Below are 72,089 nucleotides of genomic sequence, written 5' to 3' on the forward strand. Positions count from 1 at the left end.
ACCGACTATACCAGAGCGCGTAGTATCTGCAGTATTTCCTAGTGTAGCTTGGTTGTAGTTTGTTTTGTGCAACTTGCCCACAAAGACATCTGATCCCCTGATAAATACCCCCCGATTGCTAAACAAAGACATGGCTTTACTCCTGCAGTCATCACTTTTTAGGTACTGTGGTCAAAGAAAGGCACATCAACTTTAAATATACTATCGCCCAGCAGGAAGCGGTTTTATCGTCTGCATTTGCTGATATTATTTGGTGGGGGGAAAAACAATTTGTAGTGTAAGGTGCATGAAAGCTATTCGGCTTTCCCTTTCCACAAACCAAGGCGGGGAATATGCAACATAGTGGGATATAAAACATACATGTTTTAATGGCACCGTTTTCTAAAATTCATTGTTAACAGTGAAAATGACCATATTTCTTTAACTGCAGAAGCGTGACCGTCTCTAAATTGTGAGCTGTACTAATTCATAAAGTGCCTCTCCATCTGTTGGCTTTCGGTATATATGGATCCTCTGTAATAGTTGATCATGGTCGATATTGAGAAATAAAATATTCAGACCTATTTTCTTGTTCAATTTTATTCCATTAACAAAACAGACTTATCTATGGAGAATACATTCTGTAAGGGCACAAGGGTATATTTCAGGCAACAAAGTATGGGAGAAATAACCAAGAGTTTTATTAACAAAAGCACAAACCTTCCCTTTATGTTTCCCTAATCTCATTTCTACATTCATTATTACTGTGTTTAAAAAAAAGAGTGGACCAACTTCATTCATGGTGTAACACCAATGAGGTTACACCACAAATGAATTTAGCCTTTTGTATTGAGTTTCTTTATAACCAACGGTAATCTCCATTTTCCAAGAAGTAATTTGCCAGTGCCATGCAGTGGCAGCCAGGTCACATATTATTCAAGCCTAGTGACTTCAATGCAGAGCAAAGCGGAAATGTCAAACTGTGTTAGATGACACCAAATAGCCCTGACACAAACCAGTCCAGGGGCTTTTCACACACTAGTCCCACTCCAAGCTCTCAGACAGAAGTTGTTCTATTTATTGATTCGACACTGTGAAGATCAAGGTCAAGGTTTGGGGTTTTCAGCTAAAAGGACATGGAGGCAAAACACATATTGTTCCATGTCCCTGATCCTCCTAACACTTAGGTATCCTTATAAGTGCGTGATGGGGGAAGGGGAGGGGGCATTTCTGCAGTTTATATACATGCATACAGCCAGTGAAGCTGGTCTTAATTACTCAATGGTACTGACAAAAAATAGTTACTTAACGAAAGAGGCCTTCTGATAAAGATGGTGAACGGTGCTGATGGGGCAGACATTGAGAAGCTGATTTCAGAGGCGCTGGGGCCCTTCTATTCCCATACCAGCCCTCTTGATCTACCACCTCAGATTTTCATTTCTAAACACTGAGCCATATTGTACCTAAACTAAACAAAACAAAAAAAAGGAGAACCAAACCCTGAAAACGACCCACCTCAACCAGGAAACAAACTGAGCAAAAGCACTTCTCAGTCTGCATTTATTGCTTTGCTAGCAAAAAGTCTGTCCATACGCAACAATACAAAACATCTGTTGAAAGACACTGAAAAGAGAACTTTTAAAATTTCATGTAGAAAGACAACACCCTGATTCAAAAAAATTACTGAACCCTCCTTTCATATGAGGCCACACCACTTCATATGAAAGCACAGTGATATTTTCTGGCTTCTATTTCTGGTTCCAAATCAGGAAGTTTATGATTAAGATTAAAAAATACACTGCAAATTGGATTTAAAAGCCCAGTTTTAAAAAGTGAATTTGCTTTGTTTTGTTCCTGATGTCACCATCATTTATTAAAACAGAAAGAATTAAAATCTAATTTACTTGCTGCTCGTGATGATGTGTATTTTCACTGACCAAGCTGAGTGAAATGCGAGATATGAATAGACCAGTCAGTTTCTGTTTTCAGTCATTTTCTAGTCATCCGAACTTTCCTGATCTCCTGCACAATTTGGCTTGCAAACGCTGCCGGGTCTGAAGATTTGTAAAAGCCTATTTTTAAAAGACGAACTTCTAAACACATTTGAACTGATGTTTCCTGATAATAATTAACTTGCGAAATGATTAAAGTAATAACCAAACTTATTTTGTAACTCAAAAACCACTCAGGGTCCACTCTGAGTGAGGTCCGAGTTGCTTCTTGTTTTGCTGATGGGCCTGCTCACGGGTGACGTGTGTCATGGAGCTTTCCAAACCTTCAGCCTCTCATGGAGCTCTGCTCAGACAGCGACGCTGTTGGGGATGCGGTTTGGGGAAAGGTAATAGTAGGGTAGTTTTTTGTTCTTGTTCCGTTCAGTGATGACGCTGACGATCTCATCGAGGTCCTTGCAGAATTTCATCATGGCCTGCTTCACCGGCTTCTCTACAAAGTGCTCATCTGGGTACATACCCAGGAACAGCTAATCGTAGAAGACACAAAGAGATCACTCTTGGAGCAGGCTGGAGATAAACCCTGGAGCCCCAACTGTTCTGTCTAAACGTCCCATCCTGCAGTAATGCAACCCTCTCTCCTGGGACACATCAGCACAGCTGCTAGAGACTTTGGTCTGTTTGGATTCTAAAGAAAAGCCGCACAACGTACCCTTTTGCCATCATGCAGCTCCCTGCTTTGGGCAACTACTCCAGAGTGTCCCTAGGAGGCTTCCATTGTTTCACCCTTTGAGTTGAGGCTCTTACAGAAAGGTATCACTGTACATACCCTCACTCAACCCCCATCCCTTCAAAATGTGTTCTACAAACCTGCATGAATTTGGCCACACAGCCCCTTTGCAAGGTAGGTGAGTATCATTATCCCATTTACAGAGGAGGAAACAGGCAGTGAGAGGCAAAGTGATTTGCGCAGAGCCAGGAACAGAACCCAGATCTCCTGCTTCCCAGTTTATGTGGTTTTGCCATGACCCTCCTTCTGCCCTCTCCCAAAACTCTAGGTCACTGTACCCTCTTGGTTGGAGCCATGGTAGAGATACAGTAATTGGCAGTGCACAGCCCATTTGCCAGTGGGACCGGCAGGCGCGATGTCACTGCCCAAGTCGTTTGAAGGATTGAGGTCACAAAACAACCAGGTCTGTGGTTCTACAAGTAGTCAAATGAAGAATGTGAACCCCTTCCTTGCCTTGTGAGATGAGTGAACCCGGAGCAGTCACACTCCTGAGAGAGAACAGACAAAGTCTTGAACTTACTTCGTTCTCCTGGAACTGGCTTAAGGCCCAGACAGCTCCAAGATGCCAACAAGAGCGACCCCTGTCTGGCAAGCTCTCGACAATGTGCTCAATTGTGACTGTCCCCTTTTTTGTAGGGGGAGGCTGCCGCATGGTCGGAGGGGAGTTGGGAATCCAGGAACACCAGTCATACTGAGCAATGCAAAACAAAGCAAGAGAGTGCAATGAAAATCACAACCATCAGCATGTAGGAAAGTCACTAATACAGCATTATCGTAGCCACGTAGATCCCAGGATATTAGAGAGACAAGGCAGGTGAGGTCATATCTTTTTTTGGACTAACTTCCGTTGGCGAGAGAGACAAGCTCTCTTATACAGAGTTCTTCCTCAGGTCACCTGAAGAAGAAGAGTTCTGGGTAAGCTCGAAAGCTTGTCTCTTTGGCCAACAGAACTTGATCCAGGGAAAGATATTACCTCTTCTGCCTTTGTCTCTCTGATGTCCTGGGAGCACATTGTCAAAACCAAGGAAGATTTTGCTTCTTACTGTGAGTCTTTCCAGTCCCTCCAGAGCAGAGGTATACTGGCCTGGGATGTTCGGGATACTGAAAGCAATCTACTTTATACACTAAATTGATGCTATTTTTCCTGGCTGGGCACAATTTTTAATTAGGTTCTCCCAGGCCAAAATGGGTCTGCCTACATGAAGAAAACAGGGTGTGTGTGTGTGTGGTGGGGGGGATAGCAGTGGGGCTGGGGGTTAGAGTCAGGTGACTTGAAACACCCCGTCACCTAGTGTAGATGCAGTTTACCACATTTAAAATCATGTTAGCCTTGGCTGTAGCCTTGACTATCCCTCAAAGTTATAAAAGGACAAGGTAATAGGATTTTAAAAGGATTAAATTGTGTCTACACTAGGTATTAAGGGGCATTTTCAGTCATGTTGGTTAACCTGAATCAACTAACTGAGTTTAGGAAAGCACTTTTTTTGTAGTCCAGACAGACCCACTGGAAGACTATTCAAGTCTGGTAAGACACTTAATTTGTTCCACGTAGGTGATAAGGGGAGATTATTATACATTTTGTTTTCCAAAGCTGTTCAATATTGGAGAATAAAAGGGATTCTAAAGGTAGGCTGTTTTGTGGTGGGTATACTGCCAGCACAGGTCATGCTGGGATACCCGTTATCATGAAAGAATATATGAACATAGGAACAGCAATACTGGGTCAGACCAAAGGTCCATCTAGCCCAGTATCCTGTCTTCTGACAGTGGCCAATGCCAGGTGCCCCAGAGGGAATGAACAGAACAGGTAATCATCAAGTGATCCACCCGCTGTCGCCCATTCCCAGCTTCTGGCAAACAGAGGCTAGGGACACCATCCCCGCCCATCCTGCCTAATAGACATTGATGGACCTATCCTCCATGAATTCATCTAGTTATTTTTTGAACCCAGTTATAGTCTTGGCCTTCACAACATCCTCTGGCAAGGAGTTCCACAGGTTGACTGTGCGTGGTCTGAAAAAATACTTCCTTTTGTTTGTTTTAAACCTGCTGCCTATTAATTTCATTTGGTGACCCCTAGTTCTTGTGTTATGTGAAGGAGTAAATAACACTTCCTTATTTACTTTCTCCACACCAGTCATGATTTTATAGACCTCTACCATATCCCCCCTTAGTTGTCTCTTTTCCAAGCTGAAAAGTCCCAGTCTTATTAATCTCTCCTCATCTGGAAGTTGTTCTATGCCTCTAATAATTTTTATTGCCCTTTTCTGAACCTTTTCCAATTCCAATATATCTTTTTTGAGGTGGGGCGACCACATCTACATGCAGTATTCAAGCTATGGGCGTACCATGGATTTATATAGAGGCAATGTGATATTTTCTGTCTTATTATCTATACCTTTCACAATGATTCCCAACATTCTGTTCGCAATGTACCACGATGAGTCCCATCGTGGGACCTAAAAACAAGCAAGTGTCTCAGTAAACTTTAAAATGGCCTGAGATCCACTTCCTCATTGGTTGAGGTTATTGAACTTTTAAAAATTTTACCCAACGTGACCTAAAAGTCTAAGCCCCATTGACTTTCCATGAAAGTTAGCCTTCTAAATCCCTTCTGAAAATGGGACTTAGGCATGTTTGAAAATTTTACCCATAAATCTAAACACTGTAGCCAAAATGTTCAAATCTGGGACCCAAGTTAGGCACCAAAATCCATATTTAGGCATTGAAATAAGTGGCCTTCCAAAAGGCACGGTTCCCATGGACTTTGATGGCGTTTGCAGGTGGCTAGGCGGGTATTTTAGCATAGAAGGGCAACTGAGCATGTAACCATACATTTAAAAAAAAAGTTCCCAGTCCAAGCCACTGTGGCTACACATCCCAACTGATATGAGCACTATTCTTCTTGAAAAGAACGTGTGAACCCCAAGCAGGAAATGAAGGGGTTAATGAGGGCCCGAGAGGCCAATTAACCCACCTGGATGCATCTGGAGAGTGAGCCAGGCTTAATTAAAGGTGAATCTCAGCTGTGGAGGAGCTGGCTGGTTGCCTTAAAGACTGGCAGGCTGGGGTTGCTGCAGGGAGCAACTCTGCAGTCACTCTCTGGGACTAGAGAGTGGAGACAGTGGGAGGATCAAAGAGGAAGTCTGGGAGAGAGTTGGCCTTGGGACCCACTCCTGAGTAGAGAAGTCTGGCTAGAGGCCCACAGAGACATGGAGCAGCTGCTGGGGGTGGAGCAGGCTCCGATGGGGAGCCCTCATACTGGACTAGACTCCTGGAAGAGAGCTCTTTCAGGCGTTAGATTGAGAAATGAAAAAAGGCAAGTCTGAGGAAGGCAGAAGTTGGTTTTAAGATTCTGCTGTTGGTTTGGGATTATGTTGGGAGAGTCCAGTGAGTCCTGGCCCTGAGAGAAGGGTGAACCTAGGGATGCAGGGGGGAGAAGGCCTGGGAAAAGACCACAGCAGGAAGAAGCTCAGGAAGGAAGCTGGGGGTGGGTCTGAATAAACAGACCCTGCCTGCTCACCAGAGGGTCCCTGGGCTGGAACCCTCAGGAGAGGGAGAGCCTGGTGTCTCCTACCAGCCACTGGGGAAGGAGGCATGAAGCCCCCCCAGATATAAGGGGATAGGGACACTGGAAAGCCCTGAGCCACGGGTGTGCAAAGCCCAGAGGACCCAGCGTCGGGGCCAAAGACTGGACATAAGGAGACTGGACATTTGTTAGACTCCCTGGCAGGGAGGGGATTAAACATGACCTGGCCAGGGGGCTGAGTCGCGAGAGGAGGCAGGCCACTGTGGGACTGGGGCAATGGTCAACAGGAGACACCCCACGAGAAGAGAGCTGCTGCTCCACACCCAGCCATGAGGGTGGTGCTCCAGCAATGCGTCCAACTCTTCTACACCCGTACCTGACCAAAATTCACAGCTGCGTGCTGGGCTGACGCCGTGAATATCGCCACAGTGAGATATTCCGATAGCTTCTCGCGGGTCTTGATTGTCTTTGGAAATCCTAAAAGGCGGAGGAGAAGAAAGCTGGAATTAAGGTTTGGATCAGTTACGGCGCACCTGAGTTATTGGCCAGCGGTAGGTCAAACAGTGCACGGATTTCTGGTCCTGGCTTCTGCTACTGATCTGCCGGGTGGCCTTGGGGCCTCTCTGATCCTCAGCAACCCATCTGTAAAATGGTGGATACACTGGCCCACCTCACAGGGGGCTTTTAAGACTTCACTGATGTTTGTAAGGCCCTGTGAGATCCTCAGGTGAAAGGTTCTATATGAAGGCAAAGGGTGTTTTTATATTTAAAAACAATTCCACTCTATACCTTCCGACCAGGCCCCCAGCAGCTAAGGACATGAATGAGAGCGGAGAACTCTCAGCCATTCCCCTTTCACCTCAGTTCACAATTCAAGCTGAGCTATGTCTAAAAGGTCTGGCGAGTAAATGACCTAGGCAGCAAAGGGACAATGATGTGTGATTAGCCTGAAGGCAGCATTTAAGTGATGGTGGGAGGTGGCGAAATGACCATTCTAAACCTGCGTGGGAAACAAGGGGAGGAGGAACAGAAATATTCACATCAGACACCCTTAAGACTAGGTATAACCAAGTGGAGCTCCAAAGAGGTGATTGCAGAGAAAGCCACGCTTTTGTTAACCTATGGGAGGCAGCTGGCGGTAGAAAAGGGAGTAGAGGGGTCTCCTGTGCAGAATGCTCTTCCCGCCAGCACAGATTTCCCCACCCTTCCTTGAGGCCAGACTGTGGAGGGAGGGGGAAGGGGAATGCATATATAGGGTGGTGAGACCAGAGTCACATAATCTATGGGCAGATCCAATTCCAGCCAGCTACTTTCAAGAACGGGGAAGCAGAGAGAAGAGAAAGCGAAAGTGAATCCAGCTTTGAAAGCGTTGTGAGGGTTGCACACCTCCAAGTGTGGAATACCTTAATAGCAAGGCAGCGATGGCATGACACTGGGTCAATCTGAAGGGCAGGGAGATACAGGTATAGCCAGTGCCCTCCCTGCTTACAGCAGGGCTTGGACTAGATGAATCGAAGATGCTTTTCTATTTATTATTTGCATTGTCCTGAGGCCCCGACCATAATAAAGGCCCCATTGTGCACAAAACTATACCTGTCCCAAGAAACTTACAAACCAAACAGAAAGATGAAGCCCAGTTATCCCCAATGTACAGACAGGGAGCTGACAGACAGATTAGAACCCAGATCTCCTGAGTTCCAGCCCAGTGCCTTAACCACAAATCTGGGAGGGAGGGACTCCAAGGCTTTGGGGTGCGTCGCTTTGAGTGTTGGCTGGCACCATGGAAGTCTCAGCCCTGACCAGGCTGACACATCTCACCTGAAGACTTGTTACCGTTCATTCCATAGACGTAGACGTCTTTGACGAAGGCCTGGAGCTCGATGTCCTCACACACGACCTCATCGCTCTTGTAGTAGATGTCAATCACGTCCATCATGAAGCTTCAGCCACAGCAAGGGAACAAAGAGCAGAAGGGAAGCCCTGTCATTCCCTGGAGACCCTTTGCCGAGGCGTCTCAGAAAGCACATCAAACATTGCACTGGCAGGCGGGCACAGCCGCAATCTTCCAAACGTGCATTTGCTCCCAGGACAGGAGGCAGCAGAGGGTGCAGGGCTCCATGATCTCAGAGGGCCTCATTGATGGCAATGTGGCTTGGGTGGGGAGTCCCTCTAGCAGCTCCAAGTCATCTGCAGCTATGGCATTATCTCTGGCCTTTGCACATCTCCTTCAGCCTGCTCAGAATGACATCACTCCCTGATTCCCCCACCCCTGTTCTTTGACTCCCTCCATTCATTCTCTCTGGCCTCCTCAATCAAGTCTGCATTTCTTGCCTTCCCCTTTGAGGCTCTACTCCTGCCTAGATCTCTGATGACATTTCTTCACACTCCCTTCTGCCCAAATCTCCCTTTCTCTCCTTCTCCATCTTTACCCTCTTTTCCTGGAGCTCCTTCCTAACCCGGTGCACTAAGTGATCAGCCTCTCTCTATTCCAACACTTCCATTGAACTCCCTCCCTCTGCAAAGGCTGCTGACACAAAGTGCTCTTAAACAAAATCCTGCAACAGCCGGAGATAAAGCTCTCCAAATTCTGCACTTTGAGAGTAGAGAAACTGAACTACTCGTTAACGAAGGATGATTCACTGAGGACCAGATTCTGACACCCTCCCCCATGCCATTTAGCACCTGCAAGCACTCCCATTGGCTGCCATGGGGCTATCAATGGAGTAAAGTACTATTCAGTATTTGTAATGGCATATAAGCAAGATTAATCAGTAAAGGGGAGAAAAACACCACCCAGCGCATCAAGAAAATAACCGCATGAAAGTTGGGACTTCCTTGCCTTTCATATGGGATCTAACAGTGCCGGGATACTCAAGATAAACAGCTGCCAAACCAAGAGCTGAGCATGGGAGAGAAGAACGTGAACCGGAGTTTCCAAATATTATGACTATTAATAATGTGCACTAATGCTTTTCATATGAAAGAGTCCCAGCAATCAGTAAGATAAAGATCTTTACTGAATTCACTTGAAAAAGTCATGTGATCAGAGACGAAAGGGCTTTTTAAAAAAAAAAACCTAAAGGGGGAAAAACAAGAATTTTTGAAAAGCAGAACATGAGGGAGAACAGCCATATGAATCAGTCAGTTCTGCGAGTGTGATTCAAATGACTGTGTGAGAATGCAACTTTTTACGCAGTGCATCTGCCCTGCTGTGCGTGTACACAGTCCGAGCTGCTGGCAAAACTCAGGCCTTGTCCACACGAGAAAGTGGCACTGGTTTAACTTAAATTGCTTTTTAAACTAGTGCAAATCCTGGTGGGGATCTGCTTTCAGTTCAAGAGGGCTTTAATTCAGTTTAGCTGAAGCCTAGTTTGGTTTAAGCCAGAATAAGTCACTCTGAAACCAAAATAACGGCCTGTCCACATGTGAAATCACAACTCTCTAGTGTGAATGAGGCCTGTTGGCCCTGCAGAGCTAACAGCTCTGGGACAGGAAGACGAATTCATCCATCATTGACAGAACAGTTGATTATGTTCCATCTTGTGGACAAATTCCACCCTCGTTTAACCCCGTGCAATCCTACTGAAAAGCATGTGGCTGCACAGGTGTCTCTGGGGGCAGAATTTGGCCGGCAGAATCTCTGTCGCTGGTCAAGACACACAAGAAGGAAAGTACCTGGCATGACTCCCAGAGCCCAGGTTCAATTTGCAGGGCTGGCAACAAACTTCCCACCTCTCTCGTCTTCCCCCGCCCCCAACATTTTTACTTACAAGAAAAGACAGGCAGGTTTGATCCAAAGTGACAAATAAACTGGAACCCCAGGATGGAGTTTCTGCCCCTCCTTTTTAGAGCAGAAGTGTCACAGACACAGTGTCTCTTACCTCTTGATTGCCTCCCAGACTTTGATGCCATCATCCCGATAGTAGTAATATGGAATATCTTCCTTGCTGTCCATCCCTTTGGCTTTGATTTCCGTTGGGAAGCAGAGGGAACTGTAGGTAAGTTCTTTCATTGCTCGCTGGACCATCTGCACATGTCCACCTCCGCCAGTGGCATTCGCCTTCAGTGTAAAAAACGAGACGCAAGAGCATTAGGAGAACGTGGCTGCCCTTGCCAAGGCCTCACACGCTGTCTTGTCTGCCTCCCAGCAGCTGGTATGGGAGCAGGTCCGCACATTTTTCTGCAGGAGAAACTCAAACCTCCATGCGAATTACTATTGGCTTAGCCAGACTGAGTGAGACTGCACATTTGGGTTTGGCTGTTTCACACTCATTTAGCGGATAATCATTCATACCCAGGGTTTTTCCAGACTGGTTTTCTCCCACGTATAGCATCTCCTAATAATACCTTCCATTTATTGCCAAAGGATCCCAAAACACTTTACCACACATGCATACGCACACGCACCCCAGAATCACCTGGCCTGTCACTAGAACACAGTCACTTCTGGGGTGGAACATGCCAGCAGCTTAACCATGCACCACAATTGTACACAACAGTTTATGACAGGAGGCGAAGATGGATACAGCATCCAATTCGAGGGGCGGTAAGGGTGGCAGTATGTAATTACTCAAACTGGAATTTGGCCAAAACAACTGGATCACATCTTACGAAATGTGCTATGGGACCAAATCAGAAGTGGCCAAGGCTTCAGTTTACATCTCATGTGGAAGTATGGCATGCCCGTAACAAGCTGCATCATAACAGCATCAGATTAAATATTTCGAAAAAATGTTCTTCCCTCTAAGTTTCTCTCTGTCTAACATATGGCCCCACCACCTTCCTATCACTCATCTTATATTTACTGAATTCTAGCTGCTTTTTAACCTAATCATCTGCATCTGACCCCAAATGGAAACTGCTCTCAGTGGAGGCTCATTTATTGAAAGACAGCAAAATCATTATCTGCAAGCATCCCAAGTTGCAGTAATTCACACAACACTTATCTCATTTTCATTGGTTACCAGCTGGCCTCCTGCCTGCCTGATTCTCTGCCAATATAAGGCAGGGTTTTTCCTTCAGTGAGCAGTTACCTGTGAACTTCTGCGTGGAGTTGCCTGCAGTGCATACATGATGCGGTACCACAGACACGGTGCTGAGAAGTTCAGAGCAGATCCAGCCATGCTTAGCTAGTGAGATCTGAAACAACTGCAGTCCAAAGTGGAATGGCTGCAAGTTGATAGCAGCAGCAGTTCCAAAATTCATCATCACAAAGCCATGACTCTACTGTTTTTTGCAATTCAAGGAAATGGTGGTCAGGACTGACACAGGGGACTGGTGATCCATAGAAACCTATCTTGCTTTCAGCATCGCTTCTAGCAGGGTGTTTAGTGAGACCTGGTTTATCTCCTTGTCTTATCAGACCCTTACACTATTTTTCATAAACAAGCCAGTTTCCATGCAAATAATTAAACACTTCAAAAATGAAGTCTAAGAGCTACATTTAAATAACGTTAACTTTTGGGCACAAACAACACAGCAATGACATCTAGTATTCAACACACAAACACCATGAGTAAATATCTTCACAAGCGCCTAAAGTCCCATTTTCACTTCTGAAAATGGGCCATAGCCTCCTAAATCACTCAGGTGCTTTTGAAAATTTTACCCTACAGCCCTATAATGTACAAACATACCATGTGTTTGCCTCTATATCTATAAAATTATACACGTCTGCATATAATTTTGTGCATCTGTATATGCACACATGCACTTGCATATTATCTAAGCTCAGTTCACATAATCCAAACAGCCATTAGTGCCTATGATTACTACAGACCCCATTCAGTTTTGAATTGGTCAATTAAAGGTGAAAGGCAGTATCTTCATGTTGTCTCGTGCAACTTTTTGAATATCTAGCACAAGAAAAAAACCACAGCACAACAGGGAAGGGAGTAAGCCTTACAGTCAGAGGAAGGGTTGCAGGGAAGTAGACGGGGGAAGGAAAGCAGAAGCATGATTGTCTCACCTTGTCAAAGAGACCACATTCACAGATGAGCTGCTCTCGGGCTTTGGTGTTGATGGCTATTGTGAAGCGCACATGGGGTACCAGGAGCTGTGTAGGGAAAGAGAAATGAGAAAGGAGCACAGTTTGATTCACCCTTTATGATTTCATCTCATAGCAACTGTCTGACAAGTATAAAGACCTGAAATTCCAGACTTTGATGTGATGTCACCTTGGAGTACAACCAACCAACCAATCTATACAACTAATACAACTTTGTTTTCTCCTGGTTCTTCAAAATATTCAGCCCACAGAAAGGAGAAAAGTGCCCAGAAAGCTGCAAACCTTTGTAAGTTTTGAGCCACTGCTTCTCAGTCAGCCCTTGTTGAAACAGAGGGATCATCTCTCCGGCACATGCTCTCGCTAGAATCTATTATTATTCCTTGAAAGCAATTACCTACCTTGAAAAGGGGGTGCACAGCAGGCAGCTGCCGGAACATGGCTATACCAAACACTTCTGAAATTAAGTGTGTCCGCAGAAGATGGGTCACCGTCTGATGCATGTGGAAATCCGAAGAGCGAACCCAAATTTTGGCCAGTAACCAGTCGTATTTGTCATCTGACGGGAGGAAAATGGGATTGTCTGGTCCAGGAGTTTGATTGATCTGAAAGAGTTAAAAAATCATTTTTTCAAACACTGCCCATAACAATGCACAGTGCCCCATTAATAGCTCAGACAACAAACATACCTGGATAGCAATGGGAACTATCTTATTCTCCATGTTCTTATACAGTAAGCAGATGGGTGCAGACAGGTACTGTAATGTGCAAGGGTCTGTTTTGTTGGCATCAACACCATCCAGCAGTTCATAGTCCACTAGGAAAATGTTCCCTTGCTGCAGAAAGAGAAAAGGGGGCAATACATTTAAGCAGAGAGGGGGAAGGGGGCACAGGAACCGACTCACCAGACCAGAGCGTTCTGCCTCTGACAGTCTCAGATGCTTTGGAGAAGGTGCAAGGTACCCCATAGTGGACTATTACAGAATAATTTGCCCATGTGGAAAGTTTCTTCTAACCCCCATCAGGTCAGAGGTTGGTTTATGCCCTGTAATCATAGGCTGGCAGTTGGATCAGGTTAGCCCAAGCTGTGCTTCGTTTAACTTACCATTTAAAGACCTAACTTCTTTCTAGGAGGGCTGTTTGCTTTACTGACGTGCATCTTGCTGGGGCTCAACAGCTTTTTATCCAGCTTGGCTTTTCTTATGCACGAGATACGATGATCATTTGTAGAATACATTCGCCACATCTCTGTGGTACTTTACCGGGGTCAACTGGGTTGAGTCCGCACAGTCCAACATTCCCAGTTTGCTTTAGCAAAGAGTTATGCTCTTTTTAGGCATTTGCATTATGGTCACTTGGCACGTGCCATCACATCACACTGCCAGCCCAGGACAGATTATATACCAAGAGCAATGGCTTATCCCCACCCCCAGGTTTCTTTGCCATTGCGACTCCACTCTGCATGATGTAGGAGAGCAATTTCTCTAATAGGAATTGGACTAAAACTTGCCTACTCAATACTCAAACTGCAGGTGTTCGCCGAGGAAGTGAAAAAAGTGAGCAGAATTGCTCTAGTCTCAAAAGTTAGCTTTGCCATTACAAACCACATGAAAGAAGACAACTGAAACCATGCCAGGATAGCACAGTGATTGGAGTGTTGTTATAAATATGGAGAGACAAAGTGAAAGAACGAGTCAATGCTCATTCAATGCTGTACCTTTATTTCCTCTTCCAGAGTCAGGTTCCTTTCCAGACTGCATTCTACCATATCGGTGGTAACTGGAAGTTTTTTGGGTAGCTCTCTGCATCTTTTGATCATTACAGGATTGCATCCATTCAGGAACTGGTATCCAAACATAAAATCTTCCTGCCAGTGCTGCATCACGTATTCTGAAGGAGACACAAGATGACAGAACAAGGAGTAATGGTCTCAAGTTGCAGTGGGGGAGGTTTAGGTTGGATATTAGGAAAAACTTTTTCCCTAGGAGTGTGGTGAAGCACTGGAATGCGTTACCTAGGGAGGTGGTGGAATCTCCTTCCTTAGAAGTTTTTAAGGTCCTGCTTGACAAAGCCCTGGCTGGGATGATTTATTTGGGGATTGGTCCTGCTTTGAGCAGGGGTTTGGACTAGATGGCCTCTGAGGTCCCTTCCAACCCTGATATTCTATGATTCTATACAGCACCCATATCACTACCTGCTGATGGTTTTTGCATTATACTGTGCACAGACCCTCACTAAGTAAATGAGATATCCAGAAAAGGATTGTTTTTCATTATCTTTTGTGTCCTACATGTAATAGGGATTTATAACAGACACTCAAATTAAACTGCCCTTGTAGATAATAAAATATCTTCACTGTTCATTTTCTGTTCTAAGCTATTGCACATTGTGTCATTAAACAACCACTCTGTTCCCACCCACTTGTGGCTGCATTTCAGTAGGGAGTGAAGCAATTCTTGAACACAAAAAGTTTGCAAAGCATTTTGGAAACCTTTTGGTGCTGTAGAGATGTAAGATCATTAGGTATGGGAATGAATTGTAACCATACATAGAGATTCTGCATCCACTTGTACTAGATTAGGCAACATTACACTAACAAAATGCAAAATTCATTCAGCCTTTGTATTTTTTGCCATTCGATTACTTTTGTGTTGCCCTTGCTGTTTTCCACCATTATCTTGTGTTGTACATTTCATAATGCCATGCTGCCATTCCAGCCAATGAAACATGAGAAAGGAACACACAGTATTCAAATTTCAACATCAGGATACATCAAAAGAAAGTTCAGTTGATGCCTCATGGGGGGCGGGGGGAGATTTCCAGGATTTCTTATTTTCAACCAGACCAGACATTTTGATGATAGCTCCTTCTTGTCTACTCTAGCTTAAAGCAAGAAGACCACAGACATATGGAAACATAAAGATGAATGGATCTGAAAAGTAATATATTTCGAGACAGCAATTGCTTTCTACCAGAAGTAAAATATTGTGGATTGCTTCAAGATTATATTTCCATCATGTCTGCAAATTGCACCATGATTTTGTATCTATACTGGAAGTTGGGATGAGGTGGCAACATTTCTCATGTTTGGGACAGAAACCATGGGATTGCAAAGAACAGTAACTTGAACTCATCCTCATATTGGTCCCGATTCTGCAAACACTTACACATATGCTTAGCTTTAAGCAGGGGAATGGTCATATTAAGCATTAATCCTAATTAAATCAAAGTCAAGCACACACACAAATGTTTGTAGCATTGGAGAGCCTTATTAGGACAGAAAAGTTATTAGTTAATTTATATGGCTTTCATTTATAATAAAGTAAAGTACTTTAGGAAGCAATCTTATGACATGTAACAAAATATTGTAATCAGGTTGTAACAGCTCTGCATGCCCTTTGTGGCATTGTTTCTTGTATTCAAGGGATCAGAGGCATTACCCATATTTTTGTTAATTCCCTTTTTGTTCGACTAAACAGTTAATAGCTTCAGGGAATCTATGTATAAAATTCTTAACTAGCACCTGAGGAAGTTTAAAGGGACACCATCAATTTAAAAAACCCAAACATTTTTCTGTCTGAAAATTTTTTTACCTACTATTGTTTCAAGTAACAGTGGAGATTATTACAATTAACTGAAAGGGATCAGAGAAAATGTGTTTTATTTTGGTATCTGACAGCACTTGGTGTAGAGTCAGTTTCACTGTTTCCCTTTTGTGGTCAGGGAGGGCCGTTTCCCCTGTTTGTGTGGGTCTTTCACACAGCAACACAAAGAGAAAAACGTAAAACAAATGTGACTGTAAAACCCCAAACATTGGCAGGAGAACTTGGGAGTGGGTGTAATCATAGAAATATCAGACTGGGAGAGGCCTCAAGAGGTCCTAAAGTCCATCCCCCACACGTTAAGGCAGGACCAACACATGAAACTACTTGTGATTCATTTTTGGAAAATGACTAGATTCTGGGTAGCATTTTCACAAGTGTACTTAGGTTTCTATATCCCACTAATTTTCAGTAAGAATTAGGAGCCTAAATCACTTTTGAAAATGGGGCTTTGGTTCTCTGGCCTGGGCCAAGCAGGATTTCCATAACAGTCCCTTCTAGCCTTAAATTCGATGAATTTGAAGTGTAAAGTTTTCAGAAGTATCCAAAGGACAGCTTTACAAAGGTATCTAGGCATCTAAAGATGCAGACAGGTGCCTGATGGGATTTTCAAAAGCACTTGAACAGGTTACGTGCCTAACCCTCCTTGAAATCAATGGAAGTTGGGTGCCTGACCTGCTTAACTGCTTTGAAAAGTTCCATTAGGTGCCAATGTGGATTTTCATGTACCTAAATACCTTTGAAAGTCTGTCCCTAAATGACTTAGGGACTTTTGACAGTGTTCATAGATTTCCTAGGAGCCAGAAGGGACCAATAGTCTGGCCTTCTGCCTAGCATGGGGCAGAAAACCTCCCCGGGGGGATCCTGCCTCCAGCCCAGCTATCTGTGTTTGAAGTAGTGCCTGATTTTCGAGTCGAGGGGTGTCCCTTTGGCCCCATAAGCTTGAGTTCTAACTGCTCACCTACACTGTGAGTTTCAGACAGCGTGTGGCTGGGGCAGATCTGAACAGACCAGACGCTCAGGCGTGAGCCACTTCCGTTCCAGTTAGTACTCAGGAAGGGGAACAATTAGTCACTCTATGAAGCAAACACCGACAAGTGAAGACAAACCCACCAGAGATTGTATTGCTGATTCGGACAAAGATCTTCTCGAAATCTGCAAAGTCACTCCAGGAGGACTGGAACATGTGCATGAACCGGTTGACATAAAGATTCTCCATCCTATGGAAAAGATGACAACACTAGAAAGCCATTTGCAGCCTCCTCACCAGCCCTTCTTATACTTCTCCCCTTACCACACACACTGATGAATAGGATGAAGTGAGCTGGAGCTCACGAAAGCTCATGCTCAAATAAATCGGTTAGTCTCTAAGGTGCCACAAGTCCTCCTTTTCTTTTTGCGAATACAGACTAACACGGCTGTTCCTCTGAAACCACACACACACAGTAAATTTCATGGTGGTGAAATGTGTGACATTATCCTCTCTAAAGACTGGACTCTGCTGGGCTGCATCTACACCCATCTATAGAACTGTGTTCAAATATTTGGTCTCAAAATTTCCCCCCACACACTCCCTCTTGGGAGAAAGAAAAAGGCAGAACCATACGTGACCGATGCTAGCCATGTCACTTCATCCACGGGAGGGGGCTCGGGTGCTGGGCGCAGAGAACCTGAATGGAACAGACTGGGTGGGGGGTGCTTAGGAATTCTCTCACTGGTACGTTGGCAGTCCAAATCCATGCCACATTGTTTAACCCGATCAACAGCAGGTCTAGATGGCCTTGTAGTAAAAGTGCTATCAGAGCGAAGAACACCTGCCACTGGTAGCACTGGGGAGAGGCACTGGTGTTAGACCAACACTGGGAGAACTGTTGAAAACATTCCCTGTAGATGAGACACTATTTATCTAGCTATGCTAAGTACATCTATGGCCCCTCATCACTGTGGAATCTGAACACCCAACAACCCTTAATGGATTTATCCTCACAACTCCCCTTTGGGGCAAGGCAGTGCCTTAATCCCCATTAAACACAGGGGGAAGTGAGGCCCAGAGTGACTAAGCCATAGCTTCTCAAAGGGATTTAGGTGCCTAGCGCACACTGATTTAAATGGGACTTAGGCAACTAAGTATCTTTGAAGATTCGGCCCTAAGTGACTTCCCAAGGTCACAACACAGGAAGCCTGTGGGAGAGAACACGCTTGAAGCCAGGTCTTCCAAGTCCTAGATCAGCCCCAACCACCTTGCCTGGAATTTCACTCAACCTGGTCTCCAGAATACAAGCAGCACCAGCAGCCGCAGAGCAAGTTTCTCCACAGTGTCCCATCAATAAGCCTCAGCCCTAGAGCAGGAGGGGAGGGAATTCAGCTCCTGTGCAAATTCAAGAGACACCCTGGGGGGTTTTCGCCTTCCTCTGCAGCATGGGGCATGGGTCACTTGCAGATTTAAACTAGTGTAAATGGTGGATTCTCTGTAAGACATTAAACCATGATTTGAGGACTTCAGTAATCCAGCCAGAGGTTAGGGATCTATTGCAGGAGTGGGTGGGTGAGGTTCTGTGGCCTGCGATGTGCAGGAAATCAGACTAGATGATCACGATGGTCCCTTCTGGCCTGAAAATCTCTGAGCCTATGAGTTTAAGGTCAGAAAGCTCCACCAGATCGTCTGGTCTGATCTGTATCCCACAGGTCACTAGCATCACCCAGCACCCACACACTAAACCCAGCAAGTGACATTAGTGCTAATTGTAGGGTGGTGTATGATGTGGCCAGCTGTCTTCTGGGGAGTGGACTAAGGGTGGAGTTTTCAATCACACCTATGTGATTTAGGCACCTAACTCCCTTTGAAAATCCTACTCGTCCTGGGTAGGTCTCAGCATAAGAGTCTCATGCTTCTGGACACAAGGTGATTATTGCAAGAGCTACAGAGGATCTTCCCCTTGTGCCTATTACCGAAAAACCAGGATGTGTTTGTTTTATGGTTACCTTCCTCCACCCCCCGCCACATTCCTCTCTTCCATTGCATTCTGGCTGACCTTGTGGCCTGTCAGCTCTCTGGCCCTTGTCTTTACAACGGGATCCTGATCTCTGATTGGGGTCCCTAGATGTTACTGCAGTAGAAATAATAGTATGCCCATTTGTTTTGCCTTCATCTGTAACAGGTATGTGCCAAGGACAGAGGCAGGATACTGCACTCAGAGGACCAATCGTCTAAACAAGAACCACGTCCAAAACCTACACCAGGAAAATCTAATCTCGGAGTGGTAGAAGAGGGAATGCTGTCAATGGGTGTAATCTAGTAGAGTTTAAGCGAACTAGCCAATAATACATCATGTGGGAAGCCAGGCCAGTAGATAGCATTCCTCAGTCTGGCGCTGACATTAATAACTGGCTAAAAGAGAGGACGAAGAAGTTATAATAAATGGCAACATAAATTCATAAAACAGTAAGGGTGGGATGCATTGAGAACTCTCTGTGTTATTCAGTCAGTGGGATAATGTGATCCTCTATTTAATTAAGTGAAAATCTCAAGAACCAAATAATCTGATTTAAGAAATAGTCTGAATGCAGGCCTGGAAGTCAGACTCTCCCCAGTTCTAATCCCAGCTCAGACACAGGCTTCCTCTATAGCTTTGGTCAAGTCACTTCACCGCTCTGTACCTCTGTTTGCCCACCTATAAATAGGGATAATCAGATTGACTTACCCCATGGGCTTAAAGTTAGTGAAGTGCTATGCACATGCAAAGCTTTAGTATTATTAAAAAGAAATCACTTCTTTCAACTGAAAGGTGAGGAGCAGGCTGGACTGGAGGAGGGCTTTGTCCTGACACTGGGGCTGGAACTGGAGGGGAGGCTTTGTGCTGACATTGACAACCTGTTGAGAAGAAACTGACCAGCAACACTAAGGTGAACCAGGCAATGGACAAGGGACGTCTGCGGAGACTACCTGAGGATCCGAAGTAACAGCTTGTGGGAAAGTGGCCAGAAGAGTGAATTCATTGTCAGTCAAGGCAGATTCGTGCCCCTAGACTAGGACAGCACTAGACACTGCCAGGGAGGGCAAAAGGCTGGGGTGGCAGGAAGAAATAGTTTACAAAAGGGCCCCCAGAATGTGATGGCAGAAAATGAGGCAAAAGAAAAAGAAAAAGAAAAAGAAAAAAGGTGCTTGGCTGCACTGGGAGGGGAATTTATCCATGAATCAGGGAGATAAGATGCTGAACAGGGACAGGTGTGAAACAGTCCATTTGCTTCTGGGTACCAAGATTATAACAGAAGTAGTAACAAGAGGCACCTGAGGGTGTGCTAAGAGGGAAAGCTGGTGGATCTGTGTAGCCTGGAAAAGGAGGTGATTTACAGGACATCTGATCCTAGTTTATAGGGAACAGAAAAGATCATACAAGGACCAAGAGAAGGCCCTTCTCTGAGCATCAAGAAGGGAGACTAAAGCATGGACATGATTTTAGGCTAAGGCCGGATAACAGGAAGGGCTGCTTCCCCCAGAGGGTCATTGGATGAGTTTCAGGAAGAAGCAAGAAGTGAGCAGAATTATAAGCGAATTTACAGTCCCTACTTGATAGCTGCCATTCCAGTTTAAACTTCCTGTCCAGCCAGACCCAGCAGGTTCTAAAGCTCTAACTAGCAAGTTAACAAAGCACTTAACTTTACAAAGCTAAATAGGCAGAAAATCATTTCAAACCCTACTTGGGTTGCCAGTTTTGGCTGGACATATTCTTGGAGGTTTCATCACATGACATAATCTTTAATTAAAGACACATCACATGACATCATCTTTAATTCCTGGAGGGTTGACAACCCTAACCCTACCAAACTGCAGCTACCTCTGGGGTGGAACACTGTTGCTTTTTAACAGTGCACAGCAACCACACATGACCCAATAGTTCAGTTGAAGATAGGAAGTGCAGAATATCATACCTGCTTGAAACTGTAGAAGGAGAAGAGGGAGTGAGAATGTAAATCCCCAGATGGGAACAGGACACCAGGATTAACTCCCATATACTTGCATGATGTGCCATGGGATCTTTAGATTCTATAGGTGCTTTTGCATGAGACATAAAACAGAAGGCAAAAGACAGCACCTCTAGCAGCAGTGGCTCCTTCTGGAGCATCAGATCAGTACAGATGCTGAAGGAACTGTACCACCTCCAGAATTAATACCTCCCTTCATATTTTTTCTGGCATTGTAGGTCTCCCACCCAGGTACTCACCTGTCTTGATCCTGCTTAGATTGGGAGAGGCCAACATGGAGGTGGCGTAGCTGTTGAAGAGCTGAATAAACGAGTCCAATAGAGACATTAAAGCACGTTTTTTCCAGAAGTGGCCATTGATTTTGGGTACCCAACTTGAGATCCTTGGGCCGGATTTTTCCGAAGGTTTGAGCACCCATGTCTCCAGCTGAAACCAGTGCGAGCTATAGGTGTTCAAAACCTCTGAGACTCAAGCCCAAAGCGCATTTAGGTTAGGCATTCACAAATGGGGGCACCCAAAATTCAAAGCTACTTCGGAACCCTGGTTGTATGCGACTCCAACATACTGACTGGACAAACCCACTTTGCATTCTGAAGAATGGAGCTGGGGTTCTCTCCATAACTGTGAAGTCTTCTCCCCACACCTGGGTTCTTATGAAGTTATACACGTCACTCCTAATGATGCCAACGGGCGTAACAAACTTGAATCCCAAGGCAGCGGGAGGAGAGTATATAACCCAGAGAATTGAAAAGGAAATTATTGGTCTCCGAAGACTCAAAACTAGCACGAGGATCCCAACTGCAGAAACAGTTATTTCCAGCTGCCTGCTTACACTGATGCAACTTGCAATCATTGTGTAATGGACGGCAGCCTCCTCTACAATTCCTGGCTTTCGTCTAGAGCATGAAATTACCAGGCCCCTTTGCTCTGCCACAGGGAGAGACATGCATGCAGCCATGCTCAGCTATTTAAAAGCCAGTTCACTGGAAAGGAAACCACACTGCTTCCTCTTCTTGAACAACTTCCCCCGAAGATACTCGAACAAAACTCGTCTCTCCATTGGCAATCAGGGCACCGCATAGGAGTGAGGTAGACGTGGCTGGGAATTGTTTGCAATATGGCATCTTCACATCCAGGTTGCTAGCCCAGCACAGCCATACACTCTGGGACTCTGGCACAGAGTTCAGGGCGAGCCTTGCCGTTTGCCAGACATCCACACCTTCTAGATTAGCCATCCTGTGCTCCAAACACCGGCTTACACATGACTTTCCTCAGTAACCTCCTGAGATTGAGTTCAGTTTTAAATGTTCCATGTGATGGTGCCTACACCATGGGACTACTCCATAGTTAGCACATTTTCCCTTGGCTCATGTTCACCCCATTCCTCCCAGTTATACCCTAGCAGTTGTACTCTGTGCTTACAAACACCCTTCACTGCCTTTCTCTACAACACAGACCCTCACCTGAACACTAACCCTGTCGTGGGTTTTCCAGTTCTGGGTCCCAGCCACTTCCAGAGACAGGCATCCCAGCCCCCCAGCACTGGGATTTTATTTCTTCCATAAAAAAAACTGCTTCCCAATTTCCTTTCCTTGCATGTGTTTGACATATCACATTGCTTCTGAAGGAACAGCTGCCTTAAAGATTTACGTTCCTAGGAAGTGGGGGTAACCGACTGGAGATGCTAGCTCTCCCCACTCTTCTAAATGCTCTGTGTAATTCTTTTCACTGTTATCAGGATATCTGGTAACATGCTGCAAATACCACAGCTGGCTTTCACATGTGGCTGCTCTTACTAGGTCACCAAAGGGCCCTGCAATGTAGCCCCTTGAGGTTGGGGAGCAGGCATCTTGCACTAGCATAGGTAGCATCTCCTTGTGAATATGTGCTTTAAAAGCTTGTAAATAACCTGTGCAACAGTTAAGGGAACTGGCACTGATCCTAATAATAATAGAATAAGGAACAGGTTCCTGGACCAGGGCTGGCTCTGTAATGCCTCTTTAGGGGATCCTCCTGAATGCCTTCTTGAGCATTCACAGCCAGTGTCTGGACTGAGGGAGTAGCCGCAGGACCTTTTGCCAGTTTCTCTTGCATGGATCTCTTTCTGTGGGGTTGCCCCACACTTTGTTCCAAGCCCATGTCGTGACTGTATAACACTGAGTTGCCTGTTCTATGCCAGGCACTGCTCCCTGTAGAGCAAGCAAACATCATAATACCATCCTTCCTGCAGGCTTCTCCAAACGGCATAGTTACAAACACGCATGGAGCCTCCTCCCTGACTTCCCATGAGACTGGGAAGGTGAGCCACAGAGCTGACCTAGGCAAAATGTTCGCAAGTAACCCCGAAACCAGAAGAGGCTTGCCTGGTTTCATCACAAACGCTGAACTCAGCGTTGGTTTGCTTGTAGCTCTGCTAGAGATCATTCAGAGAGCTTCCGAACCAGCCTCAGACTGCAAAAGGTGTCACTTCCCTTGGATCCAATGCAAAACCAGGGGCACAGAAACTGTTTTCACTAAGCTTCACAAGCTAAACCCCAGTGGTATCACAGACTGGAACAGCCAACTTTCACGTGGTCTGGTTAAGCATCAATGATTCGCACGTTTCAGCCACCAGACCCAATTATCTGAGGAATCCCATACCCCACCCTATCAAATGCTGGGCTTGGAACCCTGGTTTTACAGTCCCCAAAGCTCTACCACCTGAGCTAAAGGAGAACTCCCCTAGCTGTCAGCAGTAGCAGGTCCCTTCCCCTAACTTTGGATCAGGCACTAGAGCAGAGTATTGCATACTGCTACTCACGTTCCTAAGGACACAGAGAAAGCCAGTGGCAGATCTGAGAACAGCATTTCTGGGGTGAACTCCTGATACCACTGAAGATCCCCACCCCCTTTAACCACAGAGCTCAGTCCCCCTCAAGAAAAGAACCCAGTACTCTGCTCTAACCACCAGAGCGTGTCTCTTAAGCAAAATATTCAGTGCCTAAGTGACTTCACTAAGTGAAAGCCCATGGAACTTGGGCTTCTAGGGACTGCACTTACAAGGATATTTAGGTGCCTGAACATGCTGCTTTGCACCTAGTGGGATTTATGTAAGCATCTAAATGGGTTAGGCACCTAAGTCCCATTGATTTCAAAGGGAGTTAGACACTTCTAAAAATCCCACTAGGCATTTGTTTGCATCTTTAGGGGCCTAAATACCTTAGAAAATTTGACCCCAGGCTACTTAGGTGCTTTTGAAATGTTTACCCTGGGTCTTTAAAAACCACCTCCAAGATTCTCCAGTAGTACTGATCTACAGTACTTTATAATATTTTGGACACTATCACTGCTTATTGCACATTCTTTCCCCCCTATGTCCTGGCAGCTTCAAATTGTATTTCTCTTCCCTTCTTGTCCTAAAGAACTGAGCCATTTTGTTGTGCACTGCTCAGCCGCTGCTGCATTCTATCCCAGAGGTGGCTGCATTTCAGTGGTGGGTGAAATGATTCTTGTATCTAGTTTGTAAACTGCTTTGGGATCCTGCAGGCTGGTTGGTGCTATATAAATGTAAGATGATATTGTAAAGAGGCCATCTCACCTCCTGCATGGTGAAATAGTGGCATTTGAAGGTTGATAGAGCAGTTACTAATTCCACATCAGGCCCGCCTATGGTACCAAATGAGGAACTCAGAAAGGGATACATTGCAAAACACCTTAAGACCTGAAGAAGAGCTCTGTATGGGTTTGAAAGCTTGTTGCTCTCCCCAACAGAAGTTGGTCCAGTAACAGACATTACCTCACCCACCCTGTCTCTCTAAACACCTTATGTCACTGACAATAAATGAAACGATTGTTCTTTAGAAACCCAATAAATATACAGAGAGAAATAATGCAACTAACAACTTGACAACTGCATGCAGAGTTATGCTCGACACAAACAGATCCACTTTGCTGGAAGTCAAATTCATTGACAAATCTGGCCTTTATGGAGAAATGAAACTCAATAATCTGTTCAGCATTTACAGTCTGTTGGCAACAACTGCAGACTTTAGTTACACTCCTTCTTTTAGAAAGAGAAAGCCTATCAAAGCGAAGGTTAAGAGGCGATTTGATCACAGCCTCTAAGTACTTACATGGGAAATATTTGCAATAAGAGAGGACTCTTTAATTTAGCAGGCAAAGGCATAGCCAGAAGTTATGGGTTCAATGCAAGAGCAGGAATTCTCTGGCCTGTGTGTTATACAGGAGGTCAGACTACGATCTCTGTGGTCCCCCTTCTGGCCTTACCAATCAAGGAATCTATGAAACAGTTAGAGCTCCTGAAAAAAGAAAAAGGAGTACTTGTGGCACCTTAGAGACTAACAAATGTATTTGAGCATAAGCTTTCATGAGCTACAGCTCACTTCACCAGATGCATGTAGTGGAAAATACAGTGGGGAGATTTTATATACACAGAGAACATGAAACAATGGGTGTTACCATACACACTGTAACAAGAGTGATCAGGTAAGGTGAGCTATTACCAGCAGGAGAACGGGGGTGAGGTGGTTGGGGGGAACCTTTTGTAGTGATAATCAAGGTGGGCCATTTCCAGCAGTTGACAAGAATGTGTGAGGAACAGTGTGTGTGTGTGTGTGGGGGGGGAGGGAATAAACATGGGGAAATAATTTTACTTTGTGTAATGTCACATCCACTCCCAGTCTTTAGTCAAGCCTAAGTTAATTGTATCCAGTTTGCAAATTAATTCCAATTCAGCAGTCTCTCCTTGGAGTCTGTTTTTGAAGTTTTTTTGTTGAAGAATTGCCACTTTTAGGTCTGTAATCGAGTGACCAAAGAGACTGAAGTGTTCTCCGACTGGTTTTTGAATGTTATAATTCTTGATGTCTGATTTGTGTCCATTTATTCTTTTACGTAGAGACTGTCCGGTTTGGCCAATGTACATGGTAGAGGGGCATTGCTGGCACATGATGGCCTATATCACATTGGTAGATGTGCAGGTGAACGAGCCTCTGATAGTGTGGCCGATGTGATTAGGATTATAACATTCAAAAACCAGTTGGAGAACACTTCAATCTCTTTGGTCACTCAATTCTTCAACAAAAAAACTTCAAAAAAAAGACTCCAGCAAGAGACTGCTGACCCTTGGTTTGACTTCTGCTCCATCTACTTGGGTTGACCATCCAACTCCCAGTTATAACATTACTCAAATATTCTCTCTGAAACTAATGGGACCATGTGACTAGTAAGGTACTATGCACAGTGAGTAGGGGTATCAGAATCTGGCCCTTAAGCAGAATAGCTATTTACTATCCGTGAGCATCAGTCAAAGGGGAAACATTTGACTATGATCTGTAACCAACCTAATCACATGCTGTAACACCCAGATATCTCTGCTGCTGCCACGACCGAGGTAGCAATAAACCATAAGAGGGGGTACATTAGTCAGCTATTCATTCATGCCTTGAGTACACTGGGTAGCATAAGATGGAAGGCTAAGTGCCTGCAGCTGCTGGAGAAGAATCCCAATAGCCTGTTTGTGGATACCCTGGAGGGGCTCATTGCTATGTAGAGTCCGGCTCCTTCTCTTCAAGGGCCATATTTGCATTTCAAAAAAAGTTTTAAAACAACCAGTGTCCATCCACTAGGAAAAATCCTTCCTAGGAGAAGGAAAAGTAGTAGGGAGAAGAAAAAGAGAAATGCCACTGTGGGACCATGTGTGGCTGAGTGGGATGGATGCTCTCTCGTGCTCCCACCCTCCAATTTAACAACAATAGAATTCTATGTAACACGATGTGCAAAGGCATTTTCCTCTTGTTTTGGTGGTGAAGGCCAAACACGCATTGCTGTGAGTTGGGGCATGGCTGTGACATCATAAAGAAGGCCCAATGAGATCATGGCTTGGGACAATCCACGTGCCCAGCTGGACTCTGGGAAATAATAGTCCTTGGTTTGGATCAAGTCATGTTGGCTGACATTAATGATGTCTGGTTCCTCTAACCGGCAACAGCACAGATTTTAAAACAGCATTTAAAAAATTAAGATACCAAATGATTAATAGAATCAGAGATGGAATGATACACTGGCTTGTCTAGTCCAACCCCTGGTGGGTAGGACAGGCTTATTCTCAGTGAGGGCTGTCCATCAGCTAGTGACTGTCTCATTCCCCCTGTACTGAGTTCCATGGGATCTTTAATGCTGATGAATGGTCATGACCATGTTTCATGAGTGAGGTGAGAGGTGCAGGCGCTGGTGGGTTGGCTGGAGATTTCACTAACCCACATGCTTCAGACAAGTTATGCTTAATTGTGGGTTATCCCACCAAAAGGTATTGTACACTGCATGCCCAGTTTTTGCTCAGTAGACATTCCCTGTACCTTGGCTTGTCACCAATGTCTCTTTTGCTCCCCTGTGACCCCCAAAGCACGATTTAGTGAGATGCCTAAAACTTTTCCAGCTCAAAGCTCCAAATGTTTCAAATTTTGAAATGGGAAAAAAAAAAAAAAGACAAATTTGGGGGGAGGGTTTGCAGTATCTTCCCCATTTATTGACCAACCATAAAACCACTTCCAAATTTTCAAACTTCAATATCCCAATGAATTTTCTAGTTTTTAAAATTTAAAAGAAGGGAAACATCTTTAATAAAATAAAATTTCACGCATGGCCCCCACCCCCAGCTTTTCTGATCAGAAATTCTGCAGAATTCTGAGCCCCCAGAAACACATACGCTTTGGAGTAGTTCAGAACGAAATCGACTCCCTTCTCACTGTCAAACTGGATGTCGCGAGGCAAGTCACTGTGACAATTTGCATCAATGCTTAAAGGAAAGCCGGGATGCCATTCCTTCCATCTGAGAAAGGGAAGAGGAGAAAAAAGGAAAAGGAGTGGTGTCAATTAGGTAAACAGCATAGCATAGTATCTTTAATGTCATTATTATTATTCGTATTACCATAAGGATAAAAGAGCTGCTATACTGGGTCGGACGATGAGCCATCTTGCCCAGTATCCTGTCTCCAACAGTGGCCAGCACCAGCACTTTAGGGGAATTGCACAGAACACGGCAATCATGGAGTGGTCCATCTCTGTCTTCTCCCAGAGCATGGGGTTGGCTAATAGCCATTGTTAGACTTATCCTCCATGAACTAATCCAGTCCTTTTTTGAACCCTCTTATACTTTTGGCCACCACAACTTCATATCACCTCCACGTTGGTGCACATAACAAAATTCATGTGGTGAGGGTGGGCCCGAGGGGTTCGGAGTGTGGGAGGGTGAGGGCTCCGGTTGTGGGTGCAAACTCTGAGATCGGGCCAGCGATGAGGGGCTTAGGGCTGGGGCAGAGGATTAGGTGCAGGGGGAGGGGGTCAGGGCTCCAGCTGCGGGCTCTGGGGCAGGACTGGAGATGAGGGGCTCAGGGCTGGGGCAGAGGTGCATGAGGATGAGGGCTCCGGATGGGGGTGTGGGCTCTGAGGTGGGACCGGAGATGAGGAGTTTGGGGTGAAGGCTACCCCGGGGCTACAGCGGGGAGAGAGGACTTCCCCACAGCTCTCTCTCCCTGCGGCAGCTCCGGGCCTGGAGCCGTGGGATAGGTGCCTCTCCCCTGGCCGCAACAGGTCCAGGGCTGCAGGAAAGCATCCCTCCCTGCCTCTCCCCGCTGCGGCAGCTCCGGGGTTGGGGCCACAGGATAGGCACCTCTCCCCTGGCCACGGCAGGTCTGGGCCGGGGCTGAGGGAGGAGTGCCTCTCCTCCAGTCACAGTAGGTCCAGGGCTGGGCTGGATCCATGGCATAGGCGCCTCTCCCGAGGCCGCAGACGGTCCAGGCTGGGGCTGGGTTGGGGCCGCGGGAGGGGCGCCTCTCCCTCAGCCGCAGTAGGTCTGGGACTGTGCTGGGGCTGGCAAGGAGAGGTGCCTCTCCTCGCTGTGGCAGTTCCGGGGCTGGAGGAGAGGCATCTCTCCCCGCCGCAGCCCTGAGCAACTGCACAATGCTTAATAGGCTGCTGTGCAGCCGTGCAGCTTACAGGGAACTTAGGGTCAGACCTAATTTAGACCCCATCATTGTATATGTATAGTTGGAATGATTTTTTCCACTGTGCATTACTTTGCACTTATCACCACTGAATTTCATCTGCCCTTTTGTTACCCAGTCAGTTTGGTGAGATCCCCTCTGTGATTCCCTCCGAGTCTGCTTTGGACTTAACTATTTTGAATAATTTTGTATCATCTGTCAACTTTACCATTTCACTGCTCATCCCCTTTCCCCTTAATTAATACGTTGAACAACACAGGACCTGATACAGATTTGTGGGGGACCCTGCTACTTACCTCTCTCCATTCTGAAAATTGCCCATTTATTCCTACCCTTTCTTTCCTGTCTTTTAACCAGTTAATGATCCATGAGACAACCTCCCATCTTATCCCATGACTACTTAGTTTCCTTAAGAGTCTTTGCTGAGAGACCTTGTCAAAGGCTTTATGAAAATCTAAGTACACTATATCCACTGGATCACCCTTGTGCATATGCTTGTTCACTCCCTCAAAGAATTCTAATAGATTGGTGAGGGATGATTTCCCTTTGAAAAAGGCATGTTGACTCTTCCCCAACATATTGTGTTCATCTATGTATCTGATCATTCTGTTCTTTACCATAGTTTCTTTACCAGTTTGCCTGGTACTGAAGTCAGGATTACCAGCCTGTAATTGCCAGGATCACCTCTGGGGCCTTTTTAAAAAATTGTCATCACATTAGCTATCCTCCTGTCATCTGGTTCAGAAGCTGATTTGAATGATAGGTTACAGACTACAGTTAGTAGTTCTGCAATTTCATATTTGAGTTCCTTCAGATCTCTTGGGGAAATATCATCTGGTCCTGGTGACTGATTACTGTTTAGTCTATTAATGTGTTCCAAAACCTCTTCTACTGACACACCAATTTGGGACAGTTCCTCAGATGTGTCACTCCAAAAGAATAGCTCTGAGGTGAGTATTTCCTCCACATCCTCTGCAGTGAAGACCGATGCAAAGAATTCATTTAGCTCCTTTGCAATGGCCTTGTCTTTAACCATTTTGTCGTCTAGTGGCCCTGCTGATTGTTTGGGAGGCTTCTGGCTTCCATTTTGCTCTGAGGTTTTTCCATCTTTAGCAAGTTGCTTCTCAAATTTTTTCTTGGCCTGCCTTATTATACTTGTACATTTTACTTGACAGAGTTTGTGCTCCTTCCTATTTTCCCCATTAGGATTTGTGTTCCAAATTGTAAAGGATGCCCTTTTGCCTCCATTACTCTTCTGCTTAGCCATGGTGGCATTCTTTCGGTCCTCCTATAGTCTTTTTTTTTTTTATTTTGGGTATATATGTAGTCTGAGACTCTATTATGGTGTTTTTAAGTAGTATCCAGGCTGCTTGTAGGCATTTTACCCTTGTCACTGCTCTTTTTAATCTCTATCTAATCAGCATTCTCATTTTTGCGTAGCTCCCCTATGTGAAGTTAACTGTTACTGTGGTGAGTTTTTCTGGTATTTCTCCCCCACCGGAGGAAGTTAAATTTAATTACATTATGGCCGCTATTACCAACAGGTTCAGCTATAGTCACATCTTGGAAGACATCCAGTATGCCACTTAGGATGAAATCAAGAATTGCCTCTCCCCTTGTGGGTTCCAGGACTAGCAGCTCCAAGAAGCAGTCATTAATGGTAATCTAGAAATTTATCTCTGCATCCTGTCCTGAGGTGGCATGAACCCTGCCAATACATGGGTTGAAATCAGCCATTATCATTGTGGTTACTGGTTTTGCAGCCTCTCTAATCTCCCTTAGCATTTCACAAACACTGTCACCATCCTGGTCAGTAGTATATTGGCTCTGTTATATTCAGGCATGCAATTCCTATTCGTAGAGATTCTATGGTACACAGTTTGAAGCATTTAAGATTTTCACCTTATTTGACTCTGCTTGTCTTTTTAACACGTAGTACCACTCCCCCACCAGCACGACCTACTCTGTCATTCCTATATCCTGTATTTTGTATCCTGGTATTACCGTGTCCCATAGATTATCCTCACTCCCCCAAGTTTCCATGATGACTATTATATCAATGTCCTCATTTAATGCCAGACACTCTAGTTCACCCATCATAGTACTTAGATGTAGAATAAATAGGATATTAAAGAATCAGCATTAGCTTAAGTTTGGCAAAGGAAATAGGTGTGTTGTAAAGAAAGGCCTGACTAGCACGTAGAAGGAAGGCCTTGAAAATAATGAGTTATCAGGCCAGAAGGAATGGAGTAGGGAGGACGTCTGATTCAAAGAATAATTAATGAGCTAACGGAACGGTTCTAAAAAGAAGGTCTCTGACCAACAGAGGAGACTGCAAATGGTTTTGAATTAGGCAAAAAGAATCTGTCTTAAAGGGAGCCAATATGGACCTCCCCACCCCACACACCAGTGTTATCTTACAAGAAGGAGGGGAAAAGATAGGAAGGAAAGACCTTGGGGAGAAAGAAGGTTGCAAATCTTATCTGGATTAAGACTGGAAATAAGAGTGAACTGCCTCCAATTGGTTTTTAGCTGAGGTCAGCAATTGGCCATGACATCACTTGTTTGTTAAAGGGTATAAAGTTAACTCTTAAAGGGTTCATCGCTAATATCTGCCTGGTCAAGCTGGAGCCAACCAATATGGGTCTAAACACCTCTCGGTTTAGCCAGTTTGTAAGTATCTTGACCAAATTCTTATCAAGGTTTTGTTACTGTTTGGATGTAGTACACTGCTTATTCTTTAGGTTTTTTAGGCACCTTTAGTATAATATATACTATATATATAATATATAGTATAAATAGTATTCAGTCTTTGGATTCAATAAAGGGGTTTATGGTTAAATTAGTGTCATGGTAATACCATGCAGAAATTATAACAATTCCAACAGTAGACTTCTAGCTTTTGTATATAAGCACTTGTTCATTTGGTCAATATTCAGTTGCTTGCCTTCATGTGTTATGTTTAAAGTGGAAGCTTTTACGTTTGACTGTTCCTCACTTCTCCTGCCTGTGCTTTACCAACTTCTTTTCTATCACCTTTACTAGGATATAGAGTATTCCCTTTAATAAATTCATCCCTAATAGATATCCCTGCCCAAACCACATGCTCTTCCACACCAGTTGGCATTTGCCCAGCCCTTGTTTAAAAAATCCTCCACAACCTTTTTATTCTACATGCCAGCAGTCTGGTTCCATTCTGGTTAAGGTGGCGCCCATCCGTCCTGCATAAGCTACTCCCGCCCTAAAAGTTTCCACAGTTCCTAATCAACCTAAATCCTTCCTCCCTACACCATTGTCTCATCCATGCATTTAGACCATAGCACCTATGGGCTCTAGTCAAGGACCAGGATCCCATTGTGCTAGGCACTGTACAAACACAGAACAAAAAAGATTGCATTGCTCACTGCTGTGAACCATATGCCTCAGTGCTGTGAATGGTATTTCCAGCAGACTCATCAGGGATACTGATAATGTCATATTTATAACAATGCCTTCCATCCTGAAGGAACCCAGTGTGCTTTATTTACCCCCTCCCCACACACACACCATAGGTCTGATTCCCCATTGCCAGGCACAGCCATTTACACCTGTGCAAAGTGGTGTAAACACACAACTCGTTTCATATCCTCTCACGCCCGCTGCACGCAGAGGTCAATGACTACACAAGGTGCAAAGCTGTGGAGAATCAGGCCCATAATGTATATATAGGGCCACAACCCAGAAGGCACTGAAACGCCCTTTGACTTCACTAGGAGCTGCAGTTGCTTAGCACCTCTTAAGATTTGGTTCATAGGATATGGGTATGCAGGTATAACATATAGGACTCACTCACCCCACCCTTTCATGCAGCTAGCACTGGGATGGAACAGGCCAGCGCACAGCAATACACCACTATTTTATTAATAATAGAAACACACATTTCAGATAAGGAAACACATGGAAAGGTGACATGCCTTAGAACTGGGATAAGTTCTCAGAAGTCCCTGCGGTCTCATCCCATTCCCAGCCCATTAGACCACATTCCGCCTCTAGGCTGGAAATAAATAGAACTGTATCCAGCTGGAACTGCAGAAATCATTTAATGGGATATACATTTGGCTGGCATGCCCCACTCTTATGCAGAAAAAGGGTCACAAAGTTTCTAACAGCTTAAAGTGCTCAGACTAAGTTTAGTCTCTTCCATAAGGCAACACTGCCAGAGACATAGTACCCCCTTTGCAGCTCTTAGACTTAGAAGAGAACTAACACTACCTAAAGGTACGCTGGGGTACTTTCTACTTTACTAATGTCCTTACACCGTGCACATCATGTTGGCATCTGAGTGGGGAATTTTTATTTCAAACCAAAGAAAGGTGGTTTGCGAAGAAGGAAGAACATTAGAAAGCCTGTCAGATTGCCAGTCAGATACAGATTGTATTGTTTGTTTCCTGTCCTGATAGAGTTGTCATTTCTACCTCTGAACTTTAAACAGCCATTACCCTTGAATTCCAAAAGGCTTTATTTGCATTCCCTTTTGTGCATGTAAAGCTGGTCTTGTCCAGAACTTTTCCTTGGGAATTGTCCTGGTAGCTGCTCTTTTTATTCTGTTTCCCATCATTTTGAAGGAAGTCTCTGTCTCATTACAGACCAGTCAGCTTAACTTCTGTATCCGGAAAGATAATGAAGCAAATAATTAAGAAATCAATTTGCAAACATCTAGAAGATAATAAGGTGATAAGTAACAATCAGCATTGATTTGTCAAGAAAAAATCACGTCAAACCAATCTGATATCTTTCTTTGACAGGGTAACAAGCCTTGTGGATGGGTGGAAAGCAGTAGATGTGGTATATCTTGACTTTAGTAAAGCTTTTGATATGGTCTTGCATGACCTTCTCATAAACAAACTAGGGAAATACAACTTAGATGGAGCTAATGTAAGGTGAATGCAAAACTGGTTGGAAAACTGTTCCCAGAGAGTAGTTATCAGCGGTTCACAGTCATGCTGGAAGAACATAACGAGTGTGGTTCCGCAGGGATCAGTTCTGGGTCCAGTTCTGTTCAATATCTTAATCAATGATTTAGATAATGGCACAGTGAGTACACTTATAAAGTTTGCGGATGATACCAAGTTGGGAGGGGTTGCAACTGCTTTGAAGGATAGGATCAAAGTTCAAAATGATCTGGACAAACTGGAGAAATGGTCTGAAGTAAATAGAACGAAATTCAATAAGGACAAATGCAAAATACTCCATTTAGGAAGGAACAATCAGTCGCACACATACAAAATGGGAAATGACTGCCTAGGAAGGAGTACTGCGGAAAGCGATCTGGAGGTCGTAGTGGATCACAAGCTAAATACGAGTGAACAGTGTAACACTGTTACAAAAAAAGCAGACGACATTCTGGGGTGTATTAGCAGGAGTGTTGTAAGCAAGACACGAAAAGTAATTCTTCCGCTCTACTCCACACTGATTAGGCCTCAACTGGAGTACTGTGTCCAGTTCTGGCCACCACATTTCAGGAAAGATGTGGACAAAATTGGAGAAAATCCAGAGAAGAGCAACAAAAATGATTAAAGGTCTAGAAAATAGGATCTATGAGGGAAGATTGAAAAAAACTGGCTTTGTTTAGTCTGAAAAAGAGAAGACTGACAGGGGACATGATAACAGTTTTCAAGTACCTAAAAGGTTATTTCAAGGAGGAGGGAGAAAATTGTTCTTCTTAACCTCTGAGGATAGGACAAGAAGCAATGGGCTCAAATTGCAGCAAGGGAGGTTTAGGTTGGACATTAGGAAAATCTTCCTAATTGTCAGAGTGGTTAAGCACTGGAATAAATTGCCTCAATGAATTCAGCCTCGGTGAAACATGTCATCTAGACAATATGGGCGAGTGAAGGGTTTTGTCTGCTCACAGAACTGGTATGGTATTTGCAGCATCAGGGCAAGCCTGACTGCACTGTCCTTCCAGACTGCTTTAACCCTGACCTGCAGAGACCTGCTCCGGGAGCCAGAGGGATGTTCTCTCTCCATCCAGTGCTCGGCTGCCCTGCGGAAGCTGCCAGTTTGTAACCCTTCTCCCCAGAAGGGTGGGCAGCAACAAGGGCCAGGTTCAATAGCTAGGGGTTCCTCTCAACAATGCAAAACAGAACCGGCTTGAGCCCCCACCCTGTAATCCAGGAAAGCAACACACCATCCCTGGGTGCTACTAAGAAGCAACACTTCTCCACTCGCAAGCACGGAGCCTGTGTATAGCAAAAGAAAACTTCTATTAAACGAGGAATTGGAACCAGCGTTAATCTGGGAAAACACCACAACCACCATTCAAAACCACGTAACCATAAGCAAAAATCCACCCTACAGTAGATTGGGCAGCATCCTTTGCCTCAGTTTCCCACCTTGCATTGTGAAAGTCCGATGAACGAATGTCCCTTTAATATGCCACTTCCCTTTCCGTCTGCTGCTCCCCACTCTCAGCTGATTGTCTTTGGTCAGTTTTGACCCAGAGTTCAGAGGTGCATTCACATGGATTCACCTCCAACCCCTGGAAGGAGGGGGGCATTGAGCAATGCCTCCACAGCTGCTGCTATCTGTGCATCCGCTCACCACGGCTGCTATTCTCTCTGCTACCGCTGGCCGCTTGCTGCCACTGTTCTCTCTGTCACTGATACCACTTCTTGCCACCACTTCTACGATGCCATGTTCTGAGGTTCCACGCTTTAGCTCAGCTCTTAGTGATTTCACTGCCTAGTGTGGAACCTCACTGTAGCTGCCTCTTCATTGTAACACTATCCCCATACCAGGCCTACAGCTTAGCCCCAAAACATGCTTATTAGTGATTTAAGTTCTAATAATCACTGAAAAGAAACAAGGATCTCAGCTGAATCCCGTCAGCACTGTCTTTAACCACTAGAAAGGGGAGTGGGATCAAATGACATCTAGGACTCCTTAGGCAGAGGCCACACAAAGAAGTAGGAACACCTGTCTTCCCACCCCCCTTGACTCTCGTTGGGATTTGGCATCCCCACCTCCCACTTAGGTTCGGGTTAGGGTGACCCCCTCAATCAGGGCATGATAAGTACAGTTCTGCTGCCCTTTACTCATACAATAAGGTAACAACATTTCATTACCCCAGACCAGCCACGACTGATCAGTTTGGCAAAGAAACTCTGTGTGCTGAACACCTATGCAGAGTAGGTGTGTCCATGCAAATGCAGTCTGCTCCTGAAGTCTTTTCCCCCAGTTCACCACTAGCTCATTCAGACCCTGCTTATAAACAGGTTCCAGTCACCATGGTGGTTTTGTGCCATGGACACTCACCTGCTAGGAACAGAACTAGGCCTCCCTAGGCAGCTGACATCACAAAGCAGGACTGTTATATGAAACTCACCGATACATTTTTTGCCGTTGTTCAAGTTCTTTGCGTCTGTGCTGCTTGAGGATCTGAGTCTTGTCATCCCGGTGCAGCTTTGCTGTGAAAAAATGAAGAAACAGTGCTATGAGGTTTCTTTACCCTTCATTGTCTAATCCTCTAGCTGGGTAATGGGACACAAGGATTCAGTATCTGTCATTATCTGGGTTCCCCTACTACGTGCTGTAGCAAATCATCTGCAGTTCTCTCTTGTACTCAATTATAGCAGACAGTTTGCCCCCTGCCCAGAGAAATACAATGGGTCTGAACAGCAAAAGAGTTGTTTTCATCCTGAGAATTACTGCCCTACAGCCATGGATAGTGTCTCCAAGAATAACCTTTACACATCAGGCTACAGTGGAATATTCATCTGCTGTGCTAGGGAGCCAGGCACCCTCAGTACAGGGAGGAGGTTGGTTAAGGCTGAAGAGTGACAAGCAACTGAGGAAGGATCAGTAAGGAGAGTATGAGGCAGAGATTGTAATCCAGGCCCCAGTGAGAGTTGAACCTGTGACCCCTGGATTCTGATACCACTGCTCTAACCCCTCAGCTATGGAGCCAAGCCCCAGGTCCCCTCAGTACAGGGTGGAGGTTGGTTAAAGGCGAGGAGCGACAAACAACCAAACAAGATACAGCCTTGTTAAATCTTCTCTGTTGAAGAATGCTGATGCTAGAAAATGCCTTGACATCCCTCTCCTAGGTTCATACTCTCTGTTCTTACACTGCAAGAACAACTGTTTCTTCCACTCCAAGTTCCATGCTGGGAGCTTCGGGATCAGAAGAAAGAGAGAGGCTTTCCAAAACTGATAGCTTGATGCTTTGAACATGTGGCCCTGATGTTACTGAATGAGACAGAGTCTTCCTTAGAAAGGATGGGGAACAGAAGAGAAAGAGCAGCTAACAGGACAACCCACAAGGAAAAGTGATGGACAAGACTGGATCTGCTTTACATACACAAAAAAGAATGCAAATAGAGCCATTAGGAATTTTAAGGAAATGTCTGTTTAAGGTTCAGAGGTAGAAACGGCAGATGGAACAGGGCTGATAACAGACAATGCAGTCTGGGCTGGCTGGCACTCTGGTAAGATACTGCCAGGATCTTGCTGACATTCTTTACTTCTTCACAAACCGAAATCCACACCGTCTTCCTCTTTTGAAAGCAAGGGTTGAAATAAAGCCAACGCAAGTTGTGGAGAATCCCTCTCCTGCCCCTCCGAATACCCCACACAGGGAGAGATCAGTGAGGGAGCCAGAAGCTGAGAAACAAAGTTGGCACCAGACTGTTAAGGGCCTTAACCACTGAAAAGCAAACTCCTTAGGGCTGCATGTCTAATTAGGCAGCCAATGACCTGAATGCAGCAAAACTGGCTAAACCCTTGGTTCCCACCCCATATCTAAGGGCACTAGATCAGCATTTTTAATGGTGCACAGTATAGCATATTGCAGCAGTCAAACTTCATTGCCACAAAGGCACAGCTGTGAGCAACTGGATTATGCAGCCAATGAAGTGCCTGCCTTTGGCCATGGTACTGTACTGGCAGTAGGTAACCAAAGCCAGTTAAAACACAGGGGTAGCACACAAGTGCTAGGGCACTTTTCTCAGCACAGCACCAACAGCTATCTCCAACACATTTCACACCATCAGCCTGATCCTGGCTCTTGCAGGATGAAACAGCTTAGTTGAATTCTACTTCCCAGCCAGCCCTAATGATCTCTGAACTGGAATTCCATTGCAAGCTGCCTATTCCTGGGTTTTAGAAAACAGGACAGTTTCCAGGTGGATAATACTTGGAAAACTGCTATATTTTAGAGCCTCAAGGTTAGGCAGCCAGGGGATGCTTGGCCAAGGATCGATGGATCAGCCAGAATGGAGCATTCTGCAATGGATCAGCAATGGATCAGCCAGAAATTGAGCACTGAGGGCAGCTTGCAATTTAGGACCAGTGTACTGACCATCCCCACTGCTGGAAAAAAAATCTCCTTAGCATGTGTCCTCAAAGTAACCCAACTCGTTTCCAAGTGCCAGACCCAGTGGACAGTTCATAAACCAGCACTGAGGTCACGGTCATCCGGGAGCATAAATCCTACAGTGCACGGATGGGAGTTAGTACCAGAGGGGATGTGGTAGGTTTGCAGGTGGGAGAGAAGGAACTGGAGTTGGAGAGAGGGTTTGGGTGCCTCTGGGAGGAGAGGGAAAGATAGGGGGAGTCCTCATTGCTCTACGGGCAGGGGTGAGCACAAGGGGTGGGGAGCAGGGGTACGGATCCCCCCAATAATCAGCAGGGGCACAGAACTTCTCTGGCCCTGGGGCTGGATAGATCCTCCAGCTCTGGGGCCACAATGAGGGCATAGAACATGCCCCCCCCCCAAAAAAAAAAGCAGTGAGCACACCCGTCTAGGGGTTAGTAGTTCTCTCATGGTGCTCACCTCTTCCATCTCGGAGGACAATTTCTTTATCCTCTGTAATCCATCTGTAACATGGGAATTCCAGATAGTCACCTACTGGTGTTTTCACAGTGATGTACTTGAGGTACCAGTCGTCATGAACCCAGTACTTTCGCTTCTCAATTTTTAGCAGCTGGATTTCTCCCAGGTCTTCTGCCACAGTCACATCGTAGGAGTCGATCTGTGGAGAAGAAAAATGGTCTGTGAGTGGCTGAACACACAGAAAGCACACCAGCTCCAAATGGAACTCTTGGGATATGTAAGGGTTAAAGCAGAAAACTGGGAAATTGCTGGTGAACAGAGATGGCATTAGGGAGTAAAGGCATGGGCAAGCACCATTTCTGCCCTTGATAGATCAAGTGCAGGCATCTTTCTGTGTTTGATAGATTTAGGGTTACTCCTCTCCCCTCCCTTCTCCTTGTTAAGGGTTTGATAAGGTTGCAGCTGCCTGAGGAATGTGGGGATCTAAAGAATGCCTTTTCGGGTAAAGTAGTGTTATCTCCCTCTCCGTTTCTTTCCCAGCTGCACAGTCAAGTTTGGGGTCATGGCCCCTTACTCTCTTCTCTGCAAACTGCTGATCCAAGGAGTTCATGACTACAATTATAGCAAAGAAGTGTATCTTCAAAGTAAAACTTATTGGTAGAATATGCTAATAAGGTAAATAGTAATCAGGGGTGGGGATAATTATATTCAGTACAGGGTTATAAATATTCATTGTATGGACGTTCATATTACTCCATGAGGGTTTTGGGGGTGTTGTAATAAAAGCAGGGATTTACATACTAATGTAAATAAAAAGAGTATGTTGTAACTAATCCAGGGCTTACTGGACAATTGGGTCCAGGGGAACAAGTACCGCAATAAAGAAGCCCATCTACTCAAATCTGCCTCTGGGTCAGCCTGTTTTTCTTCCAACAGGAACCTCTTGTTTGCGAAGGGGAAAAATGAAGGGTTATTTTCAGACTGCAAATTAACAAATGGATGGGTAAGGGAATATGTAAGAACAAGCCATGCACAGATACCCTAGAAATATGGAAAGGGTGAAATTTCTAAGTTCGGGACTTGATAATGCTTTGAGTCATTTGTGATTTCTCAACAAATCTACTGCTAGTAAAAATATTTAGAACTACTCCAACAGCATCCCAGAAAAGAATGGTCTGGAACCCAAAGTGTGTCTCAACCCATTTTAATGGGGTCACCAAGGCTGGCTTAGACTTGCTGGGATCCGGGGCCAAAGCATGAGCCCAAGGGCTTCAGCCCTGGATAGCAGGGCTCAGGTTACAGGCCCCCTGCCTGGGGCTGAAGCCCTTGGACTTCAGCTTTGCCCTCCCCCCAAGCGGTGGAATTTGGGTGGGCTCAGGCTTTAGTCCCCTCTCCTGGGGTCTTGCAGTAATTGTCAGAAGGGGGTTGCAGTGCAATGAAGTTTGAGAACATCTGAGGTAGACTGATGGGATATATATCCCATCCTGGCTTTATAAGTGTTAAAGTGGGTCTGAGAGGCCAATTAATGCATCTGGCTGCACCTGGAGGGTGGGCCAGGCTAAATTAAAGATGAGTCCCAGCTGGGAGAGGAGCTGGGTGGTTATTATAAAGGCAGGAAGTCTAGAGCAGATGGGGGCTGTTGGGAGAAATTCTGCAGTCACTCTCTGGGATGAGAGAATGGAGAACTCAGGAGAAGCCCAGGGCGACAGCTGGACCTGAGATCCTCTCCTAGGTAGAGATGTCTAGCAGGAGGCCAGGAGAGACATGGAGCAGCCACAGGGGTGGAGGGAGAGCAGAGAGGAACCCTGATAAAGGTGCAGGATCTAGACTTCCAGACAGTGTGCCCAAGAGGCGTCCAGTCGAGGAATGGGGCTGAGGAGATGTGAGGGATGACCAGTCAAGCTTGAGGAGGGCAGAAGCTGGTCTAAGTTGGTATTTTTGGTTTGTGATTTTGTTAGGAGATTCCAGGGCAGAGCCCTGCAAGTCCTGGCCCTGAAAGAAAGGTCAACCTAGAGAGGAAGGCTCTGGCAGGGTGAGGAGAGAGCCCAGGGAAAGGCTTCGTTGGTAGAAAGATGCCCAGGGAGGTGGCAGCAAGGAGACTGGCAGAATGATCCCTGACTGCCTGTCCTGGGCTGAGCCTAGGGTAGAGGGAAGGCCTGACTTCCCCATCAGGAACTGGTAAGGGGTGTGAAGCCCCTGAGAAGGGGATACAGACTCCTAGAAGCCCTAAGAAAGGGTGTTCGGACCACTGGGCCCAGAATCAAAGTAGCAGACCAAACAAAGGGATTGGACACTTGTATTTGCTGGATTTTCTGTTACCCGGGGATGGGGAGGAGTGATTGTGATAAGCCGACAGACCGAGTCACGAGATGAGGCAACTGTCATAGAGCCATCGGCAGGGGGCACAAGAAAGCAGACAGCAGCCACGTCCAGCTGCACAGGGGTGCTCCAGCAGTGAGTCCACCCTTCTGTACCTAGTCATGCAAACTGAGAGAACGGTTGGTTTGGAGATTAAGGCACTTGACTGGAAATCAGATCTGGGTTCATTGTACAGCTCTGCTATAGAGTTGGTGCAGGTCCTTGGGCAAGTCACTTAATGTCTGTGTGCCTCAGTTCTCCAGGTGTTAAATGGGGATAACACTCTTTCCTTTCTCCCACCCCTTGTCTGCCTCGTCTCTTTAGAAGGTAAGGTCTTTAGGGTGAGGACTGTCTCTTATTCTGTGTATGTGCCGTGCTTAGAATGTTGGGGCTCTGATCTCAGAGTCTCCAGGCACTATTGGAATTCCAGTCGTTAGAAATGCCTCTGTTTGCTTTTATAGCTCAGCTGAGATAAACAGCGATTCTTTTGTGTTTGGCAAGTCAGAATGGCAGCATCTTACACTCCCTTTGCACTAGTGTAAGCAGCTGCACAAGGTGCAGGACAACAGGCCCCTTGCCATAGCTAAGCTGAACTGGCTAGGACCATCATGACACTAGAAGCAAGAGCCCAATCTGTTCCCATGACCCCCTCAGAAGAAGTTATGCTCTTGTTAAGACAGAGCATTACCAGGAAGACAAGCCTGGTAATCCAATTGTTCGGCAGTTTTGGAATCACACTCTGTTTTAAATTTATTGCTTGATGTGGCTGCAAAATGAAACTTCCCTGGTTTGTGGTTTTGAACATTTTCGGTAACCTTAGAAACCGACATGAACTCCACCTCTTCCTCCACTGAGTTTAGTACTGTCTGAAATGATACTGCATGTATATGCCCTGTCATTCTGTCGTCCCCGCCCTCCCCCGCTAAAAACCACACTCAACTTGTTCTTTTCAGGCACTTTTTTTAGTAACACTTCCAGTCAATAGGAGGTCATTTGACTCAAGCCCTCCCATTATTTTATACGTTAAGGCTAAGTCACAAAAATCAAGTAAAAAAAGTGAAGAAAATGTAGACAAACATGGTATGGATACCAGTTGCGATAGCTGTTTTGTAATGAGGACATTTGTCCACAAGCAACCGGGCTAAGAGCCCCAACTTCCTCAAAAATCCACTTCATGCAGCCACAAGATACTAACAGCTGCCAATCACACATAGCTATAAGTAGGGCCCCACCAAATTCAGGGTCCATTTTGGTCAATTTCATGGTCATGGGATTTTAAAAATCATGAATTTCATGATTTCAGTTATTTAACTCTGAAATTTCACAGTGTTGTAATTGTAGGGGTCCTGACCCAAAAAGGGGTTTGGGAGGGACGGGGGTTTGCAGTATTGCCACCCTTACTTCTGTGCTGCTGCTGGTGGTGGCGCTGCCTTCAGAGCTGGGCAGCTGGAGAGCGGCGGCTGCTGGGCGGGAGCCCAGCTCTGAAGGCAGTGCCGTCGCCAGCAGCAGTGCAGAAGTAAGGATGGCCTGGTATGGTATGGCCGCCCTTACTTCTGCATTGCTGCCTCAGAGCTGGATCCTCGGCCAACAGCCGCCACTCTCCACTTGCCGAGCTCTGAAGGCAGCAGTGCAGAAGTAAAGGTGGCAATACTGCGATGCCCCCTAAAATAACCTTGTAACCCTGCCCGTGGCCACCTGTTGGGTCAGGACTCCCAGTCTGAGAAATGCTGGTCTCCCCCGTGAAATTTGTATAGTTTATGGTAAAAGCATACAAAAGACCAGATTTCATGGGGGAGACCAGCTTTCATGGTCCGGGACGCATTTTTCATGGCCATGAATTTGGTAGGGCCCTAGTGACTCAAAAGTTTAGAGATGAGAGAGAATGTTTTAAGCCCTCTAGTTCATCCCTCAACCAATGCGAGATGGTTCCCTCCAGTTCATGCATAAGTGTTTTGCCCAATCAAGTTTTAATTGGTTATCGGACTCTTAACACTTCTCTTTGGAGATAATTTTGCAGGGTGAAAAATCTCTTCAACAGGAAATGCCTCCTGATATTCAGCTTAACTTTCCCTTTCCTTAATTGCATTCCACTGTTGCTAGTTATCCTCCTGCTCCCATCCTAGCAGTTCCACTCTCGACGTGAAGACCATCAAATATCTGGTTATGACTTCCCCTCCCTATCCTCCTGCTGTACATCCCCAGCCTAATTTAACCAAGCTATATCTTGAGTCATTTCACCTTCCCGCCTGACAATCTCCCTCACAACTAAAAACTCCTTTAAGCCAAGCCACTAGAGGGCAGTGACACTGTCTTGGCTTTCAAGCACTTCCCTGAAGCGGTTCTTAGAAGACCTGTTGGAGCAGGTTTCCGAGACAGGTCTGACTATTCCTTCACTCCTGAGGTGCTAGAGGGCAAGTCCTGGCTCAGACAGCGGCCAGAGCCAGATGAGCTAAGAATGTGCTGCTGCGTCTGAGGAACACGAATTATCTCCACCAATGAGAAAACAGAGCTAAGTTAAATTAGGCATTCAGGCGAGGAAAAGATGACAGCGGCATTGAGGTGTCCAGGGTGGGGCTGTAGGTGGCTGCCCTGACTCTGAGGCACATGGTAGAGGAACTGCAAGCACTGATCATGATTATTTAAGCACCAGTGACATGCCTGGCCTGGTGTAAGATGAACATAAAGACTGTCCCTACCCGTCAAAGAGGTCACAGTCCAAAAGATACAGGAAATAGCCTGTGCATGTTCAGTATGTAGGTTGTGAGAGCACCCAACAGGAGATGGTCCACAGCTAGAGTCACCTCCACCTACCTAGGGCACAGAAATACATTGGTTTGGAGAGAATGAGTCAGTATGCTCCCCGACAGGCCAGCCAGCAGCCATCCTGCTTAGATAAATGCAACAGGGAATGCACTAGTCTGCAAGTTACAAAAAAGAAAAAAAAAAAAAAACAGAAATGTGAACTAGAGCTAGACCCGAACCAAACCCAGCTCTCCCAGTCTATGGGGGAAGTTTGGATCCAGATCTGCATCCGTAGCTTGCAGCACCTCTAAATACAACAGCTGCTAGATAGTGAGGCTCAAATTTTCAAAACTGGACATGGATACTGGATGCCTTGATTTCTGAGATACCGGGGCCCTGGTTTTCAGCTAGCACCGAGCCCTCACCGCTCCAGTCAAGGCAACAGAAGGGGCAGTGCATGGCAGGTCCAAAAATCAGGCCCAAGGTGTCTCTGCTTAAGTCAATGGTCACCTCAGGAGGAGGCTCAAACCCACTTGTATTTAACAGGCAGTGGGCACAATCCTGCTCTCACTGAAGTCAATGGGAGTTTAGCCACAGAGCTTAGTGGGGCCAGGATCTGTAAGTTGTGCCCGTTATTTTCCCCCCATAAGTGACCACATCTCCTCAGTGGAACAGAAATGGCCCTTGCAGCCACATCACCAAGTGCATTCCTGTATTACTGACTCATCTGATAAACGTCTAACTCCGTATTCCCCACTCTACCACCTCCTGCCACAAGTACTAATGTGCAGATTGAAACACGCTTTAAGGCTCCTCCAAGCTCTACAAGAATCCTCCTAAAACAGCCACAATTTGTGCCCAGCTGTGGTAGTAGCAAATTGCAGGACACCCCTCCACTGTATTCCTAGCCAGACCATGTCCCACCCTCCCAGAGCAGCTGCCTTCCAGTGCCCTCCTGATCTTTGCTTATCTCCCACTCAACCTTCTCACTTTTCAGTTCAAAAACAGCTGCATCCCTGCATCTTCCAACACCAACACAAGGCCTCTCTTCTTTATTGGTCAACCTGTGCCAAGGATTCTGGGTCACATCTTGGAACTGAAGGTACCAGGCTGCAAAATGTTTCTCCTCTGCACTTTTCAATTTTTCTGTCAGAAATGACAATGCTTGACTCATTTCTACTTCATGCTCCTCTTCCTGCAGCTCCCAGTTTTCTCCATAGGCACTCATGAAAGCACATCTGCTAGAAGCAGCTCCTGACTGGGCCTGTATTTCACATCTAGTGCGTATTTTTGCAATATCATGATAATTTTCTGAAGTCCAGACCATGCTACGCACAGCGGTTTCTATAATATGGCTTCCAATGCTTGGCGGCCTGTTTCCAGCTTGACCCATTCATGTCTATAAACAGCTTCATGAAACTGCACAGACACATCTTCTTCTTCTTCTTCCATCTCAGCATGTTTCTGTGGTATTTGGAAGAATGTGGCCCAGGGCGACTAACGTTCAACAGGACAATCTCCAACCCATGTGAACTTACCAGTCTGCACCGGCACCAGTTTGGTTACTGCTATACAGACCTCATGAGAGGGAATTCAAATACACGAATGTTTTCCCGATATTATCATGTAACGTAATAAACATAACTGTATAGCAGTTCTACCTGAAAGAACCCGACTCAGCCAACTGGTATGTCCTACGTGAATGGACCTGTCATGTTCTTGGCACGCTCAGTGGGTGTGTACTAATTAGCATGTTCTGTAGGCATGTTCTCCTTAACTGCACTTGGCAAGGGGTATCTGGAGGTACATGGCACATTCATCAGCACCTACCTGGCATGTTCAAGCAACACAGCAACTAATAGAAAGGTTTCAGTTTATAAATCCAAGTAGGGTTTTGCTAATAAAAATTTCACCTTTCCTTTCCCACATTGGTGCCCTGCTTGGAAATAAAGAAATTCCTCTCCACCCCCCAGCACCATTCAGTACATAAGAACAGCCACACTGGATCAGACCAAAGGTCCATCTAGCCCAGTATCCTGTCTTCCAACAGTGGCCAATACCAGGTGCCCCAGAGGGAATGAACAGAACAGGTAATCATCGAGTGATCCACCCCCTGTCGCCCATTCCCAGCTTCTGACAAAAGTAAGCGTAAGAGTACAAATGAGTACAAATGAGAGGTTTTTATTATGACTATTACTACTGATATTTAACGTTACTGCTGGTGTTACACAGCCACCAAGGGGTCCTGGTTGCGATCAGGGCCCCATTGTACTGGGCACTCTACAAAGACAATAGGGTACGTCCACACTTCAAGCTGGAGGTGTAAATTTCACCTCGAGGAGACTTACCTGTGTCAGCTCTGATCAAGCTAGTGTGCTAAAAATAGCATAGCCACGGCATTGTGAGTGGCGGGTGGGACTGGCCACCCTGAGGACATGCCTACCATCTCAGATGGGTATATACACGGGGCACTAGCCCCTCGTGCCACCATGGCTGCACTCTAATTTTAGCCCACTAACTCAGAGTCAACAAGGGCACGTCTCCTTAAGCTGGAGCTACCCGTCCAGCTCAAAGGGAGACATACCCATGCAGGCAACTTGCTGTCCAAATGGACAAGACAGGCAAAGTGTGGGTGGCAAAGAGCATTATTATCCCCATTTTAAGGATTGTGGGGAACTGAGGCACACAGAGAATAAGTGGCATTTCCAGACGCTAACAAGAAGTCTGTGACAAAGCCAGGAATTGATCTACTTTCATTATCAACATGAAACAGAGAATAAATGGATCATAGATTTAAAGTATTATAGAACAATGTCAATTAGACCTAACAAACAGTTACAATCGAAATAACACAACCACGACTGATTCATTGGCACAAACTCATTCAGCTGATGGAAAACCTACAGCTCTAAAATACATTTATATTTCACAAGTCCAAGTAATAGAAAAAGGCTGCCCAGTTTGCCTAAACAGACCTTAATTTTTTCCATCTTTTCATGTATGTTTTGAAAATGTATCTCAGGGTGAATCAATTTAAATTGGGATTTAAATTACCAACTGATTTAAATCAGCAATTATCACCAACTTTACCATTTGTACTTAAGATATTTTTTAAAGAAAGGTGCATTCTCATTGGTCGATAGAATCATTAATATGTTGATTTACAACTAAATAGATCCTTTACCCTAGATTTGGTACATCTTTTTACAACCTAGGAAGGTACACTAGAACTATATACATGTATTTAAGCAATTATATAGCTTAATATTTTCAGGTTCTTATTAATTGTATGTTTTAATATGTTAGAAAATGGTGAATGATATATTGCTCATTTACTAGATAGTTAACTTTTTGCTCAAGATTTGCATCCAGCAGCATTAGGGTGGTAAATGGCATTTAATTAAACGCACAATATATCATATAACATTTATTTTGATTAAACAAAACAAGCCCTTAATACAGTACATGACCTATTTTGCCATATTTATAAAGCTTGACCCCCAATAGCTAGATATTTTCCCCCTGATTACTAACACAAATCATGCCAAACCAGCTTCATTTCCTTCTTTGACAAGGTAACTGGTTTGCTGCATAGGGGGAATGAGGTGGACATATTATATCTGGACTTTAGCAATGCTCTTGACTCAGTCCCACATGACATTCTGATAAGTAAGCTGGAGAAACATGGGGTCAGCAGAACTATGATTAAGTGGACACATAATTGGTAAAACAACCGCAAACAAAAAGTAACTATTAATGGAATGATGTCAGATTGGAAGGTGACCTGGGATTCTACAGGGATCTATGTTCTGGGTCTGGACTTGTTTGACCTAGATGTAAGTATAGAGCATACTGATCAAGTTTGAAGATGACACAAAGCTAGACAGGAGTTGCCAACACTTTGGAGGACAGAGCTAAGATTCAGAGGGATCTTGATAAATTGGAGAACTGGGCTATAAACAGCAAAATGAAATTCAAGAAAACAAAGGTAAGGTGCTACACTTAGGGAAGAAAAGCCAAATGCACAAACACAGAATGGGAGAAAACTGGCTTGTCACCAGCACTGCTGAGAAAGATCTAGGAGTCATGGTGGACCAGAACCTCAACATGAGTTAACAATGTGATGCTGTTGCAAAAAAAGCAAATACAGTTTTGGGTTGCATTAACAGAGGCATAGCATGCAAGTCATGGGAAGTGATAGTACCGCTTTACTCGTCACTGGTTAGGCCTCAGCTGGAGTACTGTGTCCAGTTTTGGTCACTGCTGTATAGAGAGGATGAAGAGAAACTGAAAAGGATCCAGAGGCAAGTGACAAGGATGATCAAAGGGATGGAGTGCAAGCCATGTGAGCAAAGGCTGAAGGAACTGGGTATGGTTAGTTTGGAAAAGAGGAGATTAAGGTGTGGGGGGGGAAATATGATAATGGTCTTCAAATACTTGAAAGGCTGCCATAAAAAACATGGTGAAAAATTGTTCCGTCTTGCTACAGAGGGCAGGACAAAAGGCAATGGGTTTCATACTGCAGTACACCAGATCAGATTTAGATTAAATCTCAGGAGAAACTTCCTAACTGTAAGAACAGTAGGACAATGGAACAAACTACCTAAGGAGGTTGTGGAAGCTCCTTTACTGGAGGCTGTCAAAAGGAGGCTGGGCAGCCATCTGTCTTGGATGGTTTGGATATAACTCTTGCATCTTGGCAGGGGGTTAGACTAGATGACCCTTGTGGTCCCTTCTAACCCTATGGTTCCATGATTCGATGATTCTTTCTTTGTACAGAAAGCAGCCTTTAACTCAAAGTTTATGTTAGAGACTCGTGGATTCAGCATATTTATTTTTTATTTAAACAGTTTAAGTGATTATACATGTAGGCCTTAACATAGTTGTATTAAATTCAGATTTCATTTTAAATAGGTTTATTTTTAAAAAGAAAAAACTTAGTATAATTTAAACAAAATATAAAGACCCATTTAAATTTAAAAATGATTTATTTTAGATCATCCCTTTTTATCCATCCTGATGTATCTACAATAGTTTTCTACAGGTATATGGTTAGTGCTTTGAAATAGTTGCTCCTCCAAATATATTAGCCATATATTTCAAGTATGTCAAACCAGAGCTAATATATACCTTTCAAGATAACTTCTTATTGTAGACCCACCACATCTCACAAATGAGTAAATCTTGATTTGGGCCCCAATTCTGCAAGCAGATGTGTGCTTCACTTTAAGCACATGGAGTAGTTCCATTGCCTCCCCAGAAACCACGTGCTCAATGTTGAAAACGTGCATGTTTGCCCAATTCTGCCATCTGCTTCTTTCTCTTCTCGCTTCCTATCATTCTCCCTCTCAATCATTTCTTCTTCAGGTCTCTTATTCTTCCTCCTTCAGCCTTCATTCATACACCCTAGCAAAACGTTAACTATATTGTTGGCCTACATCCCAGTAAGGTAGTGGTGTCATTTTTTAACGTTTGGGGCTAAAAAATGACAAGCCCTTTGAACTTTCAAAGTTTCTCTCCACATTGTTACTTGTGCATATACCCAGTGAACTCTTTGTACGCACTTTGGGTAAACTTTACAGATGGGACAATGATCGCATTGCAATCACAAGCACTGAGCTTAACCAAGGAACCTTTCAAAAATCTGACTTGCCCAGCTAGATGGCAATACGGTAGTTGCACAAAACTGGGATGCGAAAGCTAACAATATTTTTAGGTGAACCTGGCACGTTAACTGCACATCTGGACATTGTCTGCAAGACTTTAGAATTGTTTTGCAGCCTTACCTGCTGTACTCTTTGAAAATTACCCTCCTTTGTGTCTCATAATTGGATGTTAGGAGGTGGCAGAGATGGCCAGAAATGTGATATGGCAATTACTCCTCTTGTGCAGGCTGGGGCTGTCATTCTCAGCCAGTTTGTATTGGTGACAGTGTTGTGAGCCAGGGAACTGGAAGCCTTTATACAGAAAAGCTCAGAATGAAAGTACAGAACTAACATTTTATTGGATCTATCAGACATGGCTGAAAATAAACTTGAAACTAAGCCCCCAAAGTAGCCTGTCCAAGCAACTAGTTCTCCCGCAAAACCTGGAATGAGTTGCTGAGGTGCAGTCTGTAGTCGGCTGTTCTAATTCTCTGCTCTGGATTAAGGAGCGGATCTTTCCAAGGCATTAAGAAGGACACAGATAAATCCGCCCCAAATACAAATTTGAGATTGAAAAGATGGGTTTCTTCTCTGGAAGTACTTGCAAGATGGGTTTCTTTTAATGACAGCAAACAGACAGGGCTTAAATGGGAAATCAGAAGAAAATGGGGAACTGCGAAGTGCTATGCAACATTCACTGTGACACCAACAGGAACTTACTCAAAAATAACTTGATAAAAAACCAGCTTCTAAATAGTTTGTATCCAATACTCAGAGTAAGTCCCAGGAATAACAGAATCAGGGCTTTCATTGTACAAGTCTCTTTGCGCTTTCCATATCTCCTCCCTCTTGGAACATTTGATATGCAAATCTCTTACACAGAATTTGTCCAAGACTTCGTTTATTATACCCAACAATAACCATGATTTGAATGAATTCAGAGGAAGCAAATGTCAGGATAATGCAAACAATCGACCTGGCCTACCTATGGAAAAGAGACTGTAAAAGTAGGTGAGGCCTTCTTCATTAACAAACTATACTCTGGAAGTTTTGTTCTGAGAACCGAATGGGTTGTCTTTTGCAGCCTGGGTTCAAGACTGCATTGTTTTGGGGGTGAAAATTACTTTGGGGAATCCAATGAGGAAAAAAACAACACTGGGACAGGATTGGTGTCACCAGTTGCACTGAAAAGCATAACATACAGAGAGACTTTGTGTCAGTTCAGTTTTGTTTATTTTTGTTCTGTGTGTCTTTTTAAATTTTCCACTACTGTACGAGTAACAGGTCTAATAAGTGTTGCTGCCTTTGTGACAGTGCTTCTCATGCCTAACAGCACGTGCCTAGACAGATATACAGTATTCTACATTATAATGTAGACTTTAACCACAAAACCTGAGCACACTGTATTCAAAGATCTGCCAATATAGTTGCCTATAGGAACATAGGTTTATATTTACTCTAATATAGCACGTAGTAAATGCATGCTGTAAAAATGGCAGCAAACAGATAGTGTTAAATGAACCATTTAAAACAGTTTGAGATAGTAAATATGTATGGAAAGTAAGTTATTTCAGTAGTAACCAGAAGCGTACAACAGGGAGCCACTCTGCTGGGTGCTAGACAGACATGTGGTAAAGAGGCAGCCTCTGCCCCAGGAAATTTACGACCTACCGAAATGAGTATGTGATATAAAATATAGGACAAAAGGTACAATTTTCTAAAGTGCCTAAGTCTCATTTTAAAAAGGGGCCCAGGAATTTAGGAGCCTAGTCTCATTGAAAGTCAATGTGACTGCAGCTACTAAAGGTAACATTTTCAAAAACACCTAAGTTCCACTGACTTTCTATGAGACCTGAGCTGCTATGTGCCCATGTCACTCCTGAAAATGTGACTTAAGCTCCTAAATCACATGGGGTACAATTTTCAAAAGTGCCTTGCCTAACACCAGGTCTACACTAAAAAGTTTGGTCAACCTCACTGAGCGACACAGTTAAGCCAACCTAATCACCGGTGTAGACAGTGGTAGGTTGATGGAAGAATTCCTCCCTCATTTTCAGGGAGGTGGATTAACTACACCAATGGGAGACTCCCATCGTGTCTACATGGCAGCTGCACCACTGTAGCATTTCAAGTGTAGACAGGCCCTAAGTCTAGTATTTCTGCACTACAGGATGCAGAACAGATACTGAAGCCTACTATTATGAAACACAATAGGGACTTTTAAAATAAATAAATAAGCCAACAGCATGGATGCTGAGGTGTGACCAGCCAGACAAGGATAAGGGCAGAATAGGACTCTCACAGAATTGTAGAAATTAGGGATACAAAGTATATCAGTCCAGTTCTTCAGTCCCTCATTTTCCTAGCACCTAGTGTGTGTGATATCCCTGTACTGTTCTCCTAGTTCCATTTATGGCATCTCAAACATCTCCCTTAGCACGTAGCTCCCTTGTCTTGGTCTAGAGCAGCGGTTCTCAAACTGTGAATGGGGTCGCCCGGGCTGGCTTAGACTTGCTGGGGCCCGGGGCTGAAGCCCAAGCCCCACTGCCCAGGGCCGAAGCCAAAGCCTGAGGGCTTCAGCCCTGGACAGCGGGGCTCAGGTTGCAGGCCCCCTGCCTGGTGCTGAAGCCCTTGAGCTTCAGGTTTGGTCCCCATGCCCAGAGCGGTGGGGCTCAGGCTTTGTCCCCCCTCACCCTGGGCAGTGGGGTTTGCATGGGCTCAGGTTTCAGTGTCCCCCCCGGGGAGTCGTGAAGTAATTTTTGTTCTCAGAATGGAGTCGTGGTGCAATGAAGTTTGAGAACCTAGAGGCTTGATAGTTATCTAATTTCATATTTACATGGGCCAAATAAGAAATTAGACAGTTTGTGTATTGTTCAGCCAATTAAATAATCTGTTGGAATTATGCTGGCTGTTCAAGACATAGCTCTGGTACCTCTCTTGAGTAAATAATACGCATCCAGAAAACATTTTATTTTTTTCTGGAGAGCCACTTAAAATATGTTCAATTAATGCTAAAGTCATAGCACAAAACTTACCAATGGATGAAAGATCGTGCATTATCTCTTTGTGCTTTTCTTGTATTCCAAATGGCAAGGTAATACTTTAACTTTCCATGTAGGCTCTCAAAGCACTTTGCAAATCTTAACAAATCAATCACCACAACACTCCAGTGAGGCATGATGACACCTTTTACAGACTGGGGAAACTGAGGCAGAGTGACTCACTTATCATGTCTAGCACCCATGGCAGAAGAGGACACAGGATGCAGGAGTCCTGACTCTCAATCCTCTCTGCTAAGCCCTGTCACAGGCAAAGGGGACCACATGAGATTCTTGGGTTTGCTGGTTCAGGAGACATTATTAGAAGCAGTTCCCATGGGGCAATAAACCATTGGAAGATTGGGCCAAAAGAAATCTGATGAGGTTCAATAAGGATAAGTGCAGGGTCCTGCACTTAGGACGGAAGAACCCAATGCACAGCTACAGACTAGGGACCAAATGGCTAGGCAGCAGTTCTGCGGAAAAGGACCTAGGGGTGACAGTGGACGAGAAGCTGGATATGAGTCAGCAGTGTGCCCTTGTTGCCAAGAAGGCCAATGGCATTTTGGGATGTATAAGTAGGGGCATAGCGAGCAGATCGAGGGACGTGATCGTTCCCCTCTATTCGACATTGGTGAGGCCTCATCTGGAGTACTGTGTCCAGTTTTGGGCCCCACACTTCAAGAAGGATGTGGATAAATTGGAGAGAGTCCAGCGAAGGGCAACAAAAATGATTAGGGGTCTGGAACACATGACTTATGAGGAGAGGCTGAGGGAGCTGGGATTGTTTAGCCTGCAGAAGAGAAGAATGAGGGGGGATTTGATAGCTGCTTTCAACTACCTGAAAGGGGGTTCCAAAGAGGATGGCTCTAGACTGTTCTCAATGGTAGCAGATGACAGAACAAGGAGTAATGGTCTCAAGCTGCAGTGGGGGAGGTTTAGATTGGATATTAGGAAAAACTTTTTCACTAAGAGGGTGGTGAAACACTGGAATGCGTTACCTAGGGAGGTGGTAGAATCTCCTTCCTTAGAGGTTTTTAAGGTCAGGCTTGACAAAGCCCTGGCTGGGATGATTTAACTGGGAATTGGTCCTGCTTCGAGCAGGGGGTTGGACTAGATGACCTTCTGGGGTCCCTTCCAACCCTTATATTCTATGATTCTATGTCCATTATTCAACTTGAGAATCTTATCCAGAAGGGCAAGGAAACATCATGCCCCTTCATCTGCTTTAGTGACCTAGGAGCAGATCTTTCCCTGCATTGCAGCACCAGGTACGTCAAGAACTAGCCCGTGTCACCCTTCACTCCAAATCCCATCTCAGAGACCTCCTGACTCAGTCAGATCCCAGCCCTGCTGGTGTGGGCAGCAGGTAGGATGCCGGTGCCTTCTCTGCTCTAGATCATAGGGGTGGGAAGGGTGAACGGGATTAGGGAGGAATGGAGTGTCAGGGTAGGGGCATAGCACCCCCCGCCCCCATGTTCCAGTCCCCTTCCTGCCGACAGCACCAAGACAAAGGTAGATGCAGAGGCCCGCCATGGTTCGGACCCTACCAAGGGGGCAGCAATGGGGAAGGATAAAAGAGTGATGCGGTGCAGGTGCCCACATCCCATTCCTGAAGGAAGTAGTGGGACAGAGAGAAGAAGAGGCAGTGGAGGGTTCCTAAGCCCCCTTTACAGCTGCTTCAAGAGATGGGGAAAAGGGCATTAACAGGTAAAATGCCCTCCACTGTCCTGAGAGCTGGAGCACCCACAGGATGCTATCCCATGGCCAGGAGACAGAGCTGGGGACGCAGTCCTAAGAGGTGGGCGTCTCAGAGCCGGGGAGGCCGCAGTCCCAGGGCAGGGGGCACAGAGCTGGGGCTGGACTGGGAGAAGTGGGTATGGAAAAGGGGGTGCAGGGCTTGGGCTGTGTGCAGGGGGCACAGTCACATGGAGGGGACTGCCCCAAGGGACAGGGGGCTGTGCGCGGGGGAGGGGGGGAGGGAAGGGGGCGCGGCGCGGGAACTGGAGAGGAGAGCGGGGGCGGTGGGCAGCGGGGCGCAGCGCTGGACTGGCCGGAGGCGGGGGGCACGGGCCTGGCCGGGCAAAGGGGTGCGGCGCGGGGCCGGCCGGCTGCGCACTCACCGCGCCCCGCTCGAAGTCGTTGTAGAAGGGCTTGTCCAGCAGGTGCCTCTCGCTGCAGCCCGCGGTGCCCTCCAGGCTCACGTAGATGTAGTCGTCGGTGCCCGCGAACCACTGGGTGCCGGTGGCCACGGTGACGGTGTAGGACGGCATGGCCCGGCCGGAGCGCGCAGCCACGAGGAGCCGAGCTGCCCGCCTGCGCCGGCGGGGGAAATGAGCTCCGGGCCCCGCTGCTGCAGCAGCAGCACCGCCCCCTCGACCAAAGCCCCTCCCTGCCCCCGGCTACACTCCTCCGGGTACACAGCCCCTAGTTACCCCTCCCTGCCCCCGGCTACACAGCCCCTAGTTAGCCCTCCGTGCCCCCGGCTACAGCCCTTCCGTGTACAGCCCCCGGCTACACCCCTCCCTGCCCCCGGCTACATCCCTCCCGTGCACAGCCCCCGGCTACCCCTCCCTGCACCGGGCTACACCCCTCCCATGCTCAGCCCCTAGCTACTGCTCCCTGTACCCCAGCTACACCCCTCCCGTGCACGGCCCCCAGCTACACAGCCCCTAGTTAGCCCTCCGTGCCCCCGGCTACAGCCCTTCCGTGTACAGCCCCCGGCTACACCCCTCCCGGTGCACAGCCCCCGGCTACCCCTCCCTGCCCCCGGCTACACCCCTCCCGTGCACGGCCCCCAGCTACACCCCTCCCTGCCCCCGGCTACATCCCTCCCGTGCACAGCCCCCGGCTACCCCTCCCTGCACCGGGCTACACCCCTCCCATGCTCAGCCCCTAGCTACTGCTCCCTGTACCCCAGCTACACCCCTCCAGTGCACAGCCCCCAGGTACTCCTCCCTGCACCTCAGCTACACCCCTCCCAGTACACAGCCCCTAGCTAACCCTCCCTGTACCTGCTACACCCCTCTTGGTGCACAGCCCCTAGCTACCCCTCCCTGTACCCCAGCTACACCCCTCCTGTGCACAGCTGCTAGCTACCCTTTCCCTCACACAGCCCCTCCCTGCACCTGGCTACACCACTCCCAGTCAACAGCCCTTAGCTACCCCTTCCTACACCCCTCCCGGTGCACAGCCCCTAGCTACCCCTCCCTGCACCTGGGCTACACCTCCCATGCACAACCCCTCCCTGCACCCCAGTTACACCCCTCCTCCTGCACCCCAGCTATACCCCTCCTGGTGAACAGTCCCTAGCTACCTGTCCCTTTCCGCAGCCCTTCCCTGTACCCTTAGCTACAAACTCCTCCTGCACACAGCCCCTAGCTACACCGCTGAGCTACACCTCTCCCAGTGCACAGTCCCTAGCTACATCCCTGAGCTACACCCTTCCTGGTGCAGAGCCTTTGCCTGCACCCCGAGTTACACTCCTCCTGCACGCAGCCCCTTAATGCACATTCCTACCTTCACCCCACTCCCTTCCCCTCACCTATACCCAAACCTGCACTCAGCCCTTCCCTGCACACCCACCTGCCTATACCCCAACTACTGCACTCAGTACTAACCAACCACTATCTATACCTCACACCACTTGTACACAGACCTGCATGCCCCAACCACCACCTGCACACACAGCTCTGTATACTCCATATATCACTACACACCCTATGACTCCTGTCCTGTTACACCACCCCATAGCCCTACATACCAAAATAACCTTCTCCCACATCTATATCTCATATCCCTTCACTCACAGCCCTACACACCGTAACCACCCCAACAGCCACACTAGCCAGATGCACCCTCCACAGCAATCACCTCTGCCTCTACATACACACCCCAACCACCACCTAGACACGTACACCTATACCCCCACTATCTATATCCAGTACCACTATACATCTCTTATGTATAGCCCTACATGCCCTGCTCACACAGCTCTGCACACACCCCCATATATTTCCCAAACAACCCCCACCTCATCCACACAGCCCCCTACACACACCCTATTTATACCCCAGAGCCCTACAATCCCTAACTACAGTCACCTGTACACACCCCAACCACCACCTGTATACATCCTTACATCCCCATATGTACCCCACACTGCACAGCCCAAAACATCTCCACCCCAACTCACAGCTCTATGTACCCCTGACCACCATGTTCACACACAGCCCTAAACACACCTCTGAAAATCAGACCCAAGGTCTCTGAAGTTGGGGACCTAAAACATGGAGGCACTCAAAATTAGTGGCCACTTTTGTTGGCCTAAATTACTTGCCAATGTCACACAGGACAGCTATGGCAGAGTCAGGAAGAGAACCCATGATAGTTAGTTCTAAATCCTGCATTTTAACCAGGAGATGGTCTTTTCTGCTATATTAAATATGTGACAGCAAAGGTGGGTGAGATAATATCTTTTATTGGACCAGCCTTTTGGTGGATTGAAAGAGACATGCTTTCAAGCTTCATGAAGGTGGGGCAGATTGTGAAGCATAGGGGGTTAACACGTTGCAAGAAACCACTTAAAATGAAGTGATCAATTAACACCCTCTGCAGTCATAGGACAAAGGAGGGTTAGTGGGTTCCAAATTACTGTAATGAGACAAAACCACTGGGAGGAATGGTAGATACGCTGGAGGGGAGGGATAGGATACAGAAGGACCTAGACAAATTGGAGGATTGGGCCAAAAGAAATCTGATGAGGTTCAATAAGGATAAATGCAGGGTCCTGCACTTAGGACGGAAGAACCCAATGCACAGCTACAGACTAGGGACCGAATGGCTAGGCAGCAGTTCTGCGGAAAAGGACCTAGGGGTGACAGTGGACGAGAAGCTGGATATGAGTCAGCAGTGTGCCCTTGTTGCCAAGAAGGCCAATGGCATTTTGGGATGTATAAGTAGGGGCATAGCGAGCAGATCGAGGGACGTGATCGTTCCCCTCTATTCGACATTGGTGAGGCCTCATCTGGAGTACTGTGTCCAGTTTTGGGCCCCACACTTCAAGAAGGATGTGGATAAATTGGAGAGAGTCCAGCGAAGGGCAACAAAAATGATTAGGGGTCTGGAACACATGACTTATGAGGAGAGGCTGAGGGAGCTGGGATTGTTTAGCCTGCAGAAGAGAAGAATGAGGGGGGATTTGATAGCTGCTTTCAACTACCTGAAAGGGGGTTCCAAAGAGGATGGCTCTAGACTGTTCTCAATGGTAGCAGATGACAGAACGAGGAGTAATGGTCTCAAGTTGCAGTGGGGGAGGTTTAGATTGGATATTAGGAAAAACTTTTTCACTAAGAGGGTGGTGAAACACTGGAATGCGTTACCTAGGGAGGTGGTAGAATCTCCTTCCATAGAGGTTTTTAAGGTCAGGCTTGACAAAGCCCTGGCTGGGATGATTTAACTGGGATTTGGTCCTGCTTCGAGCAGGGGGTTGGACTAGATGACCTTCTGGGGTCCCTTCCAACCCTTATATTCTATGATTCTATGAAAACCAGTGTCTATGTTTAGACTATGATTTTTAGTGTCTAGCAGAGTTATGAATTTAATTTCCCAAGCTCATCTTTTGAAGGTGTTGTGCAGGTTTCCTTTGAGGACAGGGATTGATAGGTCAGAGCTGGAGTGATCACTTTGTGAAAAGTACTCGCTTAGGGGTGATACGATTAGGGTGTTTTTTTCTTTTTTTTATCATTTTTCTGGGTGAGTTCATTTGAGCGCATGGTGATTGTCTGGTTTCACCCACATTGTTATTGTTGGGACGTTTGACAACTTCGCAAATATTAAATCTGTGGTCACTTAGGAAGTTAATGCATGTGTCTAGGAGGTATCACAGCCTTTTTTGTTGTTGTATTTTATTCTCATCATAACTAGAATTCAGTTGGCAAGCTGGAAGATAATGATTCATGAATTTTAAGGCCAGAAGGAACCATTGTAACCATCTAGTCTTATACGGAAGATTTGGCCACTGGAAGGCTGCCGCTGTGCCACTCGAGAGCCACACTCGGCTTCGGTAATTATCAAGGGTTGGGGGTGTTTTACTAACCTGTTGCGGACGTGTGTAAGTGTTTGAGACTAAGTAAAGTTTAGCTTTAAGTGAAAACACTATTGTGTTGCCCTGTTTGTGCCAGCCATCTATCGGTTGGACAGCCGTGCCTTCCTTGATTTATTTCCTGACACCACCTCGCACAGAGTAAAAGTTACCAAGAGCTTTGTGTTGAAAGAACCCCAGTTAACAGTCTGACCTCCTGCATAACACTCACAGGCCACAGAACTTCTGTGAATTAATTCCTGCTTCAAGTCCAGTGGCTGTGTCTGAAGTAGAGCTAATCTTCCAGAAAAAACATTGTCAATTCAAATATTTCCAGTGATGGAGAAACCATCGCAGCCTTTGGTAAGTGGTTCCAGTGATTAATAACCCTCACTGATAAATGTTATTTCTAGTCTGAATTATTGCCTAGTTTCAACTTCAACTTTCTGTTCCTCATGCAACTATAAACTGTGATCATATCACCCCTTAACCTTCTCTTTGCTGTGCTAAATAGGTGGAGCTCTTTGAGTCTATCACTATCAGGTGCATTTTCTAATCCTTTAATCATCTCGTGGCTCTCATCTGAACCCTCTCCAATTTATCACCAAGCTTGAATTGTGGGCCCCAGAACTGGACACAGGATTACAGCAACAGTCGCACCAGTGCCAAATATAGAGTTAAAATAACCCCTCTGCTGCTACTCAAGATTCCCCAGTTTATGCATCTGAGGATCACATTAGCTGTTTGGTCACAGTGTTGCACTGGTAGCATAGGTTCAGCTGATTCTCCAGCAGTACGCCCAAATCTTTTTCAGAGTCCCTTGCTGGATGGCCTTGAGCAAATCACTGAACATTTTTGTGCCTCATTTTGTCCATCCACACAATAATAACTGTACTTAGCTACCACACAGGAGTGTTGAGTGGTCTAATTAATTAGTGTTTGTAAAGTACATTAGAATTACATTCTTTGTTGATAGATGCATGTATGGCCTTACATTTGGCTGTTTTGAAACATATTCTTTGCTTGAGCCCAGTTTACCAAACAATCCAGATTGCTCTGTATCAGTGACTTACTCTCTTCATTATTTACCTCTCCGCCAATCTTTGTGTCTTCTGCAAACTTTACCAGTAATTATTTTATGTTTTCTTCCAACTCATCCGTCAAAATGTTAAATAGTGTAGGGCCAAAAATCTATCCCTGTGGGACCTGACTAGAAACACACCCGCTCAGTGATAATTACCAATTTACTATTACATTTTTAGACCTATCAGGCAGTTTTTAATCCATTTAATGTGTCACGTTAACTTTGTACCATTGTAGTTTGTTAGTCAAAATGCCATGCGGTACTATGTCTGACTCCCGCCCTGCGCCCCATGACATTAGCATATCTCACTGATGGGCCGTCTGTTATCAGCCATCCCTTGTGCCAGCTACAAAATTCAAATTGGGCTCCCACAGTCCACCTGCTTGGCAGGCCCTTCCTACATGGACAGGCAGGGAGAGCCAAATTTGAATGTGTCTAGCTGACACACACAAGGGAGCTAAGATACTAATGCAGTAGGTATGATAAGGGAGAAGACATGTAAATGGGGATCTGCCTACCTCAGCTTCCAGCATATAGGGAATGCGTGAGAAATGGAAGAGGCAGGTTCAGGCATGAGGTGGACCGGGAATAACATGCTTTGGTTTCTTCTTCCACGTCACTGTTGATTTATCTTCTAACTTAACATCAAATACATCAAAGGAACTCTCCCTAAATCAACAGCCTAGTACAGCAACACTACACAATGGTTAGGAAGGAAGCAAAGAAGAATGCTGTGTGCAATTGCAAATACAGGGGAAATTTAAGATAAGCAGAGCATCATTTGCCAATGAGAAGTGGGCCAGAATGCTGTGTTTAAAACCCCTTTATAAAACCATGCAGTGGGATCTTTAATGACTGCAAGACATCAGCATCTCTTATTATTGTTTGTCCAAAAGTTGGCCTCCTCCAGCAGAACAGTGCCCTTAACCACCATCCTGGGGCACTTGTTTCTGGCTCAGAGGAAAAAGTGCTGCACACTGAATCACCTCCGAACACTTCTACCAGCTAATTGTTGTTCTGTGTAGGTTTCCCAGCGGAATACTGGCCCGGCCTGAGTTGGCTTAATTTGTGAAATCTTTGGAATCTTGTTATACCAAGAAAATAAAAACCAGCAGGATCTTATTAAAGGGGATAAGGCAATACGCCGTTTTTATTGTGAATACAAAAAGAGTTAGAGTAAGCAGTCAGTCATAGCTATAACATTCCATTCACTCACACATTCATACACACACACACAAATTCTGCAAGGTTGTTATAGTTCCCAGCCTAGGAGTTGCTTGTGCCAAGTCACTGGCCAGGTGGCCTGGACACGAGGATGGAGCAGGGCCTTATCAGATGCACATCCAATGCTCCTGGAAATTGGTTGGAGAACCAGACTCAAAGTTCTCAGTCTTCAGGGCCTGATTTTATAAGGATTTATCCTCATACAAGTCTATAGGGTTTTGCTTCAACATGCTATTCTCATGTTTGAAGTGATAATTAATCACTGTTCTTACATTAGAAGTGGTAGTCAATCACGCAGATAGCTTGTTGTTATTTGTTCTTTGGCTCTTCGGCCCCCGTCCTTGGGGCGGTCGTGGGTGAATTCCGGTGTGCCCTTGGGGTTATCGGACTATATTACCCAGCTCATTCTTCGGCCAAATGGTCCTGGGTAGTTTTTTTATTTTTATTTTAAGGCTGGCACTTCAACCCTTTATTATTCATTAAACATCCATCCGCAATCACTCTCTATTTTCTTTAACATGTTTTTTATTACATCTACATTTTATTACCTATTTATTTTTTAACATAACCATTCTAAAATCATTGGGGCATGACAGACTTCAATAAATCCATTCATACCATTTGTCACGTATGGGAAGAAAACAAGCAAGATAATAGTAAGAGAGTGGTTTCAGAGTAGCAGCCGTGTTAGTCTGTATTCGCAAAAAGAACAGGAGTATTTGTGGCACCTTAGAGACTAACAAATTTATATGAGCATAAGCTTTCGTGAACTACGGCTCACTTCATCGGATGCATTCAGTGGAAAATACAGTGGGGAGATCTATATACATAGAGAACATGAAACACTGGGTGTTACCATACACACTGTAACCAGAGTGATCACTTAAGGTGAGCTATTACCAGCAGGAGAGCGGGGGGTGGGGCGGGAAAAACCTTTTGTAGTGATAATCAAGGTGAGTCATTTCCAGCAGTTGACAAGAATGTCTGAGGAACAGTGGGGGGTGGAGCGGGGGGGAAATAAACATGGGGAAATAGTTTTACTTTGTGTAATGACCCATCCACTCCCAGTCTCTATTCAAGCCTAAGTTAATTGTATCCAGTTTGCAAATTAATTTCAATTCAGCAGTCTCTCCTTGGAGACTGTTTTTGAAGTTTTTTTGTTGAAGAATTGCCACTTTTAGGTCTGTAATCGAGTGACCAGAGAGATTGAAGTGTTCTCCGACTGGTTTTTGAATGTTATAATTCTTGACATCTGATTTGTGTCCATTTATTCTTTTACATAGAGACTGTCCAGTTTGGCCAATGTACATGGAAGAGAGGCATTGCTGGCACATGATGTCATATATCACATTGGTAGATGTGCAGGTGAACGAGCCTCTGATAGTGTGGCTGATGTGATTAGGCCCTATGATGGTGTCCGCTGAATAGATATGTGGACACAGTTGGCAACGGGCTTTGTTGCAAGGATAGGTTCTGGGGTTAGTGGTTCTATTGTGTGGTGTGTGGTTTCTGGTGAGTATTTGCTTCAGGTTGGGGGGCTGTCTGCAAGCAAGGACTGGCCTGTCTCCCAAGATCTGTGAGAGTGATGGGTAGTCCTTCAGGATAGGTTGTAGATCCTTGATGAGGCGTTGGAGAGGTTTTAGTTGGGGGCTGAAGGTGATGGCTAGTGGGATTATCAAAACTTTTTTCTGAGTTCTGGAGAACAAAGTTGTAATAGCAGTTGTCCTAATGTTATCTTATTACTTTAGAGCAGACTCTTTGTCTCAGGATATTTTCCTGCAATTAACACAGACCTTGCAAATTGACAGGCCTGCTTCAATTAGCACGAACTCAGCAGGCTGAAAGAACAGGCTGAGGGACATATTTCTTTCTAATAATACAAGTCAAATCTGGGGTCTGTACTGGGCCATACTTTCCCCTAATTTTCACAGTAACAGCATAAAATATATTAATCATTATTTTCATTCATCATAATCCCCCTTTTGACACTAAGATTATTAATCGCCAGTGTCACTTTTTATTTAATTTGCACAATCGAAAATACTGGGAGACGATTTGGGCCCCTGGCTCTAGCTTTACATACTTTTTTTTATTTAACAGCACATTTGATATATTCCAATTATACAAATACAATTTAAAACCAAAACAATTAGTAGGGGGTGTAACATTACAGATAGTATGCCAGTAGTTGTGGGGGACCATCCGGAAAATACGTCATACCAATGATAAGCCGTTATTTGCTTTTGTGCATTGGTAGTTTTGAACATATCCCCTTTTTCATGCATACTATGGATGGTTCGGTTTCCCACATTGCCTTTTGTTTGTTCTAGGAACTGTTACCTTTTTACCTTTTAACGGGTAATTGGTGAATTCCTGCCATTCAATGCCAAGATTGACAGGGAACTCGGCTAAATCGGTGCTTACAGTAAATTGGGATTTTTCTGGCTGTGGCAAATAGTAAGTGTGGTTATTGGTAAACACAGTACTTACATTGCATTTACATTTGTGTACTGGTGGGTTGCTAACACTTTCATTCCTCCAAAACATCTCTTCCCAGGAATTAACACATACACATTGCCCATTGTACAGTACTTTGGTTTTATTATTTAATTTATTCCACATACAAGATCCTAGTGATATATCTTTGCTACAGGGCTCTGGAGCAACAGGTAAGGACAAGCATACCCACTTTTGAGGAGTCCATTCGGTGCACCCTTGGGTGTCCAATAGCTTTCCTCCCTCCCCAGCCCACTGGCTTGAGATCCAGGGTAACCAGAAAGATCCCATGTGCAATATGGGGAGTGGGCTGACTTTTTATAGCTTTGCTTCCAGAGACTGTTGATGTGCAATTCTGACAACAATTTCTCCAATTAAAAGATCTGGTTTTACCATGCTGGAAACTTACTGCATCCTCTCATATTGATAAAAAGAAAAGGAGTACTTGTGGCACCTTAGAGACTAACCAATTTATTTGAGCATGAGCTTTCGTGAGCTACAGCTCACTTCATCGGATGCATACCGTGGAAACTGCAGCAGACTTTATATACACCTCTGTGTGTATATAAAGTCTGCTGCAGTTTCCACGGTATGCATCCGATGAAGTGAGCTGTAGCTCACGAAAGCTCATGCTCAAATAAATTGGTTAGTCTCTAAGGTGCCACAAGTACTCCTTTTCTTTTTGCGAATACAGACTAACACGGCTGTTACTCTGAAACCTCTCATATTGATAAATATCAAACAATGACCTTTTTTTTTTTGCTTTAACAAGTGTATTAAAACCTTAGTGTTTCCCGATATTACCCAAAACATTTTGTGTTTCAAGGTGGACAAAGCAAGTATTTGCATTTCAGTACATTCCATGACTATAGCAGTATGGTTTTACATTTTCATCTGTTTTTTTTTTGCAGCCGCCAGGTGGTAGCATTGAGCTTTTGTCACATGTTCCATCTAGCTTTTAAATTACCAAGACCTACTTGACTAGATCCACATTAGCATGTATCTGTTTTTGTATTAGGCTGTCCTGTAGCTGGGACAGAGAGCTTAATTTATTCTTAATTGATTTTAAATTCACAGAATTTGTAAGTCCCGCTCCCACCCCAAAACTTCCCAGCATTGTATCCATAAGACCGCTTTTGGCCCTAGTGGGAGGGGAATGGTGGTGCGGTCTTATCCATGCTGAAAGAATGGAAAGGGAATAAGGTATACATTTGGGCTATATTTTGGAAACATTTAACAGTGTCCAATCCATGTAAATTTTCATGTTTACCAGAAGGGGGCTTAGTAAAACTTTTACCGGTGTGGTCTGGACCTTGAACAGTGCAGGTTTTTTCATGGACCTTGGTGTATTTCTTATAAATACATACCCCACCCCCACCCCCACACTTTTATGCACAAGTATCTGGAAATAGCCATATCTGTGATTTTTTTACTTTTGGACAATATTCCACAATAACTGTTACCAAGGTTCCTGATTTTACAAATCCATCCCAAATGTAGGGGAGTAAGTTAGTACTGATTTAAGCAAATAATTTAATCTGTGAAACATGTACCTCCTTCAGTTTACTATTCTTATTAATACAATAAAGAAGAGGGCTGAGGAAATCAACTATGGAGTAGGGACCAGTCCACTTTGACTTCAGTGTGTGATGCCTTTTGCCCAATTTCAAATACATTACCTGATCTCCTGCTTCCCATAATTGAGAATCCCCAGCTTTTTGCTGGTCCAGTTTTTGTGTTTATTAGCTCAATAGCTTGATTCACCCTGTACTGTAGGGTGGTTTTATTCTTCTGCAGCTGCTTCAGCCATTGCCAATGCTCGTGAGTCCCCGTTGGGTTTTCCCCTGTCGATTCCACAGTTTGCTCTGGGTCAATAACCAATTTCATGGCTTGCCCAAAGAGAATTTGATACGGCTGGATTCTGGTTCTCAGCCTATTAGTGCTACGAATAGCAGCCAAAATAAGCGGCAGCTTCTCAGGCCAGTCTCTGCCAGTGTTATCTACAACCTTTTTTAGTGCCTCTTTAATAGTACGATTCATTCTTTTCACTTGGCCAGAAGATTGAGGGGCCTGCAGGGTATGTGAAATTTGTGGGTGATTCCCAGAGCACTGAGCACAGAGGTGAATACCTCCCCTACAAACGCCCCTTCATTATCAGAGTCGATGACCTCGGGCATTCCTTACCGGCATACCACTTCTGAGAACAGCTTTTTGGCAGCCATCCGAGCACTGTTGTTTCTTGTGGGGAAGGCTTCAACCCATCCTGAAAATAAATCTATAATCACAAGTAAATACTGGAATCCTTCCTTACTTCTGGGCAACTTATTAATAAAATTAATTTGGATTCTATGCCATGGGCCCAGTTGTCATTGGTGGAGCATCTGAGGTTGATGTGGGGGTTGAGCTTTATCCCTGGCACATTGTACACAATTCTTAACCCACGTTTCTACATCATTTCTTGTGCACTTTTATTCTGCTACTTCCTTTAACCTTTTCAGCATCCCCGCTACTCCTTCATGCATAAACTGGTGAACTATGCTAACTAGCTCTTGTTTTTTAATTCTCTTTCATGACTGGCCACACAGGCGAGTTGAAAGGAGAGTTTGTTTTCCTGACAACCCCCTTTTTCTCCAGGTCCTCAATGATCTGGACCAGCTGTGCCTTGGCTTCCCTGGGCTACAGGTATTGCTTCTGTGGTGGTACCAATTCACCTACAATTTTAACACAAGCTTTCATTTTGCCACAATCCATTTTCTTTTGGGTCCAGACGGTGGTGAACTTTGAACGCCATTTCTCCATCCGTTCGGAGGTGAGAGCTGTGATGAGTCTCCTTTTCCTCCTAATTATAATTCTGTTATTATTTTCCATTGGCTGATAGGGAGGGAGGATTTCTAATCTCCATAGGGCACTTCGGGGTAAATCAATTATCATGTTATTTTTAAACAACCAAACCGTACCCAAAATCACATCACTGGTCATATATTTAGTTTGAATTAAATTTCCAGTTGTATTATAGTACTGTATTGAGAAGGGAAAACCTTGTACTGAGAATGGGACTTGCACCCATTCCTGCCCGGTACTGGGCTTCCCTTGAAAAGATTGCAGGATGACAGTTTGTCCTTTGGTGCTGGCTTGGGGAGTTGCTTTAATTAAGGAAACTGCGGCTCCAGTATCAATTAGAGCCGTGTAGGAGCTTGGTTACCCTGCTGGACATATATATGTGGTCTTCCTCCTGGATCCCAGGTCAGCTTCCCTGTGAATCTCCACTGTTGTGCTCCTATATTGGGTGGGGATTCTACATCCAGCAGGCCCCTCTAAAAGAAACCCACCTCTACAGGTGGAGGTGGGGGTATAATCTTCCTCCTGCTTTGGTGTTTCCTCTGCCTCTGGACCTTCCTCTCGAGTAACTTCCACATGGTCCTACCACCCGCTTCGTTACACTCTCATTGGAGAACGTGACCCAATCCAGGGTTACAAATGTAAGGAGCCCAATCCTTTGTTGTGCCCATGTGCTTCCTGATCTGTTGAACTTGGTCCCTTAAAACAATGAGGTTTGCAGGTTGCCCCATTGCCCATGTACTAAACCTGGTGGAGTATTCGGGTAGCACAGAAGCAGCGCAGTCTCTAAGAGAGTCGCCTAAGTACGGCAGGGTGTCCATGGAATGCTGTGGACCTGCTTGGACCTGCCCTGCTATTACTTGTAACAGACCCAACGAGTTAGATATAGTTTGGGGTCTTCATTGGGCTCCTGGGCAGTGTTCAGAGTGGCTGCCATCATTTGTCACCAGCCCAGAGATTGTCCCAGTACTCCAAACAGGTGTATAACTGATGCTACTTGGACCCCAGTCGCCTGCTCCACCATTCCCTGGATACTGGATTCGGCGCAAGCCAGCATCAGCCTCTTAGCCTTCTCTATAGACATATTTTTTCTTAGGGAGATCTGTAACACTTTCACAACCCATATGGAATAATTTTCTCGGGTAAGGGGCCCCAGAGATTGAGCTATTGCCTGCAAGGCAGCAGCGGACATAGGGGCTATCATGACAGTGGTGGTTCCTCCACTTGGTTGGGTGACAGTGGTGGAGGTTCGAGTTACAACCGCAACCAGTTTGAGTTCCCTATGGGGAATGTTATCCCAATCAGCCCTAGTCCATTCCTCTGCATAATCACCCCACGGGGTGTTATCTTCATAGCTGGGGGAGCTGTACATACGACCTTCTCCCCCTTCACCCACTGTAATGGCTGCCACCTGCAGAGTGGCAAAGCCCAATTTCTGTATCAGGCTCTTAATTAGTTATTTGCAACGATTATGATTTGCGGGTGCTCTGCTCTGCTCCAAGGTTAATTTCTTTACCATGTCTTTGAGCACATGATTCTCTCTTTCAGTTTTCTCAGAGGCTTTTGCCTGGTCTGCCAGGACACTCTCTCTCTCTCTCTCTCTCTCTCTCTGCATTCCTGGTGTGCCTCTTTTACTATTTCCAGCTGGCTCTGAGTATTCGTAGCCAGCACCTTCCAATTGTCTGCTCCCTTTTCCATTTGGTTTAGCTGTAGAGATGCCTTTTCCTCTTTACAGGAAGCTAAGCGGAGGTAAGAATCATTACATGCCTCCCACAACTACCAAATTGCTGCTGCATCTCTTTTGGCAGCACTAGAAGATGTACTGAGCCAATCAATCCTCAAGGTCCGAAATGGTGCAGAGATCAGTTAGGGCTTATTCAGCCCAAGGTCTCTGCCTGAAGTTTTGGAGAATTTGCTTAAAAGGAGTGATCTCCTTAACAAAAGGTGAGGTTCGGGCTACCTCTGGTTCTATTTCCCCTTTAGGCAAGAGCTTATTCTGCCTTTTCTTGAACATTTTCTTTTAAAAGCTTGTTCAAACTTTCCCGTCACACCTGACAGTTCAGCGAGTGATACAGCCTAGATTTCTGGGCTCATCACACCTGAAAGCAGAGATCCTGGCCAGATCTGGGGTAACGGCTGCAGTGTGGGCCCAGTGGTATCACAAGTGGAGGTACCAGGAAAACAAAACCCCACGGTCGCAATTGTATGACCTCCTCCATCCCACACGAAAGTGGTTGCAAACTGAGTCCCAGAAGAGATACTAGAGGTTCTGGTCATTGACCGATACATGAGGGGACTACCGCCAGACATTCACGCATGGGTAAGCCAGAAGGAACCCTCCACCTATGAAGAGGTTGTTGCACTGGTAGAGAGGCGAAGGACAGCAAGAGAGCTGACCCGACCAATTAAGGAAGAGGCACCCTGGGTTAAATTAGCAGCACCAAGCCCTACAGCTTGGATGACTGGGCCACGAGGAGAGCCCAGGTGGAAAAAGAGAGGGGCTGAAGGCCCATCAGAAGCCACAAAGAGTCGGAGCACTGAGGGAGAAGAGGATTGTGATGTTAGAAGGCCCAAACCAAGAGTCCGGGGAATGCCTAGGGCTCCATACAGATGTTACACCTGTGGAGAGTGGGGACACATAGCTGCACAGTGTCCCAATGCCGAGGAGCCTATACAGTGTAACCTGGGGAACTGGGCAGACCCATGCTCCCTAATCCACCTTGTGGGGGTCTCACTAACCCCACATACGTACACCAGACCAGTGAAGCTAAATGGGGTAGAGACCAAGGCACTGGTTGATTTGGGGAGTGCTATTACACTTATCTCGGGGAAGCTCGTGAAGCGTAGTCAGCTGCTGCAGGCTAAACATGTGGGGATAACATGCGTCCATGGGACAGTTAGTTACTATCCCAGTAAAAATTGAAATCCAGGGGAACACTTCTGAGGTAGCAGCAGGTGTAGTCCCTAAACTCCCATACCAGTGCTTATAGGAAGGGACTTCCCAGGGTTTGGAGACTTACTCCCAGTAGGGGGATTGGAGAGAGAGGGGGACCCTGAAATTAGTGAGGCATCCACAATAGACTGTCAACCCCCAATCTTCTCTGAAATATCCCCAGATTTGTTCTCCGCTCCCAGACGGGGTAGAAAGACGAAAAGGGAAAGAAGGGCAGCTAAGGCCTTGGGAAGCCGAATACTGACCCAAAGCCAGAGGGTTGCTCTTGTATGTAGGCGGACCTGAGCAGCTGAACAGGAGGTCGCCCAGGAGGGAGAAGCACCTGAGTCTGACCCCCACCCTAATGCCTCTGAACCAGTAGAGGCAACAGAGACTGGGCCCCTAGAACTACGGCAGATTAGCCCCGGGAGAGGAAATTTTGGACGGGACCAGGCTGAAGACCCAAGGTATGACAACACTAGGAAGGAGATGACAGAAATAGATGGGGTTCCTGTGGAAGGGAAAACCCAGGAACCAGGACCCTACTTCATAATGAAGAAGCATCTCTTATACCGGGTTGTACCAGTACAGGGACAGAAGATACACCAGATCCTAGTACCTCAAAAACACCAGAACACTGTATTAAGTCTGGCCCATAGTCATCTTTTTGGGGGGCATTTGGGGGTAGAGAAGACCCCGGCATGGGTCCTATGACGGTTCTTCTGGCCCGGAGTACATGAAGAAGTACGGAGGTACTGTGCGTCCTGCCCAGAATGTCAGCTGCACAGTCCCTGTCCCAATTGAGGGCACCTTTAGTACCCCTTCCCATCATAGAGATCCCCTTTGAGTGAATAGCCTTGGACCTGATGGGACCCCTGGAGAAGATGATGCGGGGCCACCAATATATACTTGTTGTTTTGGACTATGCTACTTGCTACCCAGAAGCTGTCCCCCTGTGGAACATGGCCTCTAAAATGATAGCCAAAGAGCTGGTGGGGACCTTTGCCCGAATGGGGCTACCAAAGGAGATATTAACAGACCAAGGAACCCCATTTATGTCGAAGCTAATGAAGGATCTCTGTACACTGCTCCATATACATACCCTGAGGACTTTGATCTATCATCCAGAGACCGATGGGCTGGTAGAAAAGTTTAACTGAACCCTCAAGGTTATGATAAGGAAGGTGGTAAGTAGGGATGGGAAGAACTGGTACACCCTACTACCTTACCTTATATTCGCGATCCGGGAGGTACCTCAGGCCTCAACTGGGTTTTCCCTCTTTGAGTTATTATACGGACGCCACCCCTGTGGCATACTGGATATCGCAAAAGAAATCTGGGAAGAGGAACCCAATGAGGGGAGAAATATAATTGACCATGTGTTGCAGATGTGAGACTGGATAGCCCAGGTCACCCCTATTGTACGGGAACATTTGGAAAAGGCGCAGGAGGCCCAGTGAAACCATTACAATCGCCAGGCAAAAGTCCGACAGTTCCAACCAGGGGATTGGGTGATGGTGTTTGGTACTCACGGCAGAAAGCAAGCTTCCGGCCCAATGGCAGGGGCCCTATGAGGTGGTTGAAGCTGTGGGGGAAGTAACCTACAAGATGCGGCAGCCAGGACACTGAAAACAAGAACAGATTTATCACATTAACCTCTTGAAACCTTGGCACCAGCGAGAGGCATGTGTAGTGGCCCAAGAGGCCCCGATCCAGGGAAATAACCTATATGAGAAGATCAGGATATCCCCTGATCTGACACCAAACCAGAATAAGGAGGTAACTGAGATGATCAACCGACACCAGGACGTGTTTTCAACCAAACCAGGCTGAACCACCGAAGCATATCACCACATTGTCACAGACCCTGGGGCAAAGGTAACTTTAAGGCTCTATTAGGTCCCCGCGGCAAAAAGGGAGGAGATCAAGGCAGAGGTAAAAAGGATGTTGGAACTGGAAGTCATCGAAGAGTCCCACAGTCAGTGGTCGAGCCCGATTGTGTTGGTGCCCAAACCCGATGGCACCACTAGGTTTTGTAATGACTTTCACTGGCTGAATGAGATATCCAAATTTGATGCATATCCCATACCCCGTATGGATGAGTTAGTTGACCGCCTGGCAAATGCCCGATTTTTGACCACCCTTGATTTAACAAAGGGATGCTGGCAGATTCCCCTTGCCAAAGATGCAAAAGAAAAGATGGCATTCTCGACACCAGAGGGTCTGTTTCAATATACTGTTCTTCCTTTTGGACTGCATGGGGCACCTGCCACCTTCCAGCATCTTATGGACAAGCTCCTGCGGCCCCATACCAGTTATGCAGCTGTATACCTGGATGATGTAGTTATCCATACCCCTGACTGGGAGACCCACTTGGAAAAGGTGGAAGCAGTTCTGGACACGCTAAGATGGGCTGGCCTCACAGCCAACCCAGCCAAGTGTGCCATAGGGCTAGCTGAGGCTAAATACCTTGGCTACATTGCAGGAAGGGGCATGATCAAGCCTGAACTGAACAAACTGGAAGCTATCCAAAATTGGCCCTGGCCGAATCGGAAAAAGCAAGTCGGGGCATTCATGGGCGTGGTGGGGTACTACCAGCGATTTTTTCCCCATTTCGCTACCAGAGCGAGTCTCCTGACAGACCTGATAAAAGCCTGGGGTCCGGACATGGTGAAGTGGACAGATACCTCAGAGAACGCATTCACGGATCTACAGACAGTCCTCTGCAGTAACCCTGTGCTTATATCCCCCGACTTCAACAAAGAATTCATTTTACAAACAGATGCATCTGAAGTAGGATTGGGAGCTGTCCTATCGCAGATAGTCGGAGACGAAGAACACCCAATCTTCTACCTCAGCAGGAAACTCCTCCTGAGAGAGCAGAAGTATGCCGTGTTGAGAGAGAGTGCCTTGCTGTGAAACAGGCCGTGGAAACACTATGTTATTACCTGCTGGGATGACGGTTTACCCTTGTGACCAACCATGCACCCCTCCAGTGGA

The 72,089-nt window shown here is 45.7% G+C and overlaps 1 protein-coding gene across 1 annotated transcript; it reads right to left on the minus strand.

Moving 5' to 3' along the window:
• Nucleotides 1-563: 563 nt before the first annotated feature.
• ALOX5 (arachidonate 5-lipoxygenase) lies at nt 564-54,793 on the minus strand. Its single transcript, XM_048858760.2, has 14 exons — nt 54,557-54,793; nt 38,651-38,849; nt 36,203-36,284; nt 27,540-27,662; nt 16,967-17,073; nt 13,969-14,141; nt 12,941-13,087; nt 12,653-12,856; nt 12,216-12,302; nt 10,129-10,307; nt 8,066-8,187; nt 6,624-6,724; nt 3,239-3,409; nt 564-2,458 (listed from the first exon to the last, which is right to left on the minus strand). Exons 1-14 carry the CDS (start codon nt 54,704-54,706, stop codon nt 2,279-2,281), a joined length of 2,025 nt encoding a protein of 674 aa, XP_048714717.1. The 5' UTR covers nt 54,707-54,793; the 3' UTR covers nt 564-2,278.
• Nucleotides 54,794-72,089: the final 17,296 nt, after the last annotated feature.

This window comes from Caretta caretta, chromosome 7, assembly GCF_965140235.1.
Source record: "Caretta caretta isolate rCarCar2 chromosome 7, rCarCar1.hap1, whole genome shotgun sequence".
In the NCBI taxonomy this organism is placed as follows: Eukaryota; Metazoa; Chordata; order Testudines; family Cheloniidae; genus Caretta; species Caretta caretta.

Bases quoted from the DNA above. Each gene is read 5' to 3' on its own strand.
- ALOX5 (XM_048858760.2), bottom strand. From the start codon at position 54,706: ATGCCGTCCTACACCGTCACCGTGGCCACCGGCACCCAGTGGTTCGCG. The intron at 17,074-27,539 runs GTATGTGTTTCT...TCTTTTCCATAG, and splicing joins GTTCTGAACTACTCCAAAGC to GATGGAGAATCTTTATGTCA. The intron at 3,410-6,623 runs GTACGGGTGTAG...TGCATTGCTCAG, and splicing joins CAGCTGTGAATTTTGGTCAG to TATGACTGGTGTTCCTGGAT.